This window comes from Cryptomeria japonica, chromosome 1 (assembly GCF_030272615.1).
Source record: "Cryptomeria japonica chromosome 1, Sugi_1.0, whole genome shotgun sequence".
NCBI lineage: Eukaryota > Viridiplantae > Streptophyta > Pinopsida > Cupressales > Cupressaceae > Cryptomeria > Cryptomeria japonica.
Genome location: NC_081405.1, coordinates 690,501,875 through 690,573,963, shown reverse-complemented (window position 1 = coordinate 690,573,963; position 72,089 = coordinate 690,501,875). Strand labels below are relative to the sequence as shown.

Sequence of the window (72,089 nt, the reverse complement as noted above, 5' to 3'; positions counted from 1 at the left end):
TAGATAAATGTCATCCTCTTCAACATTTGCTACACAAAAATATAAAATTCAAATGGGATGATAATTGTCGACAGGCTTTTCAGATACTCAAAGATTATCTTCTGAATCCACCAATCTTGATGCCACCAGTCCCAGCACAACCCCTGTTACTCTACATATTGATGAATACTAAGAGGGGGGGGTGAATTAGTATGCCAAAAACCTTCGCACTTAAACACTTTGCAAGACTAGCAGTAAACTGGTAAAACAATTTAACAGACAAACCAGTTAACAAACATGCAAACCAAATAGCTAATAATGCATTTACCCACAGAAGCACAAACACCATAACACAAGATATTTTGACGTGGAAACCCAAATGGGAAAAACCACGGTGAGATGGAACTCACAAGTCACTATCTGTAGAATAGGAACCAGACCGGTTAAGGTCAGACTGGTTAAGGTCAAACCAGTTAAGGTCTTACAGTGTTCTTTACCAAAACAGATCTTGTTAGGAATCTCAATCTCTGTTAGGAGACAAGTCCTATTAAAGACTACCTTGCTAGAGGATTTTAGATCCACAGATGTGAACCACCTTGTTAGAGGATTTACAAGAGGCTTTTGGGCCTACCCGGTTAAGGGCTACAGACTTGTCAAAGATGTGAGTAATCAACAAGTTATTAATCTAGCTAATAGCACTAACTACTCGGTTAGATCCTTGATAGCTTGTTCTTAATGCACTATTGCATTACTGTCGTCTTCTACACATTCATAATCTCTCCAACTCCTCAACCACCGTAAACCCTAGCCGCAATATCAACTATCGCAACAATAATAACAGCAACAACCTAAAACCCTAGACATGATGTCCTTATAAAGGAAATTGATTTCATGTCGGTCCAATAGGATTACATCACAATTTCCTAGGTTCAATGAACTTGGACATACTAGGTAATATGTCACAAAAAGCATCGCTACAGTATCGGCATCGTCAAACAATCGATGGGTGGTAACTCATCACAAAGTATTACCGGTTCATACAAAATGTCGGTTGCCGGTTTGAAAAAAATGAAGACTAGTAGAAATGTGTTATGCCGCTTTAATCCCTCGTACCGCTTGAGGTCAACATGTCGCTTCAAACCAGGAAACACATTTTGCAAAACATCAATAGCCTAAAGACTATAATACAACATACCGGTTGGAACAAATACCGGTTGTGCTTTAACTCATACATATAAAGAGGATCTCAATGCAAGTGTGTGTCTATCAATGACAATCACAACATAAACATAAAAAATGCCAACAATCTCCCCCTTTGGCATTGATGGCAACACTTAGGAAAATAAAATTTTGACATCTAAGTGTTTTACAACAAAATCATGCCATTAGCAAAATTGCTCCCCCTAAGCATATACACTATCCCTTTGACAATACAATGTATTACAATTTTGCATAAAGAGGATAAACATTGAGATATACAGAGCATATAATCAAATTTTGATTACCAGATACTTCTCCAAATAGAATTATTCTCCCCCTTTGCCAACAATGACAAAGTACAGCTAAACAACCCTATTTTCATTTGATATTAAAAATAATAAAAGTTTAGGACAACAAGGAATGATACTTGTCAAAAATATATTTAAAGTCCTACAAGAATTGTTTCATCGACAGAGATCAGGACTCAAGTAGGGAGGTGGCTACTTCTTGCTCTGTCTGCATCTGGGAGACCTATTCTTCCATGGCATTGATTGTGCTCATCTCCTGTGTAACTGTTAAGGCATCCAGGTTCAGATAGCACTTCTAAAGAATTTGCAATCATGGGAGTAGAACCAGTTGTAGCTCCTACAAATCTCTAGACCGAGTGTTGATCTCTTGCTCCATTTTTGCTGACTGGATGTGAAATCGGTGAATGGTTTACCCATAAGTTATAAAGGAATCATAAGGTGGCTTGAATGTGCTTAAGTAGGACTGCAAGTCCTTTTCAAGTTTTTGCTTCTGAGCAAGCACATCGTCATAGAACAGATGGGGTTGGCAGATTTTGCTGAGTAGCGAATTCCCCTCATCTAGAGCATCCCTTATATCCTTTTGTCCTTTCTTCAGTTCAGTCCGGAGCTCATTCAACTTCTTCACCAGAGCTATATTAAGAGATTTTTGATGCTCCTTCTTGACATTAGCCTCCGCTACCTCTTCAAGGCTCTGCACCTGATCATCTACTACTATGCATAGGAGCTTAAGTCTAGCTGGTGATGAATCGGTGTTTGGAAGATTTGTACCGGGTATCAAACCAGTAAGCGTATCCATAGCTGCTTGGATTACATCCTACTCCTTCCGTCGAATGATTTCAAGGCGCTCTTGAGCTACCTTGATGCTCTGCATTAGCTTCGTTTCACTTGCAAAGTGGAGATCTATAGGACTGGTGAGATCAGCTGGTTTAGCTTGACTCCTGGTTGCCTTCGAAGTCTCCATCTAGGTACTCTTCACCGCTTCTCCTACCTTGTCCTCTTTCGCTTTCTTCTTCTCCGCTTCTCTCCTCTTCTTTGCTTCATTTTCTTCCTCAGCCTTTTTCTTTTCTGCTTCCTTTTTCTTCTCATGTTCCTTATCTTCTTCTTCCTTCTTTTTCCTCTCTGCTTCCTTCTTCTTCTTCTCCTCTTCATCCTTTTTCTTCTTTTCTTCTTCTTCCTTCTTCTTCTTCTCCTCTTCATCTTTCTTCTTTTTCTCCTCTTCATATTTTTTCTTTTTTTCTTCTTCTTCCTTCTTCTTCTTCTCTTCTTCATCTTTCTTCTTTTTCTCCTCTTCATCCTTTTTTCGCTTCTCTTCTTCTTCCTTTTTCCGCTTCTCTTCTTCATCCTTTTTTTGCTTCTTTGCCTCTTCCTTCCCCGCTTCCTGTCTATCCTCGGCTTTCTTCTCCTGTTCAGCCTGATGCTCCTGTCCTATTGCCTCAAATGGTATCTCCTAGGTAACATCCTCAGCATCGACATCAATGGTGTCTATTGGTTCAACAACCAGATTTCCTTCATCATCAAATGCTTCATCCGGTTTGGATATAATTGGTTCTTTCTCAGCTTGTCGGTTGGCTAGACGCGCTTTGTGAGTCTGGACAGTGGTTATCATATACTGATGAGTGTCCTTTTCGACATCATCAACTCTTCCTTCTAACAGCCAGAGTCTTCTTCTTCTAGTGAAGAAGAACCCTTTATTTTGGTCAATAACATCAAATAATTCAGAATTTGACAGGTTGGGAAAGTACTGAGCAAAAACTTTCTCCTTAATTTCCTGTTCCTTTTCTATGGCAATGTGCCATTTATTATCTAATGCATTATATAAAGAATCCAGTGTCTGAGATTTAATCTCTGATGGTGACCAGTCATTTGTACACAAATAAACAATAATCTCTTGTAGTACTTCTTCTTTCTCCTCATCACTAAAATCATCATAATAGTCTACTAAATCATGTAATAATTTTCTCCTAATATTCTTTATTGTTCTTTGACAATGTGTCAAAGGTTTATATGAGGAGATATCAATATTTACCAGTGCAGACACTGTTGGTTCATCCTTTGTCTTCCTCTTTGCTTGATGTGTTTTCTTTGGCTTTTCCTCAGACAAGGTTTCTTCTTAGTCTGGAGAGGTGTTCCTTGTCTTCCTCTTTCTCTGGAACACTTTAGCCAGTGCAACTTCCGGTTTCTTCTTGGCTGGTGACCGCTTGGTCACTTTTGGAGTTCTAGTAGTAACCGGTGCGGATGCTGCATGCACTGCCTTTGCCTTCTTCACTGCCAGTTCCTTTTCTTTCATTGCTGGTGGTTCCTAAACCGGTGCTATCATTTCTAGGTAGGTGTTGGTTCTCTTCACCTTAGGATCAAGCGGTGAGGCAATAAGGGTAGAGGCATACCCTTCCATCATATCATATATCACCTCATAGCCCATTGGCTCCACTTCTTCCTGTCTAGGCTCAACAACCTCTATTATGCATTTATCTACTTGGATGGTGAAGCAGATATCGTTTTAATATTTCTTGACGATGTCACCTGATAGACTCACTCTTTGACTCATCTTCCTTCTGAACTCATCAAAATACGTGTTCAAAATATCAGGGTAACCAGTTCCAAGTGCTTCAATGCTTTCCTTGATTTGCTTGGTTACCAGTTGGTCACCAGACCACTGAACATCTCCTACTCCTAGGAAGTAGCCTTGGAAATAGAAGAACAACCCAACCAGTAGTTGTCCAAACTTAAACCTAAGTGCATTGTCCTGTTTGACCACCTTCAGATTCAATAGAAGCTGTTGCTTCATACCAGTGCACAAATCAAATGATGCATCCTCCTTTATCATCCAATAAGCGGCATTTACCGCTGAAGCAGATACAAAGTTAATCCTGCTGGCTGAGAATGTCTGGTATCCAATCACCATACACGCATACTTCACTAGATTATCCTTGATAGAATTTACTGTCATGCCTCGTGAGTCACTCGTTGAACTGGTGAGCTTGGCCATTTCAATTTTGCTTACCGTTCTTAGGGTTGGCACTTCCCCTGTGTTGTAGAATCCGGTGAGTGCAAGAAGTGCCTGTGGTGTGATGTCATGTGTCCTCTCCAAGTACATCTTATCACCATGGACTCTACTCAGAATGATCCTTATATGATCTTCTGTGAAATCTTCCAGGAAGTAAATAGCATTGTGGATCTTTTTCTTCTCCAAAATATTAAACTCCGGTTTGATCTTCTTATCTTTACCGCAAAATAAACCTAACTGGGTGTGGATAGCTAGAGACCCTAGGTCTTCTATTTTGCAATCTATATAGTTAGAAATTCCCTCTTCTACTATCACACCAGCCGGAACTTGTGATAGGGCATTATACTTGGACTTCTGTTGAATAAAACTTGCAGACTCGACAGATGCACTAGAACTGGTATGTGATGTGGAAGCCATGATAGAAATCTTAAGAACTCGAGAAATACCTTTTGAAATACGTGAAATTAGGGCTTGCCGATTCTTCTTCACTTCACACTCTATTGGTTACTAAATCACCGCTTTGTGTTCTCCACTTTCCCATTTCCAGTTTGAATTTGAATCTCCTTCTCGGTTTCTCAATTTCTCAAAATCTCTGCTCAAATCGCCTTTTCATCACTCTACTCTTTGAAAAACTTTTCTTCACTCGAAAACTGATAGTGAGAAATGATTTGTAAAATGCTTTTAAACATATTCCTCACCTACCATCATTAATGCTCCTTCATTAAGGCGTAAACCCTAATTTGCCCTTTTTACCATTTTCGGTCTTTTGCCAAACGACAGGTAAAACATACCAGTTAAGGTCTTTTACCGGTGTAAACTGGGGGTTCGAAACATTTTGCTGTTTGCTCCCCCTAAGCTTTTCTGAAGCTTAATTTGTCGGTTCCATGATTTCCACACTAGGTGCAGAAACTGATTCCTCTTGTAACACAGTTGGTTTCTTCTTCCAAGTTTTGTTCATATCCATTTGAACGGTGTCAACATCAATGTCTCCTTCCAGAGTAACCGGTATATCATCAAATATGTCCTTTCTTGATCTACAGAATCTGGCAATGTGACCCAGTTTGTTGCAGTGATAGCAGACCAATCCAAGTGCTCTCCAAGGTCCATTGTTCATGTTTCCATTCTTCCTTCTGCATGTTGCAACAGTGTGACCATGACCATGACAAATCATACAATTTTCTCTCCATCTGGTTGCTACTTGATAACTACCGCTTCTTGGCTGATGATTGAAGACATTAAACCAGTTGTGATTCCAATTCACAAAAGGTTCAGGACTAGCTCCTTGAGTCCTCTGAGGATATCTTCCAGTGTTATTCATAATAGACCTGCATTCCGATGCTCTATGCCCATACTTGTTGCATGCATAACAGTTACCATCAAATCTATAGGGTCTAGGCTTATCATTTAGAAAATAAGGAAAATTGTTGTAAGCCTTACTCCTACACACATTTGCAGTATGTCCTTCTTTTAAGATAGTTGAAACAAACAAGTTTAAACTTTTTCTTACCTTTATCCTTTGATGTCGATTGTTTCTTTGATGTTCTAGCATTTGTACCAAAGGTTTCACCTTCCTCATTACCAGAATAACCAAGTCCATTGGTATTCTTGATCGGTTTGGCAGATTCAAGCTTTTTCTCTAGCTTGATAGTACTCTTGTTGAACTTAGCAAGTATTTCCTTTGACTCAGAGAGTTCTTTGGAATAGCAGCATTTGTTTCCAACAGGTTTTCATTCTCAGAGATGGCAGTGTTCAGTTCTCCTTGCATGTCTTCCTTTTCCACCTTGCTTGCATGGAGTTGAGCATTTAGGGCACTCATCTCTTGTTTTAGCTTGGAGATCTCAAGATCTCTTTCTTTCACTAGGTCTTTAGCTTTTCTCTGGTTCTCAAGCTCTTGACACATCTTGATAGTCAGTCCTTCCAACTCCTTTCTCAGGTTGGAGTTTGATTCATTCAACTTATTTACTTCAACAATTAGGGCTTCCATGTCTACTTCATCTGAAGAACTATTTTCAGATGGCTCCATCAACTTTTATGCATGTTCTCTTCGTTTTGCTTGAGATGCCTTGTATTTGACCATAAGATCATCATAGGCTTGCTCAGACTGAGTGAGTTGGTGGGTAAGTTCCCTTAATGTGTATTCCTCCATATCTCTTTCCAAGTGGTTAAACTTATAGAAAAGTTGGCTCTGATACCAATTGATGAATACTAAGAGGGGGGGTGAATAAGTATGCCAAAAACCTTCGCACTTAAACACCTTGCAAGACTAGCAGTAAACCAGTAAAACAGTTTAACAGACAAACCAGTTAACAAACATGCAAATCAAATAGCTAATAATGCATTTACCCACAGAAGCACAAACACCATAATACAAGATATTTTGATGTGGAAACCCAAATGGGAAAAACCATGGTGAGATGGAACTCACAAGTCACTATCTGTAGAATAGGAACTAAGCCGGTTAAGGTCTTACAATATTCTTTACCAGAACAGATCTTGTTAGGAATCTCAATCTCTGTTAGGAGACAAGTCCTATTAAAGACTACCTTGCTAGAGGATTTTAGATCCACAGATGTGAACCACCTTGTTAGAGGATTTACAAGAGGCTTTTGGGCCTACCCGGTTAAGGGCTACAGACTTGTCAAAGATGTGATTAATCAGCAAGTGTTTGATCTAGCTAATAGCACTGATTGCTCGGTTAGATCCTTGATAGCTCGTTCTTAATGCACTATTGCATTACTTCAGTCTTCTACACATTCATAATCTCTCCAACTCCTCAACCACCTTAAACCCTAGCCGCAATATCAACTATCGCAACAACAATAACAACAACCTAAAACCCTAGACATGATGTACTTATAAAGGAAATTGATTTAATGTCGGTCCAATAGGATTACATCACAATTTCCTAGGTTCAATGAACCTGGACATACTAGGTAATACGTCACAAAAAGCATCGCTACAGTATCGGCACCGTCAAACAATCGGTGGGTGGTAACTCATCACAAAGTATTACCGGTTCATACGAAATGTCGGTTGCCAGTTTGACAAAAATGAAGACTGGTAGAAATGTTTTATGGTGCTTTAATCCCTCATACCGCTTGAGGTCAACATGTCGCTTCAGACCGGGAAACACATTCTGCAAAACATCAATAGTCTAAAGACTATAATACAACATACCAGTTGGAACAAATACCGGTTGTGCTTTAACTCATACATATAAAGAGGATCTCAATGCAAGTGTGTGTCCATCAATGACAATCACAACATAAACATCAAAAATGCCAACACATATTAGCTACATCAACAGCACTGGGGGCACTCTTAGCGCAACAAGATGTTGAGAGCAAAGAAAAGGTAGTCTATTACATCAGTCGTACTTTGGTTGGTTATGAGCTAAACTACACACCAATTGAGCATGTGTCTCATTGTGGTTTTTGCTTGGCAGAAATTACGACATTACATGCTAACTCTTAAAACTAAGTTGGTTGCAAGGATTGATCCATTAAAGTACCTTCTCAATAAGGCAACGCTTACTGGTAGACTAGCCAAATGGGTGATGCTCTTGAGTAAATTCGACATTGAATATGTGGACAGAAAAGCAATAAACAGACAAGCTATCATAGATCAGTTAGCAAATGCACCTATGATAGATGATGCTCCTCTAATTTTAAATTTTTGAGATGAATCCATCTTGACAGTATCACACACAAAGCCTTGGCAAATGTACTTTGACGGCTCATACACGCAGCATGGTGTAGGAGTTGGCATCCTCTTTATCACACCTCAAGGGGATTCCATTCTAAAATCATCCCGATTGTCATTTCCTTGCACCAATAACATAGCCAAATACGAGGCATTAACAACTAGACTATGGATTGCAGTTCATTGGAAGATCCAGGAACTTCATGTTTTTGGGGACTCTCAACATGTAATTCGTCAAGCAACCGATGACTACCAAACAAAGGATGAAAAATTAATGCCTTACAAGAAAATGGTAGATGACTTCAAGCAACGTTTCATGAAGTTAACCTTTGAGCAGATACCAAGAGAGCAGAATCAAGTCACAGATGCCATGGCTACTATTGCTTCACTAATCGATCTACCGCAGAATGAAACCCGCTATGAGTTCTTGGTGGATAACCTTTTTGTTCCCTCGTATGATATCACTCCATTTTCACATACCTTCGTAACAATACCCTTCCTCCTGACTTATCCAACAACCAACGTCGCACTTTCATTCACCAATCTTCCCAATATGTCATTTTAGTCGATATCCTATGTCGTCGAGGTCTAGCTGGCACTCTCCTTAGATGTTTAGAAAGGGACAAAGCTCAAATTGTCTTACGTGAAGTTCATGAAGGAATATGTGCTCCACATTCCAATGGTACTACCTTAGCCAAGAAGTTCATCGAGACTGGATATTACTGGCCCAATACGGAAAAAGATTCATATCAGTTTGTCAATAAATATAAGCAATGTCAAATTCATGGAGACCTTATTCATGCACCAGCACAAGAACTTCAACCGATTGCGACTCCTTGGCCCTTTTGTCAGTGGGGACTCGATCTCATAGGCAAGATTCACCCTACTTCCAATGGCCACAAATTCATTATGACTGGCACAGGGTATTTCACAAAATGGATCGAAGTCATGCCTCTTACACAAGTCACTGGAAAACATATTACTACATGTACGATATTCCTCTTTCCATCATCACTAATAACGGACATCCTTTCAAAAACCAAGATGTTCGTGAACTTTGTGATCACTTCCATATTACTCATCGTTTCTCCACTCCATATTACCCCCACGGTAATGGTCAAGCTGAGGCATCTAATAAAACTATTCTTAAAATCCTCAAAAAGACAGTCAATGATGCTGGCTGAAATTGGCATATCCAACTCAATCCTGCACTTTGTGCTTATCGCACAAGTGTTCGCACACCTACAGGAGCCACACCTTATTCACTTATCTATGGCACTTAAGCTATCTTCCCTATTGAGTTCGAGTTACCATTTTTATGAGTCTCGTTACAAAACATTATCAATGATGAAGACTACAGGGTCTCTTGCTTACAAGAACTAGAACTATTGGATGAACGAAGACAAACTGCTTCTAATCATCTCAAGGCTTATCAACAATGAATGAGTTGCAGTTACAATCACAATGTAAATCCTGGCACATTTGAGGTAGGTGACTTAGTTTTCAAAGAAAACCCCAAAAATCAGCAAGACAAAGAGAAGAAGGGCAAGTTTGAGCCAAATTGACTTGGTCCTTACATCATCACAGCAGCCTATGGATCCGGTGCATATCAGCTCTCAACTCCAGAGGGAGAACCTTTGGAGGATCCTATAAACAACATGCACCTTCATAGGTTTTACACATAGCTCTTCAGAAAATCCTAATTCAAAAAAAAAAAATCAAAAAAATCATTAAAAAAAAAAATCATTACTTGGTGAAAACCTGGCCAATAGGTGCCTTGTGACGCAAAAAAAATGGAAAAATCAAAAAAATTAAAGAGAAATAAATTCGTCCAATGGTGAAAATCACTTTGGTGGTGACCTGGGCAAGTACCATGGTGAAAACCAGGTTCCTGGAGTTGTGCGTAGAGACATTGCTCCTCCCTCCTTCAGGATTCAATCTCATCCTTTCACTTTGCACACACTCATAGCCTATCCATCCATAATAACCTTACCCATTCCCATCATGGATTTTTATTGATCTACCCAAGATTGGTTAGCCATTCATAATAATCCTTCCTTTTCACCCTTTCCATTCATAATAAATCATCTCCTATCTATGGCTAAGGAAAATACTACATCTAGTGATGGGTGTGGAACTGAGAGCATCACACGTTCTGAGGAATACAGTTTCTTCCAACCTTCTTCAGTTTGTCCACGCACAATCAACAATAAATCACCACTTGCATCACAAATACACAATAAAGTTTCATCTTCTTTGTAATAAAATATCAGTTTCATGGATTCAGTCAGTTTCAGATGAGACACAAGTAGCAACCATGAGCTTCCACAAATCAATATTTCAATAGACTCAGACAACATTAAGGTTCAGTGCTATCTATTCTTTGTGAATGTAAACATTGTGACCACAATCAAATAGACTTATACAAGTGACAAGAGACACTAAACTTGAGGACTACAGTGGATGTCGGTGTCGAGTCTTGGTTTTATTTTGATTTTATTTTTTGGTGACATGTCTTTTAGCTTTTCCAGGATGTCTCTGACTAAAGATTTTATCTCCAGGATGTCTTTGACTAGAAAGGCAAGGATGGGGCATCGTCGCCTATTTTTTTCTTTGCTATCTATGGATGGTCTCGTAGTAATGTTATGACTTGTTCAAGGATATGAGGACATTGTGAGTCTAGTGTGAACTGGGGTATTCTTTGTTTATGACTATCTGATCTCTATGCAAACAGGTACAATGACTTTTTGGATCAAACATATACCTTGATTGTCATAACCTATTTGCCATAATAAATCTCAATGATGATACTATCTTCCATCCCCCTTTCTTGATTAACTTCCACCGTCCTTCTTGAGTCCATGTAACCCGCTATCATATGACTGAATATAATGACACACCAAAAATATTCACAATTCATGTAGTCTGCACCTGTATTACCATATATTAGTGTTTCATTACATACATATAGCTATCATAATTGCATCACATCCTGGACACAACACCATTAGCACATTACAGATTCTCATCATGTAAATATTTATTTGTATTATCGTATTTATCTGCGTATCATACATTCACATTCACATATGCATAACATATTAAAAACATAAAAGAACAAAAATATTGCATTTCATCGTGTACATATTTGCATCCATATCATAAGCATCATATAAAAACATGCATCACATAGAAGCAACATTGTTGGTATTTTGGTATGGTTTTGTCATTGATGTCAACACCTGCTAAATACACCTACTTTGGAGATCCAGCAACATTCACTAGCAATCAGTAAACTGTTCAACAATCACCGGTATATGGTTAACCGGTAGGATATAATGTACATCGGTACATGCAATGACATGGAAGACACTTGGTAATGTCGAAGACATCATGTGGACACTTTTTCTTGAAGTAATATCATTGGTATATTCTTATTTGCATATTTGTCTTTACCGGCAAATAGGTCTAGGTTATCTAGGGTTACACCGGCAGGTTTATCTTTTCCAGATCAGCATGGCATGCTATGAAGATGATTTATTATTGTTGTAAATGCATTAAGCCGACATGTTCAATCGGTTATTGCATCGAACATTGTATTATTTGTAAAATGTTTTATTGTAATATCTTGTAGAGCCGACCTACTAAAATTGGTCTTAGGGTATGGTATAAATGTAAGATCTTATTTGTAAGATCAAGTGTGGAATGCGAAAAAGAATTATAAGAAGGTATATGCGAGATTAAGCAGAGGTATACATGAAGACATCATTTGAAGGTGAAGCTAGGTTTTTGTAAAAGCATATCAACATTACACTGGTACTGAATCCAGCATATGAAGATGCTATTTTGTGCAGTACATTCTCATTGGATTTAACCATCCAACTGTAGTCAGTGTGACTCCCATTTGTGTTTGAGCAGTGAGCTCTAGGTTGTTGGTCTTTCTGCATGTGCAGACCCCTCTTGTACACTTACTATGTGCAGTCGTATCATCTAATTGTGGGTAAGGTTTTCCACCGTGGTTTTTCCCCTTACAGGGTTTCCACGTACAAATATTTGTGTCATGTGTTGTGGTTGACTTTGCGCTTATGTTTCATGCATTAATTCTTACCGGTACAACATTTCATGTTAACATTGTTTACTGGCACAATTAACTGTCTTACCGGTATTAAGCAATAAGTTGGTTAATAAGATTTTGGTTTGAATTTATTAGACAACTGATTCACCCCCCCCCCCTCTTAGTTGTCCCCGGGACCTACAATTGGTATCAGAGCCTAGTCCTCTTTTTGCAGAAGTTTAACAACTTGAGGAGATCCAATGTCTACTAATTATTTTAGGAAGGATAGTCCTAAACTTGATGGAACCAACTATGGAATATGGAAAATCAGAATGGAGACACATCTGAATTGCATTGGTAAAGACATCTGGGAAGTTACTAAGAATGGTTACACTGTTGCTGTAGCTGGTCAGCCTGCTCGTATTACTCTAGGTAAAGATGAAGAAAATGATTGCAAAGCAAGAGAAGCATTTTTTAGCGCATTATCAGATCAACAAATCATGGGATTATCAGATTGATCTACTGCAAAAGCTATTTGGGATCATTTGGAAACACTAAATGAAGGGGATTCCACAGTCAAAATTGCAAAACTTGAAAGCTTCCGAGTCAGGTATGAACATCTGAAAATGGAAGAAGATGAAAGAATTTCTGCCTTTATGGAAAGAGTAAATGAAATTGTTTTAGGTATCAAATGTTGTGGAGGAACCGTGAGTGAAGATGAGATTGTTTCAAAAATCTTAAGAGGTTTGCCACCAGCATATAAAATGAAGGTTACTGCTATTAATGAGCTGAGAACAATGCCTAATACATCAGTAACTAGGGATACATTGATTGGAAAACTTTCAGCTTTTGAAATAGAGGAATTTGGTCCTGTTACTATAAAAACTGATTTGGCCTTCAAAGCATCAACATCATCTGCTCCATCTTTTGACAAATCAGACTGGAGAGCCTTTTATGCAAGAGAACTTGAAGAAACCAGAAAGGAGAATTTGCAAGAAAAATGCCAAAAGGTCCAATTGGAAGTAAGTTTGAAGGTAAAGCACCCTTTAAATGTTTCAATTGCAATAAGATTGGTCATATGGCTTCAAGATGCCCTGATAGACATGCTAGACTAAGAGAAGAAGCTAGAAGGACATACAAACCTAATCCTGAATATCAGAGATACAGATTTAAGAAAAACAAAGATAAATCCTGTTACATTGCTGATGAAGGTGTGACTGATGATTCTGATGAGGATCCAGCAAACAATGGATGGGTCTTTGTTGCTATAACAGAAGATCAACCGATACCTATTGTTCCACCGGTAGAACAAACCCTAGCAACTAAAGTTGAATCAAAGGATGAATGGATTATTGATTCAGGATGCTCACATCACATGACTGCAGACAAAGGCAAATTCTTGAACTTTCAAGAATACAATGGAGGTTTAGTAAGATTCGGAGATGACAAAGCCTATTCAATCAAAGGTAAGGGTTCAATATCTCTTGATGGAAAACATAACACTGACAATGTTTACTATGTTGAAGGATTAAAACATAATCTTTTAAGTGTTGGTCAATTAGTTGAGAAAGGTTTTCAGTTACAATTTAAAAATGCAAAATGCAAAATCATGAATAAAACTGGTTTGGAAATTGCAACCGGTAATCAGACTAGAGGTAATATCTTTCATTTGAATAACAGTGAAAAAGCATGCTTAATTGCTCATATAGATGAAAGTTGGCTATGGCATAAAAGACTATGTCATGTAAATTTTGATTACATGGTAAAAATCAGTACTTCTAAGGCAATTAGAGATCTACCTAAAATTATGAAACCTCATAATACAATTTGCAAGGAATGTCAATTTGGAAAATAGGTTAGAGCTAGTTTCAAAAGTATTCCAGAAAAATCCAATAATGCTCTTGATTTAATTCACACTGATTTATGTGGTCCGGCTAGAACTAAAAGCTTACAAGGTGATAGATATTTCATGCTAATTATTGATGATTATTCTAGAATGTGTTGGGTTACTTTTCTCAGGGAAAAATCAGAAGCACTTGGGAAGTTCAAACTATTCAAAGCAATGGTTGAAAATGAAACTGGTAAGAAAATTAAATGTTTAAGATCAAATCAAGGAGGAGAATTCACATCTAGAGATTTTAATACATTCTGTGAAGTGAATGGAATCAAAAGACAGTTATCAGCACCTCAGACACCACAACAGAATGGAGTTGTTGAAAGAAAAAATAGAACTATTTTGGATGCAGCAAGAAGTATGTTATCAGAAGCAAATCTACCACATGTGTACTGGAGAGAGGCAATAAGCACTGCTGTCTATACATTCAACAAAGTTCACATCAAAGGTGAAACCGGTAAGACCCCTCATGAACTATGGTTTGGTAATACTCCTACTCTTAAGTATTTCAGAATTTTTTGAAGTAAATGTTATATTAGAAGAGATGAGTATATTGGCAAGTTTGATCCTAGAAGTGATGAAGGAATATTTCTTGGCTATTCATCTAAGAGTAAAGCTTATAGATGTTTTAATAAAAGATTACTGAAAATTGTTGAGAGTACAAATGTAAAGATTGATGAACAATTCAGAGGAACCTCAAGGTATATAGACTCTAAACTGGTAACAGAAATTATGACAAATGAACCAACAGTAAGTCCACCGGTATAGAATAATGACCCAGTTACTCCGGTATCATCAAAGGATACCACAGTAATTGAAGAACAACAACAGACTAAGACACCCCGGTATGTAAGACTGAATCATTCTGAAGATCAGATAATTGGAAGCAAATTTAAAGGAGTCATGACAAGAGGAAGATTGGAAAATGAAGAGGTATGTCTTATTTCTCAAATTGAACCATTATCTATCAATGAGGCATGTGAAGATAAATTTTGGATTAAAGCTATGGAAGAAGAATTAGGACAAATTGAGAAAAATAATACTTGGACATTAGTTCCCTGGCTTGAAAATAAAAATGTAATTGGAACTAAATGGGTATTTAGAAACAAACTCAATGAAGATGGTAAGGTTGTTAGGAATAAAGCAAGACTAGAGTGTAAGGGATATTCTCAGAAAGAAGGAGTTGATTACAATGAAACCTTTGCACCGGTAGCCAGAATTGAAGTAGTTAGATTATTCTTAGCCTTTGCAGCTCACAAGGATTACAAAGTTTATCAAATGGATATTAAATGTGCATTTTTGAATAGAGATCTTGAAGAAGAAGTTTATATTGAACAACCTGATGGATTTTCTTTGAAAGACAACAATGATATGGTTTGCAGATTAAGAAAAGCTCTGTATGGACTAAAACAAGCTCCAAGATCCTGGTATGCAAGATTGGATAAGTATCTCTTAAAAATTGAATTTACTAAAGGAAATGCAGACAACAATTTATATTACAAAGTAACTAATGATGACATTTTGATTATGGAAGTATTTGTTGATGATATAATCTTTGGAGAAGAAGATGGATTATGCAAAGAATTTTCTTTTAAAATGCAGCATGAATTTGAAATGTCTATGATTGGAGAAATAAAATTATTTTTAGGATTACAGATTTTACAGACTGATAAAGGCATATTTTTGAGTCAATCTAAGTACTTGAAAGAACTACTCAAGAAATTTGGCATGGAGAACTCTAAACCGGTAAGCACACCTATGACTACAAATGACAAATTATCTCAAAGGGATGAATCTACACCTGTTAATCCAACTAGATACAAATCTATGATAGGAGGTTTACTGTATTTGACACAAACCAGACCTGATATTATGAATGCAGTATGTATAGTTTCTAGATTTCAGAGTAATCCCAAGGAAAATCATGAATCAGTAGTAAAAAGGATTTTTCGTTACTTACAAGGCACAGCAAATCTTGGATTATGGTATCCTAAAGATGAAAATTTTGATCTATATGCATACATAGATGCAAATTGGGCAGGAGATGTGGATGATAGAAAGAGAACCACTGGAGGAGCATTCTTTCTTGGAAAGAGATTAGTTTCTTGGTTAAGTAAGAAACAGAGTTGTACATCTTTATCAACAGCAGAATCAGAATATGTTGCAGCAGCAACAAATTGTACACAAGTACTTTGGCTTAAGCAAATGTTGAAAGACATAAAGGTAAAATGCAAGGAACCTATTACTATATATTGTGATAACACTGCAGCAATTGATATATCTAAGAATCCAGTATTACATTCTAAAACAAAACATGTTTCTATCAAACTGAATTTTCTAAGGGAAAAAGTTGAAGAAAAGGAAATAAAAGTGGTTTATGTGAATACTAAAGAATAGCTTGCAGATATTTTCACAAAACCTTTGCCTAAGGAAACTTTTGAGTATCTCAGAGATTAGCTCAGAGTCTTACCTCCACCGGTAGAGACTTAGACAGTTGATGATTGTCATCAACCGGCAGAATTAAATGGACAAATCTTTTATTCCAGTATTTGATGAGAAAGCTACTTCTCAGGGGGAGTAGTTGGTATATTGAATTGATTGGCATTTTGTATGAACTTGACCTTTTTGTGACTTTGGCATTTGATGTCAAAGGGGGAGAGATATATGGAAAAACATTGGGGAGAGATATATGGAAAAATGCATTATCTTTTTGAGGAGAGATTGGTATGAGAGATTGATATTGAAAATTGATATTGAAAATAAATCTTTGGGTAAACACATATTACTCCCAGGCGGAGAATTGGTTTTTGTACTTGGCATTTCTATTTTTGGCACTTTGATGGTTTTTCCATCTTGTGTTGCCATCAAAGCCAAAGGGGGAGATTGTTGGTATTTTGGTATGGTTTTGTCATTGATGTCAACACCTACTAAATACACCTACTTTGGAGATCCAGCAACATTCACCGGCAATCAGTAAACTGTTCAACAATCACCGGTATATGGTTAACCGGCAGGATATAATGTACACCAGTACATGCAATGACATGGAAGACACTTGGTAATGTCGAAGACATCATGTGGACACTTTTCCTTGAAGTAATATCATTGGTATATTCTTATTTGCATATTTGCCTTTACCAGCAAATAGGTCCAGGTTATCTAGGGTTACACCGGCAGGTTTATCTTTTCCAGATCAGCATGGCATGCTATGAAGATGATTTATTATTGTTGTAAATGCATTAAGCCGACATGTTCAATCGGTTATTGCATCGGACATTGTATTATTTGTAAAATGTTTTATTGTAATATCTTGTAGAGCCGACCTACTAAAATTGGTCTTAGGGTATGGTATAAATGTAAGATCTTATTTGTAAGATCAAGTGTGGAATACGAAAAATAATTATAAGAAGGTATATGCGAGATTAAGCAGAGGTATACACAAAGACATCATTTGAAGGTGAAGCTAGGTTTTTGTAAAAGCATATCAGCATTACACCGGTACTGAATCCAGCATATGAAGATGCTATTTTGTGCAGTACATTCTCATTGGATTTAACCATCCAACTGTAGTCAGTGTGACTCCCATTTGTGTTTGAGCAATGAGCTCTAGGCTGTTGGCCTTTCTGTATGTGCAGACCCCTCTTGTACAGTTACTATCTGCGGTAGTATCATCTGATTGTGGGTAAGATTTCCCACTGTGGTTTTTCCCCTTACAGGGTTTCCACGTACAAATATTTGTGTCATGTGCTATGGTTGACTTTGTGCTTATGTTTCATGCATTAATTCTTACTGATACAGCATTTCCTATTAACATTGTTTACCGGCACAATTAACTGTCTTACCGGTATTAAGCAATAAGTTGGTTAATAAGATTTTGGTTTGAATTTATCAGACAACTGATTCACCCCCCCCTCTCAGTTGTCTCGGGGACCTACAACACATCCTGGACACAACACCATTAGCACATTACACATTCTCATCATGTAAATATTTATTTGTATTATCGTATTTATCTGCATATCATACATTCACATTCACATATGCATAACATATTAAAAACATAAAAGAACAAAAATATTGCATTTCATAGTGTACATATTTGCATCCATATCATAAGCATCATATAAAAACATGCATCACATAGAAGCAACATCACATAGATACACATGCATATAGTTGTCACACGGATGAATCATCTCATATATATCTCAAAAAAATCATGTGTCATGAATCAATGATGTCAAAATACATATGGCTTCAATCACCCGAAGGTGTCTACATCATCATACAAAAATGGTACAAAAACGGATACATAGGAAGCCCTCTAAAGCTATGATGAACTCCCTCCTTCGGAGCCAACTGGCCTCAGCAAAATCTGAGCCCTCGAAGTCCCTACCCCAGGATCATCTCTCCTACCCCCTCTATCTGGTGGTGGTGGAGGACCCATGACCCCACCGCTAGACGCCTATCTCTTGTCTCTCCCTCTAGTGGTCGTCGTAGTCCGTGACGATCTCCGGAAGCTCCTAGCCCGCTGATCTGGTGGCACCACTCCATAGTACAGGTCTCTCCAGTAGGCTATCTCCTCCCCTGCCCGTAGAACATAGGTGTATGCAACCCTTGTGTCCTCTGTTGGATGCCTCCCTTCCCTCAGTGATGTCTCAGCCTTTATATAGCGCTGAATAGCCTGATCCCTCTCCTGCTCAATGTCCCTCAACTATCTCCTGATTCTAGTTGTATCCCTCTCCAGATCCTATATCTCATATGCCTGTCCCTGACAGATCTCCCTCAAGGATAATAGCTCATCCTCCTCCTCTCTCCCCTCACCCTGTCCCTGTGGCTTCTCTTGTCCCTGTCCCCGTCCCTGTACCTGTCTAGGAGCTTGTACCTATCTGGGAACCTGTGTTGCTGGCACCTGTAATGGCAATCCACCTCTACCCCTCACTACATGATCCTAATGAGCCTATCTCTCCTCTTCGCCCTCTCTCCTCTAAGCCACTCTCCTCTCCACTATCATCTCCATCACCTCCACCGTCTCCATCTATCATTTCCCCTGGATCCGTTAACCGTGGAAACAGATGCTCTGCCCAATATGTAGTATACTCTGCATCCATCCATGTATCCTCCACATCTTCCCATATGTCCCAAGACATGGGAACCATCTCCTGCAGTTGTGTCATAGCCTGGTCATATGACAATAACAAACCCAAATGCGCCTGATTCCTCATTGTCTGTGCATACATCCCTGAACCCCGTGACATCCGTTGTATCCTGCCAAACTACCTGTATAACCTGTCTATCAACTGCCTCTCAATAATATATGGTGTCTGACCAATCAGATACCTGCTCCTGAACACATATGGAATCTCCACTATGTCATCCTCCCACTCCTCACAATCCTGATAAGGCCTCCATACCACACTGTCTATCTCATCGATAACCCGACGCCAATACTCCAATCTCCCAATCTGTGGCTGAGACGTAATCATATCATAAAAATGCACAAAATTGCGCCCATGTCCTCTGCCTCTGAAATGTATTGATCGTGTAACTGGTAGATGCTCATATGCCCATACTTGCAATAATGTCTCTCCACACTCCAATCCTACTGATCCATGATATACAAACTGATGTAGCTCATAATACAAGTGTGCCAGAAGACACGGCCCCCATGCAAACCTAGTGTGCTCAGTCACCAGAGTCTCCAGAGTCCTCCCCCATCCCACTGCCAACCCTCGTGTCACCCTATCTGGACACAGGAACCCACTGATCACTCCTGTCAGCACCACCAGTAGTGCCAATCCTGTCACTGTCATAGTGTCCCACGCCACATGTCCAGCCCTCATCTCTAGTCCTGGATCCTGAAACACTACAGTGCATCCATGTCTCTGTCTCGATCATAAGGAACCAACTCCTCATCAATTGGTATCTGCAGTATCCTGTATGCATCCTCTAAGGTGACTGTCATCTCACTCATCAAAAAATAAAAAGTGCATATCTCTAAGTGCCATCTCTCAGCTAATGCAGTCAACAATCCCATGTTCGCCTGAAACACATACCCATACATAATATATCACAGTCCCATAGCCTCTACTATTGCTCTATCCTTGATTGTCAGCTCTGGTCGTAAACTTTGAATCGAAGGGAATCTCTCTCATGACTCCAGTATAGGTAGGTCCTCTTGCAGTAAAGAAAATCAACTGTGTCAATCCTAGTGGCATTCCCTGGTCATCACAAAGTGCTGCTCTTTTATCCTAGTGGTATTCCCTGTTCATCATAAAGTGTTGCTATTTTATCCTAGTGCTTATATCTATCATATGGCACTCTATCCTAGTAACATTCCCTGTTCATCACAAAGTGTTGGTTTGATATTATCTTGTAGGGCACCTACTTGAGTGTATCCTCTTAAGTAGCTGTAAAGCGGAAAAATTGAACCCTAGTCGTCCTCCTCTCCCCAACTCCAAGGAGATAGAAGGGAGATTCACTAGGGTTGATGGTTTTCACTTAGGAGGGACTTTACATTCAAAAGAGGGGTTGAAACCCACAAGATCCAATCCCACGCAATGCAAGATTGGATTCTATATGAGTTTCAAGGGTTAAGACAGCAAGGCTACCCTCTTTTGTAAAGAATGTAGATAGAATGATTAAGCTAGGAATGCATAGAAAGTGACAAAGATTCGCTTATAAACTGAGATAGGGATATAGGATGAAGCTGCGGACCTGGAATTAGTAGTAAAATGTCGATACGGCGCTGTCCTGCAAATTTGAGCAAAAGTTGACGGGACGATGGCGCCCTGCGTGCACACGGTCCTCCGAAAAATCCGCGAAACGAAGGGGGATCTGTTCGTCTCTGCACAAGGATTCCAAATCTTCAATTTCAGCCGCGTACCTGCAACCTACACATAGAAAAGCGAAGACGATTGGGGGGTTAGGGATTAGGGGTTTGCCTTTAGGTCAAACCCCGGTTTTGGAATTAACCAAGAAATGAGAAATTGCTGTAAATGTAATGTAAAACAAGTACTAATACCTTGTTGTAAGGATGTTTGTATCCTTATGTGCGAAGGTATAGATGTTGTTGTTTGTTGTATGTTGTATGTTGTAGCATGTAATGTGTTGTAAGTGATCTCCTCTTCAATGGTTGAATCCTTGTCTTGAATGCAACACTTAGCCTTGAATGGAGACTTAGAATGATCAATTGCTTGAAGGAATGCTTGAATGCTTGAATGCTTGAGTATAGTTTCCACGCTTTTTCCATCATATCGAATGAAAGAGGAAAATGTAGTTTATATACTTGTCAATTAGGGTTGATAGACTGATTTTCCCGACCTTAGGCCGACCAAGAAAGATAATTTTCCAATTTGCAAACAAAAAAGGCCCGAAGTCCCATAGGAGACCGGGCCCAAAATACGGCCAGGGACCAGGGCGCTGGGCGCCATGGTCCTGGGGGACCAGGGCGCTAGGCACCCTGGTCCTGAAGGACCAGGGCGCTAGGCGCTCTGGTCCCACCTCTCAGGATAGCAGGGTGCAAGGAGGATCAGGCCAGGGTGCTGGAAAATGCAGTTTTTGGTGTCATATTTAGGTTTCGGGGTCTCCATTCAGGTTCAGTGTTGCGTCGCCATCATGAAGACCCAAATGTGGTCAAAATTGCAAGTGTCGCAATTTTAGGATGCTACATTTAGCCCCCACTTTAGCGGGAGTATAAGCGTACACTCATACTTCCGGTAAAGTACAAGGAAACAACATTGAAAAACTTTCACCACGTCAAGGAGGCAAGATACACCAAGCCCCCAGTGGACTAAGGATCTTACGACCTCGATTGACACAGTAAAAGGGAAGATCCCGAGGGAGAACCATGACTGTCAGTAGTAAGGTTCCCTCACTATGAGTCATGCAAGAAAGATATCAAAAATTTTCAAGGCAAAGCTAAATTTGTCAAGAAATTTTCAAGTATCTTGAAAAGATATGAACGGGATGTATGCCCCCCTACGTTAAAGCGATCGCACACGCCTCACCGGGGGTGATTGCTTTAAGGTAGTGATACATATAGGAAATGAGAAAGGAGCACGTTATCACAAGGATTTAGCCCCCAAGTGTGAGATAAGCCCAAGGATAATAGACACAAAACACAAAGCACAAGGTGACTTCCCTTTCCTCGGGGTCAGTATGCTGTATGATAATTCATGTATATCATATGTATGTATGCATAATTGTTCTTCATTCCCCAATCAAGGAAGGTCACCTAGAAGAAGGGAACACATGTGTCTTTTGAGTCAACATGAGAGAGATCGAGAGAGATCTCAATGCTTTGCATCGTCCTCAAGTAGACAACACTAAGGACAACAAATAGAAGAATGAGAATAACACATAGAGGAAGTAACAAAAGAGAGGGGGAGAGAATCTGATATGCTAATGAAACTAGTTTGGCACGTCATCTACCCCCCGATCTTGCTGATCAATGTTTTGGGAAGATAGGGAACACGCTAGAGGAGGAACATCCAACACAGCAGATGGAGCTATCACAAGACCCAAACAAGGGCTATGTTCATATCCCAAGCCACGGTGTTCTTGTCTAGGAGCTAGGATAAGTGCTTTAGAAAATTCATTAGATAAATGGTTATCAATATCAACAAGTTCATATTCACTATCAGAATGAACAAGAGTAACATTTGCATCATGAATAACATTTTCATCTATATCATCATCAAGATTTATAAAAATAGGATCTTTAACTCATACAGGATCAAGACCATCATGCATCTTATGTTTAGGAGATTTCGGCTCAATCGTCGGCTGAGGAGAAAATGGAATAATGCTTGTTGAAGGTGTTTTTGGGGATTGCAAAGTTTGAGAGGCAGCTGCCTGAGCTCTAAGACGACGCTTTCGTCGGCGTTCACGTGCAGAATGATTTCGTCTAGTCTTAGTAGGAAGTGGAGAAGATTGAGGAGGAGGAATGTTCTCATCCTTATCACTTGGGTGTTTAGGTTGTGGTCTCTTAGGCTGAACAATAGGAGAAAAGGAAGGTCTCTTCTCTCCATAAGAAGAAGGAGGAGGAACTGCTCCATATAAAGGAGGAATATTTGGTTTAGGAAGGAGACCAAGTCCATCATGACGAGGAGGTATAGGTCTACTCTTAGGAAGTTTATTAGATATAGGCATAGTCACATCCATAGGGATGGGTTGGGAATCTTCTTGAGGAAAGACATTAGTTTTATCTTTCAAAGGAAGAACTTCCTTCTCAAGAATGATAGGAATGTCAAGTTTGGGTGTTCTAGGTTCACTTAGAGATAGGATCATATCTGTTTTCCACTTTTGATAAGATTTGAAAAGATGATCACTTCGCGGAGGAAGAGATTGGAATTGTTTAGGCCAAAAATAATCAATAGGAACGCTAGAAGTTCTTTCAGCTGGTTTAAAGAGACTATGATTGACAGTAACAACTTCACCATTATGGGGAAATTTCAAACACTTGTGAATAGGAGAAGCAATAGCTTTCATGGAAGATAGCCAAGGATAGCCTAGCTTCACACGAAATTGTTCAGATGATGGAATAATAGCAAAGTCCACATCAAGGGATTTGTTATGGACCTCAATAGGTAATGTAATAGAACCGATTGCAGGAGAAGAAAATGTATCAAATAATTTCACAATCACATCTGTTTTGTCATAGATCACTTGATTCAATTGCAAAGTAAAAAGAAATTCTTCAGAAATGACATTAACCATACAAGAAGGATCAATAAGCACTCCACGGCAAGGTGTGTTCTTGACTTTTGCAACTATATATAAAGGACCATCAGGTGCCCTGATAGTTTCACTAGAATCAAAGGTGATGGAAAGTTCTTTAGGGATTTTCTGCTGCTCCACAAAGTTAATCACATTCGGAGTCATAGACACGAGATCATCAGGTGAGATAGAGGAATCAGTAGTATCAATCGCATTAGACGTATGAGAAGGCAATGGATCAGTAAAAATCTGAAGATTTTGGTTAGGAGGAGCTACAGATGTATTGCCTTTATCATTCACTCCAGAAATAGAGATAGTATTATTATCAATCAAATCTTGAATTTTCCCCTTTAAAGCAAAACATTTTTCAGTATCATGCCCAAGTTGACGATGAAATTGACAAAAAGATTTGTTATCAAAATAGGGTGAATTAATCTTCGCAGGATCTATTTGCCTTATAGGAGGAAGAGTAAGCACATTTTGTTGCAATAACTTATTCATAATACTATGCAATGATTCATTCAAAGGAGTAAACTTTCTTTCTTTCCTGAAAAACTTAGAAATAGGAGACACACCTGATGCTACATTCACATTGTTGTTGATGATGTTTTCATTGAATTTAATGGACTCTCTGTTCGGTTTAAACTTCCCAAATGGTTGTTGACTACTATCACCCTTATCACTCGGAGCCATAGGATGTGATTGTTCCATTTGACTCACAGTCAGTTGATAATTGTGAAGAGTTGCGCACAACTGTTGGAAAGAAGTAAACTCAGAAAACAGGAGTTTGTCTCTAATGTCTTTTTGTAAATTAGAAATAAAGATTCTTTGAATATCATTGTCAGGCACTGGAAAGGAAATTTGAGCATACAAATGCTTATATCTACCAATGAAATCAGTCACTTTTTCTTTAACACCTTGTTTACAATGCATTAAATCAATCAAAGTAACTTTAGGACTTATATTGTTTTGAAATTGTTGAATGAAGGCATTTGCAAGTTGTTCGAAAGAAGTAATAGAATAGGAAGGCCACGAGCAATACCATTGTAGGGCTTTGTCTCTTAATGTTCTAGTAAACAATTTTGCAAGCAACCTTTGGTCATAAGCAAAATCAGTACATATTGTTTGAAAGGTCTTAACATGTGTTAGAGGATCACCCTTACCATTATAAAGCTCCAAATGTGGAATTTCAACATGTTTAGGGGGGATAGCTCGAACAATGTCAAGAGAAAGTGGGCTCGCAACGTCAAATGTGGGCACACTAAACTTAGATTGATTCATAGAGGCAATTTGTTGTTGTAAAGAAGAGACAGTTTGTGCAAGATTATTAATGGTGGCTTCAGTCGAAGAGTTCATATTAGACGTGTTAGATTGTGATGGAGGTGTTATGTTATTGAAAGAAGGTAGAGAGTAAGGTGGTGGGACACTATGATAGTTAGTCATAGGAGATGATTGGACAGGAGGAACACTACAAGGAGAAATGAAATGGTTAAATGAATTGTCCCCTTGCGTCATGTTCATTTGTGGAGATGTAATAGGAACACTTATTGAAGGAATGAATGAAGAAGTCGGATTGAATGAAGGAAGAGGGTTAATTGAAGAAGAGGGATTGCCCCCATGATTGGTGATCATAGGAGGAATGTCTTGTATAGAAGTAGTCATTATGTTTGATGTAAAGGTAGGTATGCTAGCAATAGAAGTCGTCAAAGGAATAGAATGATTGTCTTGAGTAGGAGGTTGTGTATAACCTAAGGTTTCGGCACAACTTTTCATAGGCATCACATTTGAATCCACAATGTGTGCAATACCATGCAAAATATCAATTCCATTCTTATCACTTTGAAGCATACGTTTTAGACCCTCAATTAAAGGAAGAGCTTGACTATCAGGGTATTCTTGAGACATCCACTGTCGAAAATCGTCAAATTGGTTATCCAATTTTGAAAGTTGTTCTACAGAAACCTCATGGAGAGCTTCTTCATCATTAAGAGGATTAGAGGAATTACCCATGTCCTCGTTAAAAAGGCCATTCAAATTAGGTTCCATCTCCTCAGTAATTAAACCTTGGAAGGACTTAATTCTAAGGCTTCGTCTAACGAGAATAGTGTAAGTAGGGCTTATTGTTGTAAAACTCATGCACTAAAGAGAAAGAGAAGATTTTGAATTTTAGAGGTAGCAAATTTCAGTAAAACTAGCCAATCTTCTAGATTTAAGCTGTTAAATACAATCAGGACAATCTCCCGAAATTTCGGAAAAAATGTCCGGGACCGTGGCGCTCGGGGTGCACACGGTCCTTGCAACTTTTTTCAAAATTTGCAGGGATGAGAGTTATGATGATTTTACAGCTAACCTGAAAAAATTGAGTGATTTTACGATCTGTAGACAGGCCAAATTAAAGTTGCAATCTCAAAATTGAACCCTACCAAGATTGTCGAAAAATGCAAAATTTGAATTTTGAAAAAGAGAGGGAAACTGAAATTTTGAATTTTATGATTTTAGAGGGAATACCAAAAGCAATGCAAGTTTTGAAATTTGAAAGTTGACTCAATTTCACGCAAAATTCAATTTTGAAAGCGGAAATCAAAGTTGTTGTAATTAAGCACTTAATTTCAAAAGTCACAAATTGCAAAAATTTGAATAAAGCATTGAAATTTCGAATGAATGATAACACACTTTTCAGATTTAGGACTGTAAGAAACACAATTTTGACACAAATTTCAATTTCAACAATTTTTGAATGATTAGAAGCCTCAATCCAAGCAATCGCTAGACCAACTTTGACTGTAATTTTGAAGGTGTTAAAATTGATAAAATCAGCCAAAATTCTGGATTTTAGCAGAAAAATACAGTAAGATCTAGCTCCCGAAATTTCGGAAAAAATGTCAGGGACGATGGCGCTCGGAGTGCACACGGTCCTCGCAACTTTTTTCCAAATTTTCAGGGATGAAAGATATTGTGATTTTATTGCGGAATCCAAAGTTACAGCTGATTTGGAGATGTTTTGATCAGTGAAATTGTCGGACAAAGGTTGAATCAAGAGGGTTTCAAAAATTAGGGTTTTGACACTTAACCACTTAATTTTCAAAATTAAAGCACAAATATGAATTGATAATTTGTAATAGAAGGGCAGATCTGAAACAAGCATTAACAATTAAACATTTCACAAGTTTAATTACTTAAAAAGAAAATTTAGGGTTTTTATGTAATTAACCTCTAAAATTTTGCAAAAGATCAAACATAGAAATGTAATCAAGGAATCCAATTTGCAGATCTAACTATGAATAATCAGAAAGGATGTTCACGTCGGGTTCACCAAAATGTAAAGCGGAAAAATCGAACCCTAGTCGTCCTCCCCTCCCCAACTCCAAGGAGATAGAAGGGAGATTCACTAGGGTTGATGGTTTTCACTTAGGAGGGACTTTACATTCAAAAGAGGGGTTGAAACCCACAAGATCCAATCCCACGCAATGCAAGATTGGATTCTATATCAGTTTCAAGGGTTAAGACAACAAGGCTACCCTCTTTTGTAAAGAATGTAGATAGAATGATTAAGCTAGGAATGCATAGAAAGTGACAAAGATTCGCTTATAAGCTGAGATAGGGATATAGGATGAAGCTGCGGACCTAGAATTAGCAGTAAAATGTCAATACGGCGCTGTCCTACAAATTTGAGCAAAAGTTGACGAGACGATGGCGCCCGGCGTGCACACGGTCCTCTGAAAAATCCGCGAAACGAAGGGGTATCTGTTCGTCTCTGCACAAGGATTCCAGATCTTCAATTTCAGCCGCGTACCTGCAACCTACACACAGAAAAGCGAAGATGATTGGGGGGTTAGGGATTAGGGGTTTGCCTTTAGGTCAAACCCCGGTTTTGGAATTAACCAAGAAATGAGAAATTGTTGTAAATGTAATGTAAAACAAGTACTAATACCTTGTTGTAAGGATGTTTGTATCCTTATGTGCGAAGGTATAGATGTTGTTGTTTGTTGTATGTTGTATGTTGTAGCATGTAATGTGTTGTAAGTGATCTCCTCTTCAATGGTTGAATCCTTGTCTTGAATGCAACACTTAGTCTTGAATGGAAACTTAGAATGATCAATTGCTTGAAGGAATGCTTGAATGCTTGAATGCTTGAGTATAGTTTCCACGCTTTTTCCATCATATCGAATGAAAGAGGAAAATGTAGTTTATATACTTGTCAATTAGGGTTGATAGACTCATTTTTCCGACCTTAGGCCGACCAGGAAAGATAATTTTCCAATTTGCAAACAAAAAAGGCCCGAAGTCCCATAGGAGACCGGGCCCAAAATAGGGCCAGGGACCAGGGCGCTGGGCGCTCTGGTCCCACCTCTCGGGACAGCAGGTTCAAGGAGGATCAAGCCAGGGTGCTGGAAAATGCAGTTTTTGGTGTCATAATCAGGTTTCGGGGTCTCCATTCAGGTTCAGTGTTGCGTCGCCATCGTGAAGACCCAAATGCGGTCGAAATTGCAAGTGTCATAATTTTAGGATGCTACAATAGCTTATCCAATTGACAACGTATGTTCTATCACAAAATTGTCAATTTCAACCTAATCTAGTTGACAACGTATGTTCTATCACAGAATTGTCAATTTCTTTGGTACTCCTTGTTCATCACAAAGTGCCTTGATCTATCTTATCCTAGGGCCTCTACTTGAGTGTATCCTCTTGAGTAGTTTCCTGATTAGCAACATATGTTCTATCAAATAATTGTCTATCCTAGCCCTATATGTTATCCTAGTCTTCCCTAGAGGACCTGCTTGAGTGTATCCTCTCAACAGCTTATCCAATCGATAGCATATGTTTATCACAGAACTGTCGATTTGACCTTGAAAACACACATGTGCCTATCCTACCCAAACGCGTCTGGGACCAACGCAGACGCGCCTTAGCGTTTTTCTCCCCGCTTGACATTTTTTCTTGACCTACCTAGAGCACATTTATTGCACTACCTAGCATGCATTTATGACAAAAATTAATGCAACAAGGTACAAGGAGGTTTTGTGGTACTTACAGACTCTCCTGCATCTGTTGGCCTCTGATATTGGCAAACACGATCGAATCTGTGCACCAATGCCATCGTTGCTGACTGTTGACTGCTTTGTGCTCTCTCTCCACTCTGATCTCTTATGTGTGTGGATGACAATGAGGATGTTTTCCCTCGTAGTTTATCTTATAGACTACCCTAGCCCTCATTTCCCGAGTCAGTCTTCTTTATCCCGTGACTCTGTCACTCTATCCTATCTTGTCAGTCCTTTCTAGCCTTTCTTTCTTATCGATAGATTGTTTGCAATCTTTTGAGACATTTTCATCCAATCTCCCGAGGGGGCATATCATTCCCATCTTGGGCCAACTTTGTATCAGTTCATCTTATCTTCTTTGAAACAACGCGACAAGCTGCATTGTCTCAAAGAGGGGAAAAATGTAGACACCTAAAATTGTCCTTTCTAATTAATTAAATATTTTATTTATTTAATTACTTTAAGCCTAATTCTTCTATTAATTAAATAAATCTTTGTTTATTTAATTAATTCATGTATCATCTTCTAAGCCTTTTCTCATTTAAATAAATACTTTTATTTATTTAAATTATCCTTTTCCTAAATTAAATAAATACTTTTATTTATTTAATTGATCCCACTTCCGCTATTAGTTAAATAAATCTTTATTTATTTAATTAATTCATTAGTCTTTTCTACCCATGGCACATGTCATTCATCTCTTAATTCCTACACTACCTACTTTCTCATTATTTTCTTATTTCCTCTACCCACCCTCTAATCCTAGCTGACCATCTATCTTTTACACCTCTTAATCTTATCCCTTCATTTCTTATAGTGTCTTCTATATAAGGAGATGCTTCTTTCATTATCAACCCCCCAAAATCTTTCAAGCATTCTAGCATTCGAACTTTCATATGCGATCTAGCTATCAACCACATTTCCATTCTTTGTTGAGCTCTTGTGCACACAAAATCTGAGAGCAAATATATCAAGCAAGATCAATGGAGATCCAAACCCTATTGGACATGTGATGGTATAATCTTTGTGATTTCGTTGATTTGCATTATCTTAGGTAATCTTCATATGTTATGGTGGATCTTTGTTGTTGTTAGGCTAGGGTTTTATGGTTGACTCCATTTTAGTCTTTTAATATTGTTGTTTCCATTTTTACCATAAACACCGAGTTCGGCCCCATAGCCCCCTGGTCCTGGTCTGGTCCAATCTGGGTCTTTGGTTTTGGTCCGGTTTGGCTGTGGTTCGAACAGGATCTGATTTCCACAAGTCGGGTTCGAGCCAGAATTGACCCGAGCAATCGACCCCAAAACAAGTTATTTTTAGCAAAATTTAATATTTTTTTAAAATCCACTAGCTAAAAAATAAAAATTAAACCATAAAAGTGTCTTTTAAAACATAAACTTGGCTCATTTCTCCTCATTTGTGTTTTAAACAAAAGGTTTTTGCTAACAGATTGAAGAAAGGATGAACAAAGTTTGGCTTCCAAAATCAAATAGGAGTTGAAAACTGATTTTTGAATATTCAACAAGTGTTGTAGCATCATTTCCACACATTTCCAAGCTCCCATTGGCAGCAAGAGGTAGGTTTTTGTACATTTTTTCAACTATTTTTGTTCCACAAATTGTCAAACATGAAACATTAATTGTTTTTCATTATTTTATTTTTGTTTTTGTTTTTTATTTTAAATATGTTCATATTATTTCTTGCCATAGGAACTAGAATGACATCTACCCCTTCCTCCATTGGCACAAATGAACAATCAAAACAAAGAAATGGTCCAAATTCTCCCCTATGGAAGTATGTTGACATTATAAGACCGCTTCCAAGAGGTGGGGGATTTTTTTGGAGATGTCAAGGATGTGGTAAAGAACGTGGGTCAGTGCAAGAAGCTGAGTCCACTTTTTGGCCACAAAGTGGAAGTGTTTTCCTTGATTTTCAAGTTTTGTCTCATTTGAGCTTAAATTTTGAAACACTTGAAGATTGAATCTTGGAAAAAGTCGGTAATATAAAAGATATCCCTCTAAGTCTACTTTCCAAATATGTAATTTATTTTAATACCCACATAATAAAAAATAACTTTTTCAATGGATTTCTAAAAACTATGTTTTTAAAATGTTTTGGGAAATGGTTTGTAACACACTGAAGATTGATCAACATATTTTTCTGTATTTTTTTTTTAGATATATTTTTTTAATTAATTTTTTAATGACCGTAATTATCTTTTTAAAAATTTGACATGTCAGCCCACATAATTTGACGTAACTTAACATTTTTTATTTTTTATTTTTTATTTTTTTAAATAGAAAATAATTTTGTGTAGATTGATGACATATAAAAAAAAATTCAAAATTCATTAAAATAAAAAGTTTATTAAATTAACAAAATTAGTTAATATTTCAAGTTTATGGACCCAATTTAGTATAAATTAAATGAAAAATACTTAAAATAATCAATTTTTAAATAAATTTACATATTTAGAATCTAGACAGTATTATCTGAAATGGGTTTTAATTTCATATAAAAATTCTCTAATTAGAGACATGTAAACTATTTCAGAAGTTCATATTTGTGCTTTCGTTCATGGAGATTTAAATTTGCAGGTCCATGTCTCATGTGTGGCCATCCCAGGCCTATCCCGGACCTAATCTCGAGGCAAGTGGTGGGTTGTGGAATCAACTTCCACAGAACGGGCCCCCGTTTTGAAAACAAGGGCCCAACCCGTTATATAAATAACCGACCCTCGTTTTAAAAATAGGAGCCCGTTCCTAAAATTATCGTTACTGTCCAAAAAAAGGACAGATTGCATCAATTTACCAAATTATCATTGGAATTCATACTTACAAATATTTTTTACAACATTTGGCACTACTTTTTTATCTTTTTTACACAAATTTCAGAAGAACTCAGTAAAAAGAAATATTATTTTTTGAAGAGAAATTTGTAAAGATGGGTTCAAAGCAACGTCAAAAGAAACAAAGGAAGACAATGACAGCGGATTAAATTCAAGCACGGAGAGAGAATGAGGCAAAACGTCAAAGAGATCGAAGATCACAACAACGACAATTGAAGAACATTGAAGCATCTAGTTCAGTGCCCGTTGTAGATGAGACCATTGAAAAGATCATGATGGACGCAAGAAATGTAGAACCAAACACGGGTATGACTATTGATGCAAATGTTCATGTGGATGTGAATTCTGATATGTTTTTAAATCCCCAAGACTATGATGCCAATTAAATTGCTCATTTAAATGAAGCTGGATATAAATTTAATACACCAATACGAAAAGAAATAAAAATTGAAAATATTACACCACCCTCTCTGAAAGAAAATGAATGTAATTTGTTTACTGTTGATAGCAATGAGCTAGATAATCTTAATGGGTTAGTTTCTTGGAGACAAATCAGAACACATACAAACAGATTATATAAACAATTTTTCTATAATAAAAAGTTAGGATTTCAATGTCAATTAATGCTACAATTAATAAAAATGTTATGCGTGGTCATTAAAAAAATAGGTATTTATGCAAAACCAAAAAGAAAATATGAATCATATAAGAAAGTTGTATCTATTGTTGCCAGTGTCATCGATTCTATCAAAAAAACAAGTCAATCTAAAGATAAGAATGCGGCACGTAGAGTTATAACAACTGCTATAGTTGACAAAAAAATTGTTAGTAATAGAATTTTAAGTGATATAAGTGGTTATTTAAACTTATATCGTACAACCTTGTCAAGAGCAACCAAAAGAAGAGACACAATTGGTGGAGTTTTAGTGGTAGACTTCAAAGGTCGGACATGAAATTAAATAATGAAACTAAACTATTAATCGCAAAATTTTGGCATGATAACACTAGAGTTTCAGCAAATGCTATAGATGTTTTAAAGTTAAGAGTGGGATCAAAAATTCGTGATCCTCATCGAAAACATCTTCTTGACATGACTCAAACTGGATTCTTTAAAAAAAATTAGTGATGAACCTATGTTAATGAATTTACGAATTAGTCAAAGATCATTTGAAAAATGCAAACCCTGGTATGTTAAAATCAATAAACATCTTATTGTTGTAAAACTCATGTTCAGTTTTGTTACTATTATGATGTTTTTTGTTATATACGTTGCATGTTGCATGGTAATGATCTTGTGCAGGATTGTGGTGTTTATGTTCCACCTGAAACTATAAAAGATTTTATTGCAAGTTTATTTTGTAAACCGCCTAATGAGAAATTATTTCTTTCCACTTTATGCATTTATGGTATTTGCGATTTATGTGGGAACTATTCTTTGATAGGTGAATGTTTGCATGAACATGTTTCATCTGAGTTTGGACAAAAAATGGTTGATGTTTGGAGATTTAAAAATATAGAATACCCTCTAAAGGATGGAAAGATGTGGAAACGTTTAGAATTGATTACAGAACATAATAATGTGAATGCATTTATCAGTGAGTTTAAAAGTCATATTGTTCCAAAATATGTGAAACACTCCCAACATGCCCGATGGCTTGATGGACAATTTCGCCAACATGCCCGATGGCTTGATGGACAGTTTCGCATATGCAAGAACACATTTCCAGTTGGAACAATAGTATCAATTTTGGATTTTGCATAAAATTATACTCTAAAACCACAAGAGGAAACTCAATCACAATACTACAACTCAGTGCAACTTGCCATATTTGTGCACATTATATATAGACATGACCATGACAATACAAAAGATAACAGAAAATTTTTGAGGGAGTATCATTTCTATGTTAGTGATAATCGATTACACTCGTCAAAGTTTGTTCAGCATTGCTTCGAGGTATTTCATGATAATCTTAAGGAAAGAGAAATTGACATGAAACAACATATGATATGGTCAGATAATTGCACTGGACAATTCAAAAATGCAAGAATGTTTTATTGGCTATGCAAAGTTCGCAAGAAAACTCATGTCCAACATTTATGGAGTATTTTTGAAGCGGGACATGGTAAGGGGGAACACGATGGAGCTGGTGCCTATGTAAAAAGAGCTCTTGCTAGAGAACAATTGAAATTCGAGGATGCAATGAAATTCAGAGATGCTCGTGCAGTTGTAGATTGGTGCAATTCAAAGTTGTCAAAAGGATCAACTAAGAACTCTGCAATTTGACGTTTCTTCTGGTTGGTAAAGGACGATAGTATTCATATTCGGCATGATTGCAATACCATCATTGGATCAGCTAAATAGCATTCGTCTAAGAGTTCTAATTCAAACACATGGACTATATTCACAAGAGATCTTGCTTGCTTTTGTCAGTTCTGTGTTTCCGGAGATTGAGAATTTTGTGAGAATAAAGAATGGGTTGAAGAATGGCAACAAAGATCATTGACACCCATAGATGCAAATGATCCGCATGAAAGAACTGATGAAGATATGGATCAGATGTTTGCATCAAATGACTATGATCGCATTTCAGATCTTATAAAACAAGGTAAAGTTGTTTTTGAAATTTGTTTTGATTTATTAAATAGTACATATATGAAATCTTATAGTGTATATTTTTGTTTTTATATCTCATTAAATATTAAAATAAAATTGTTTTGTGCATAGGACATGTCTATGTTGTTGTTGCACTAGAGGACAATGAAGAGGGGACAGAGTATTGGTTGGCTCAATGTATAGAGCCAAAACATAAGCTAACCACTCCTCGAGTAGATGATGATGGTTATGACTATCCAACAGGATATGTGGTTGTTGTTGGCACCTAGCTACACAAATATCTAACAAGAAAGAATGGATTGCCCGCGTTTGAAGATTATGAATTAGAGAAGAAGATTATACATTACTCACATTTCGTAGTGGCAACTAATATAAAATTGGATAGATATCGTGGCAAACCTGCTAATAAACAATTATGGACTCTCTCTAAGGAAGAGCATGAGACAATTATAGATGCTTTGCAAAAGAGAGAGGATGCAGATGGTATAACAGAATGAATATATACAAGTTATAATTTGAACCCTTAATCCACCTCCCTTTTAAAAATCATGATGTATATGTTATATAGCATTTTCAATCATGCATCCTAATTATAAAAACTAATCTAGTAATTTTATTTTAGGTCTACCACAAGTAGAAAGCATCAATGAAAACCAAGTTATTTGTTTCATTTTGAATAATTACAAGTTAAAGTTTTGTACCCTTAAGGCAATTCCCTTTTAAGAGTTGTGATGTATGCTTTGTGTTGTATTTTAAATTGAATGCATCCTCATTATAAAAACTAATCATATGTTTTTTTTTTTCCAAGTCTCTCAAAGTAGACTTGGCCTCAATGACTACTATTGCTTGTGCATACTTTATGTTGTATTTTGAGAGATATAGCCTTATTATTATAATTTAAATAGATTGTTTTTTTATTTTAATTTAGGTCTTCCACATGTACATGGCATCAATGAATACTATTATTTGTGCATTTACAAATATGTTTAAGGTTAAATTTTTTAACTTTAGTTGAGAATAGTAATATTCTTGCACTTGAATGTTGAATTATAATTGTCTATTTTATACGATATTTTTCTTGTGCGGGTCCCTTAGGAGATGAAGTCAAAGATTTTAGATAGGTTTGCTTGATTACACTTTGTGTAATATATAAATGTGAGAGTATTGGTTAAATTTATGAATGAGATAATTATGTTTTAATCAAGTTCTATTCAATATATTATATATTCTATGGGGTAAATTTAATTTCATACATAGCACATTGGTTCTACTTGTTGGACCCCACCATACCACCTACTGTGTTCCTTACACTTTGTTCTTATCATCATTGTTATTGAAATGGTAAAACCTATGTTTTGATACTTTTCTCTTATCATCATTATTACTGTAATGGTAATTATATATTTTGAGTATCTATGATGATTAATACTTTTTAATTTAGTTTAAAATATGTTATAATTATAAGATATGTTTTGATGCTTTGGTCTTATCATCATTGTTAGTTCATGATGTGCACCTTTATTTTATCTAATCACAAGTTATTTAAATAAAATTTTAAGTCCACATAATCCATATAAAATTATTTAAGCACAAGTTCTATAAATAAAATTTCAAGTCCACATAATCCATATAATATCTAATCCATATATATCTGGATGGTAACATGATGAACTCCACATAATATCTAATGTGCATATATATATGTAGTCCAAAAAATATAAATGATCTAATCCTATTATGCAACTATCCATATATATAAAGTATGTGCACGTCCAAGACAATATATACAATGTTAAAAAATAAGTACATGTGTAAACAAATAAAAAAGTACATATCATATAAAATAGTACATGTACATCATATCAGAGCCAAATAAACAGTAAAATCTAAGTGCTATCATCAATAACATCTTGTGGCCTCTTCTCCTCGGGACGTGGACCAGATCGACTCATCTCATGTTGTACAAGGAAAAAATAATATTAAAATACTTGATTAACTATTAAAAGATAATCATTTATTAAATGCAGTTGGAATTCATAAATTAAGTTACAAACTTACCGTATGCGTATGCACATCAACTCTAGTAACTTGTTTTGTATGTACTATATTCTCAGGAGTTGTGCCATCCTATATACAAGATAAGAAACATGATATAACAAACATAAGCAAATACACGTGTTTATTTCTTTATTAAATAGAAATGAACTTTAGAATTTGATTAAATAATCATATAATAAAATATCATACATAAGGTTGCTCATCTCCTCTAGCAGTATCTTGTGCATCTTGACATGTATGTACATTGAAATCAATGCCAAATGTAGTGCTAGCTAAGTCTTGTACAAGGTCAAATTCAAAGTGTCCAATTAAATGTCAAATTAAGAGTCAAAATAAGGTCAAATTAAGTATTACATATTAAGACCTCAAAGGATGTCGATGGACGTTCAAATTGGCTCTGATAAAAATGATGAGGATAACCTATCCTGATAGTAGTGTCCACCAGCAAACATGCATTTAATGAAATCGTATTTATTGAACATATATATGTGCATTAAGTAATTTCAAGTTAAGTTACAATGTTGTAAGAACATATTTAATTTATGAATTATAAGATACATACAATAGATGGTGTCACAATTGTCAAACCCTCTTCTCGATGTGATGTAGAGGGTCCCTCATGACCTGAAGCCTGGAGAAAGAAGCATTAATCTATCAACAAGAAAATTTATATAGTATACAATGATAACATATTAACTTAAAAAACCTAGTAGAATGTCTAAATAGAAAATGATACTATACCCCAAAAGGTCTGCCAAGTTGTATAGGAGTAGATGAAATATTGACTCGAACATTTGGTGTAGTCCTTATCTACATAAACCAAATTTATTTAATGAAGTACTATATTGTATAAAAAAAAAAGATATGCATTTAATTTATATATTGACATGTACATGTATATATCTATAACTGTTCAAGATGATCATCAGAGCAAAGAAAATCCATTTATGATGTCATCATAATATCATATGTTGCATCATACTCAACTGCAATTGAAGTGGATCCTAGATCAGCAGTAGGACCTACACACATCTGATGACAACTCGTACACGTGGCATCAATCGAGGAGCGGATGCCATGTGTGTAGCTTGCTCACTCAAGTTACCTGTGAGGGAAGTCAAAGCATCTAATGTTGAAATGAATGATGTATTATGCACATCTACAGGAATCGATGGAGCAACAAGTGGAACCATGGGTGGATCTGGCAGGGGATTATTAGTGTGTGCCCCTAATCTATGTTGTGGCATTCCACCACCAACACCTTGGAATGACTTAAAATCAAAATAATTTGGTTTTTTGTGCAATACAAACTCACAGTATAATTTCTTCAAAAAATATAAAGGGACCTCATAATTACGATGTGGTGGATAATCAAAAACCATCCACCATCTATCCCAGAAGTGTCTTGCCATTTCTGAATGATCACACCACCTAATTGAAATTCTTTTCTGGGTAGGTTGCATTGGTTCTTTTATTTTTGGGTTAGTAAAATATGGACATAAATGAACTTTAGTTATTCTAAGATCAATGATTTGCCTATAAGTTAATCCATCAGCATAAAAATCACGCAACTCTTGTCGTCGTCTATGAAATTGAACTAATTGAGAATCAACTGATCTAACTGACTCGACAACAGTTTGCATTGATTTTGCAAACTCTAGAAGATGGGGGGGGGTGATTGGCTCATTTTGGATTGAAGTAACATTTTGTTCAATAACTTGTAGGTTTTTGTTAATTCTTTCTCTTAAATGAATTTCATCTAATCTAGGGGGTGGAGGTGGAGGTGGAGGTGGAGGACCTATTATGTCATGACACATGCCATGATATTTCGTTTTGGTTTTGGTTTTGATACATCCATTTAGCTTCGGTTTGGTTTCAATTTGGTTTTGTTTTTTATTTCCATTTAGTTTCGGTTTGATTTCGATTTAGTTTTGGTTTTGATGTTTGTGAGATATCTTGTATCTTGTAAATTTGATATTTTGTTTTGTTAACTATCTAGATTTGGTTTTGATTTGTAAATTTGTTGATTTTGGTTTAGGGTTTAGGGTTAACTGTTTAAGAATATTTCAGATCAAAATTAAGAATTTACAAATGTAAAAACAAATTTACTTATAGGCTACTTTTAAAAAAAACTTAAATAATACTCAAAAAAAAGGAAAAATATACAAGAAAATTAAAAAATGTGAAAATGGATGATTGAATGTGTACATGGGATAGTGGTGGAGGCTTGAAATAGATTCCACTGTACAGGGGCCCCTTTTTTATCTCATTTTCTCAGTACAGTTGCAGATAAAAATGACAAAATGCGCCCGAAAAAAATGGGTAAAATCGGATTTAGAAACGGGGGGCCTGTTTAGTTTCATTTTCAAGCGGGCCCCGTTTGAGAACGAAATGGGGGTCCGTTTAGTTTTGCCTTGGGCCTCCATTACTTTTTGCCTTGGGGGTCCGAAGCAAAAACGGGCCCCTGTTTCTAAAAGCGTGTTTTCCAACGTGCAGACTTCCGCCAATTTGTGACCCATTACCTTGCACTTACCCACCTAATAGTTCATACTATCGAGTGGTAGTCCATTTGCGTGGAATACCAAGAAGAGGCATCAAAAAATGGCCTGAAAAAAATGGTATACTTATACCAGATGAGACAGTGATGAAATATATTAGGGAGCATGAAGCAGCAGAAGAGAGAAAAGCCTACAGATTGAATCAAACTGCACTAAAGTAAACAAAGGGAATGCAAACCCCATCTAATCCCGATGTTGTAGTAGAAAACCACCCCTTCTTTTCCATGACTGAACCTCAAAGTGAAGCACCCTTGATATGCAAAAGAACAAAGGGTTCCTTAGAAATGGCATTTCAAAAAAAGAGTTGATACATTACTGACCAACATGTAGCTAGGTGCATGTATGCAAATTGGTTGGCTTTCAATGTTGTTTGCTCCCCATATTGGAAGCAAATATTGAAAAGTGTTAATGAAGCTCCAAGAGGGTATAAGGGCCCAGGTTATGAGAAGGTACATGGAACCTTATTGGAAAAAGAGGTGAAAGGGGTTGAAGATGCATTGAAACCCATAAGGTATTCATGGGCTGAGACATGTGTATCAATTGTTTTAAATGTGTGGAAAGATTCTAAAAATCATCCCTTGATCACTGTCATAGCGGTGTCCCCTAAAGAGGCAATATTTTCGAAAGTTGTGGATTTTGAGGGCCAAGTAAAAGATGGAAAATTTATTGTAGATATTCTCATCTCTGTCATTAAGTCAATGGGACCCCGCAATGTTGTCCAAGTCATAACGGTCCCCTAAAGGGGCAATATTTTTGAAAGTTGTGGATTGTGAGGGCCAAGTAAAAGATGGCAAATTTATTGTAGATATTCTCATCTCTGTCATTAAGTCAATGGCGCCCCGCAATGTTGTCCAAGTCATAACGGGCAATGCAAAAAATTGTTGAGTTGTCGGTTTGTTGGTTGAGGAATGCTATGATCACATCTTTTGGACACCTAGTGCGGCCCATTCAATCTTATGCTACAAAGGATTGGGAATAAAATAAAATGGATCAGAGATGTATATGCAGAGGTTGAGGACATCTAGATGTTCATCACAAACCACCACATGTATTAAAGGGTTTTTAGATCCTTTTTAAATTTGAAGCTATTGAAGGTAAGTGAAATAGTAATTTAATTTTACATTTTCTGATTTTTTTTTATTTTCAATGTTCATAATATCATTGTGTAAGCTATATTGTGTATTCTTCTTTAAATTTTGGTTTTATTTTTTAATCATTTTGGAATTAATTTGTGTTATAGGTTGCTGAGACCTGTTTTGCATCAAACACAATCGTCTTGAGACAACTTGTGAAAGTTAGAGTGGCATTATGCAATATGGTGATCACCACCAATTGAACTATATGGACGCAGAGTAGCAGTGAGAGGGTAGCAAAAATTAGGGACCGAATATTGGATGAGAAATGGTGGAATCTTGTGACATATCTCTATAGTATCACTGAGCCCATTATGAGCATGATTCGTTATACCGACATGGACTGAATATTGGATGAGAAATGGTGGAATCTTGTGACATATCTCCATAGTATCACTGAGCCCATTATGAGCATGATTTGGTATACCAACATGGATAGGCCTTGTACTGGTGAAATTTATGATAGCATTGACTCAATGCTTGAAAAATTGAAGTGCACTATAAATGCAGTAGAGAAAGGCCCCAATCAAAAATTCTTCAATGAAGTGGAAGCAATTGTTGTAGAAAGGTGGAATAAGATTGCCACTCATTTGCATCTTCTTGCCTATGCTTGACACCAAAGTACTATAGCAATCAATTTATTGATGAACTACGAAGGATTCCACCATGGAGAGATCTAGAAGTATCTGACGGGTACAAGGCAGCATTCCTTAGACTATATCCTAATGATGATTTGCGAGATATTGTTATAGATGAGTTCATATAATTTGCAAATGGGAATGGTCTAAGTGTTGATGCTCTTCGTCATAGATCCAAGAAGGATGTTCATGGTTGATGATACTTCAATGAACACTTGATCACTCGAATAGCGAGCAAACTTATAGTGCAAGTGCAAGTGGCATTGGCTCATCTAATGTCAATGTCAATGATGATGATGATGATGATGAGGAGGAGGAGGAGGATGACGATGAATTAGAAATTTAGAGAATCCATTTGATGATTAAACTTTAAGTTTAAATTGTTGAAAGTTGAAACAATGATATTTGAATATATTGTCATTTTGATATTAAACTTGATGTATATGATGGGTGAACTCACAATAATGGTTCCCACTTTTTTGACACTGAGATGAACATTTTTAAAATATTCTTCAACTTTCAAGAACTATAACTTTTAAACTATTAAAAATTTGAAGATGATGTAAATTAGTGATTTGTAGCATTTTGTCTATAGATTCAATTTATTTTTTTCAAATTTTTTTGAAGTATTTTTTTTTAATTTTTCCATCTCCCTCGAAAATTAGTTTTTTACAACAAACTACATTTTTTAAGAGTGATGTGCCTCCCAAAATGCATAATTTTTTTTCTATAAATGATATTTAAAACACAATTCTTTCGAATTTTGGTTAGTAACATCAATATACAGGGCTTGCAGTTGGTTTGATAGTGATATGTTCACTATTTTTCATTTTATTAAGTTTTAAAGTCCGACTAGTCATAATTCAAACATAGGTTTAAATTTGAACACATAACATGTTCTATATATATCGAAATTCTTTTTTTTTTTTTTTGTTAAAAAGAAGACATAAATACCTGGGGCATAGATATTTTTTTGAATTTTTTTTAATTAGTTTTCTATTTTTTCCGATGTGTTGAACAGAGAAGTTCATGTTCGGTGAAAAATCAATATTCCATAAAATTAAAAAACAAGAACATAATAAATTCACAATGTAATAAAATTATACTCGTGAGAAAGCTTGCTCCAAGTACTACCATTTAATATTTTTGGATTATTGAGATTATTTCATTTGTGCCTTGAACCAGAGGTCCCAAAGCGAAAATTCCTCAGAACTCTAAAATTTTTTGGGAGAGACCTCAAACAAGAGGGTTCGAATGAACAATGGTTCAAGCGAAGGGGGGTTCGCTCGAACCATAAGGGGTTCGAGCGGACCCCCCTTTGCTCGAACCCCCATGCTAAATTATGACACGCACATTTATGTAACGGTCAGGTTCGAACGAACCCAACCTTTTCTAACTATTGACGTTCATTCGAACCTTGGCCGACTCAAATTTTTTTTTTTTTTACATTTAAGTAGTCGTATAAATATACATAATTTTTTTCATTTTTTAACACAAATGATTAAAACAATTCGCATTTTTAGATGAAAGAAGACATTTGAAAATTATTTTGAGGGCAATAATTTGAAGATATTTGAAGTTTTTTTTAAAAGCATGGGGAACAAGAAAAGAAGGCAAAATAAAACTTCAAGGAATTATTCTCCCGAAATGGAACAAAGATATTGAGAACAAAGAAGACAAAGACATCGTGATGCAATTATGTATTTTTATTTTTATTTCTATTTAATTTTATGTATTACGTACCAAAAATTGTGTTTATTTGTTAGTATTAATTAGTTAAATATTTTTTATCTAATATTTAATGAAAATTAATTTAAATAATATTAATTAAATTAATTTAATTTATATAATAATTCTATCTTAATTAATTTTAAATGATGTTATTTTTATTAAATTAATTGGAAATAGTAGGATTAAAAATAATCTCATTTTAATTGGAAAGCATAATTAATTTGAAATAATATGTGTATTTGCAAATTTCAAATTCCATTAACTTGCTTGTTATGTAATTGACTTTTTCTCCTATATAATTAAGTCTGTTTATAATAGATCGTGGTTTTATTTAATTTAGATAGTCCAAAAATATATAATTTAATTTAGATTTTGAAACCATGTGTCTTTATAGTTTAGCAAACACTTCAATTGGTGCTCTAAAATTAACAAACTTGTCTTTTGTGTCTTCAACAATAGGCTCTTTTTGTTTTATCCTTAGAAAGCGGTCTGCCTCCCGAGTAGCCCTTAACGCTTGGTAAGAGAGAATGACCCAAAGTGGTAACAAGCTAAAGTCAAGCTCTTCCAAGCCACTATAAATAAATGTGTTTATGACGAAAGTTGCAAGCAACGGGTGTTACATGCTGCTATAACAGCGTTATGACTCCCTATAGAGCGCAATCTTTATAGGCTGGGAGGCCTTCTATTTAACGAAGCGTAACACGCTGCTGATTATAGCCACCCGAACGGATGCCCTTACTAGACACCTTTTGTGTTAGAAGCCAAAAATCTTCTAGTTGTTGGCGTAGGAGGTCGGACCTCTGAAGCGGCTCACATTCTTACAGTTCTTAGTAGAGATACAAAGTTCGCCACGAGGAGTTTTCGTGGGGACTGGTGCTTGGCTACCCCAGAGAAGTGAGTGTCATGGAGGGGAGCCAGTGGAGTCAAGCACCTAAATATCCGCTCTGAATTGCGTAGCCCGGGGTAACCCCCCAAGTGAGATTCAACAACTACTGTCTCATCCAGCCTTAGGATTTGTGCTTGCGTGATCAAAACAATCAAACACTTTCAAACAAACAAACATTGTGTCTTCTTTGTTTTCAAGTGTATGCAAAAATATTTCACATTATTCTTGAGTCCCCTTAAAAGATATATTATGTGATAGGACCTATTGTGTGATATTAAGACCTATTATCTGCATTAATACCTATCTTAAATATGACATAATAGAACCTATTATGACTTTTTAGGTCTTATTGTGACTTAATAACATGATCATGTATGCAATTTAAACATTTCACATCATATACTTGAGTATGGACCTTAAGAGGTCTATATTTATGATATATTAGGGCCTATTATGTACATGTGATAAATTAATGACCTATTATTGCATAATTTAGGTCCTAATATCACATACATAATAGGTCCTAATATTTGCATAATATCTAGATCTTAAGGGGAGCCAAGTATAATGTGAAATGTTTTTGCATATGTGGTCTTGTATTAAGTCAATAAATTAATGACTTTTTATGTCATAATTTAGATTCTAACTTATATCATATTTAAGACATGTACTTAATTTCATGTGATAGGTCCTTTAATATCACATAATATATTTGTATTAAGGGGAGTCAAGTATATGAATGTGAAAGTTTTTTGCATATGTGGTCATATTAAGTAATAATAAGGCCTATTATGTGATATTAGGACTTATTACATTGATTATAGGTCTTGAATGTGACATAAATTTAGAACCTATTATGTCATAATAGGTTCTATTTATATGACTTGACATATGCAAAAACATTTCACATTATACTCAAGAGTCCCCTAAAGACCTATATTATGCAGATCATATTAGGACAGGTATTACATGTGATATTAGGTGGTCTATTATGCAATAATAGGTCTTAAATACATGACATTATAGTCTACCTATTATGACATAATTTTTAAACGTCTTACTAAATGTCTTGAAAATTTGGTTTCAAATTAAACTTGGAATTTCGTTGCATTAAAAATATTCTCTGTCATTTTAAATTATGTGCAGAACGGGCTCGAGAAGAAGGGAGTTCTGAAGCGGGAGTCGAGGCAAACGAACCTGTTGAAGAACACAATATAGTTGATGAACATAGGGAGAAGCTTGCCCAAGTTGAACCAATGGAAGCTAAAGGAGAGGGGTCAGGCTTCTTACCTCCTACCACTGGTATGGATGAGCATATTGTGGATCTAGATAAACATTTGAAGAGAAATATTTCTTATAAAAATTTAGGTCATTTACTTGAAATGGATGTGGATGAGTTGAAATGTCTCAATGAAGAACCTAGACATACTAAAAAGAAGTCAATGAATAAAAGTGCAAAAGAAATAATGTCTCATTTCTACAATCTTGATGCTACACTAGACAAAGCTCAATTGTTATCAATTGTACTTACTCGTAAAGACTTAATAGATCCACTGAAAATGTTGGGTATAGATACAACAAGTCAAAAAAGGAAAACTTCTCAACTACAAAAATCTATTGTTGATAATGTTAAGAAAGGTTTGGTGAACATTGGTAAAAGATATCGAACAATAGATAAGACCATTTCAAGAAGAGTGATGTTGACATTTTTAGTAAATGAAAGACTGCCTCAAAAAAGACAAATCTCTTCACTGTCATTTGAGTTTGGTTTTAGTAGAAGGACAATATCAAAATATGTTAAAAGGAGAAAGAGTTTGGATAATACTACCTCAAAAGGGAATTGGGCTATTATGTGTAGAGCTCCTCATTCTGATAAAATTGAAAATGTTGTTAGGAACTTTGTGACAATTTTTTGGAATGATAATACTCTTCCTTCATCAAACAGTAGAGATGTTATCAAACAAAGGATTGCTCATAATCGTTATTATCTCCATGTAAAACATTGGATAGACAACTTAGCAAATCACTATTTTGGTGCATGTGTGTTATCGACATGCACAGATGGATTTGGATGGTGTTGATAGTACATTTGAAAATCGTGTCATTAAGAAAAAAATACCACTTTTATATCAGTGATGATAGGAGCATGACACACTTTTTGTACAACATTGCTTTAAGAAATTTTTTAAATATTTGAAAGAGAGAAGCATAACAATAGTTAAACATTTTGTTTGGTCTGATGGATGTGCAACATAATTCAAATCTTCGAGGCCATTTTATGAACCATGTAGATATCATCGAAATGACAAAATACCACATGTTTGGAGTTTTTTTTAGAGTGGTCATGGAAAAGGTGAACATGATGGTGCAGGAGCTTGTATCAAACGTGCTTTAAGAAAACATCAAATAAATTACACAAGAAATCGTATAGACGATGCACATGATGTTGTTGAATGGTGTAAAAAACACTTTGAACAACCTAATTATCCTGGTGAATCATCATCGAGAACATACAGACTCATTCCATATAGAGTGTTTTGAGAGATAACCAGTATGTGTTCTCTTTTAGTGTTTTATTTTAATTTTTTTAATTTTTTTTAAAATGTTCCTAGTTCAAATGTTTCAATTTAACAACTTAATCTACATGTATGTTCGTGTACACATGTAAATTTTGCAGATGTGGATAGAAGATCAATGCATGGATGCAAGAGCGCGGAGAAGACAAGATATTTGCATTGTGTCATGAGTACAAATAATCGCCCATGGACATTATACACTAGGGATTATTCATGTTTAAAATTTATTTAACTTGTTTCAAATTGCAAGAGATATTTTTGCAGTCATAGCAGAAGATGGAAATATAGGTGGTGTTAGTTATTATTTATTGTATTGCACAAAAAAAAGAAAGAAGTTAACAAAATCTGAAATGAAAGATGGAATGTCATTTTCCACAGGTTTGAACTGATTCATATGTACACCAATCACTTACATACAAATTCTTAATTTCTCGTTTCTTATATACATGTACATGCAAGCTCAATTGTAGTGCAAGGAACATATTTCAAACAAGTTAAAATTGTTCTAACATGGGATTCATTTCATTGAATACCAAATTGACAACAAGGTATATCAATATAACCACTTGGTCATCGTTGTTGACCTAATTCTTCAAACAATTCCACGTCGAAGAGCGTTCTGAACCACTTGATGTGGTATGAACTATTTAGTAATCCAAAGTACGTGGTTCAACCCATGAATTGAATTAATACTTGATAAATTAGAATTTAACTTGTTTTCAAACTTGGATAAATATTTGATATATATGGCTTGTGTGGACCATATATTTTTCCATTAAATATGAAATTTTCAATTATATCAAATTAGGATGTATGAAGTTAATTTGTATGTATGTTAAATAATACTTACGTGCACATATGTAAAGTAAATTGGGACATGGATGAGTTGAAAATGTGTTAAGACGGGCGATGTATGCAATTGATTAGGATGTATATAATAGATATCTAATTCTAAATGCATGTACATACATATGTAATTTGTAAGTTGTTAAAATAATTTTAAAACATGTGTAAAATAAATTAAAACATTATCTATTTAATTAAAAATGCATATTTAAATTTGAATGTACGCGTAAATTTGATATTAAATTGGGACTTATGTGTAAAATAATTGAAGAGCGGTCTGAACCACTAAGTGATGTGTTGTGAACTATTTAACTTGTATGTACCTAGAAGTACATGGTGTGAACTATTTAGTACACTTAGAAGTATAGGTCTAGAATTTAAATTATTGAATAAGTTCATTAACTTTAGTTTGTTCATTTGATATGAACAAGTGTGATTTTTATATTGTTCATGTGATATTGTTCATGGCTTGCAGAGTGGAATGGATATATATTGTTCACAAATTCTTTTAAATTAATGCATATCTACTGTATACATGTTACATGTAGTAAAATTTAAAATTTAAATTATAAACCTATCAATCTTTTTTTAATCTATCTACATGTACACGTAAATTCAGTCGCAGATATATATAAATTTGAAAGTTTTAGAGAACATGTGCATTCAACCATATATTTAAAGTGTAAGTCATCTAACATGTGTGCATTCAATCATATATATAATTATACTCTAACCATACATGCACATGATATATATAATCCAGTCCATCAAACACAAACTGTATAAAGTACATATAATCGAACATACATGCGTGAAATATATAATCTGATCAAACACAATCTGTATAAAGTACGATCTAGTCTAAACTTCATACATGCATGAATATATATAATATGAAATCCTAAAATGTAAATGCATATATAAAAACATACATTCATGAAATATATAATCTAATCAAACACAAACTGTATAAAGTATAATCTAGTCTAAACTTCATACATGCATCAATATATAATATGAAAGTCTAAAATGTACATGTATATATAAAGAGATAAACAAATGAGCTATAAAGTCCAGCAAATCAACATGCATCATGTCGGCCACAAACAAAGCGACCATCTAAGGGAGAGTCCTAGTTAGAGTCTGGATGTCCAATAGACCCCTACAAAAGTAGAATTTATTTAAATATTAAATATAGATCTCTAGACACATGTACATCAAATCCGACTAGAGTTAAATTAAAATTAAATTATAAATTGTAACGCACATACATACATGTACATATATACAAAAAACCATAACTAACCTGCCCACTAACAGCGTCAAAAGAATCTCTCCTACGCACACGCTCAGAGCTCAAGCTAGAAGTGACATGAGCTAACTGTTTTACATATACATATTAAAGATTAGTCCAGGATCAATTTAAATGATACAAATTAACTTAGACCTATTATTTATTAAATGATCTACATATAAATTTATCGTACATTACAACATATACATGTCTTGTAAAAATTTAAACGCACATGTATGTACATACATGTGTATCAGGAGTAGGCTGTATAGTTTGATCATGTCCTGTGATCATATCAACCACATCACTCGCGTCTGCATATCTCTCTCTGGCTGTACGTATGACTGTAGAGTGTAAGGAGCTAACTAAATGACTCGACATCGTGAATGAAGTGTCTGACTGTAGTAGCATATCCATATACCCAGTATGGCTCAAACCTCGCAGCTGCTCAAATGAATCCAAGTCCTCATCTGTGATATAGACCTGATCAGCTCGTATCTCCTCCTCTGCAGCAACAAAGTGATCTGTAGGTGGGTCAATGCCCAGAGCATGCGTAGAGCGATGAGAATGTTGTGACTGCCTCGAGGTATGAGTTGATGCAGCAGTAGTCTGCCTGTCTCTGAGAATCTCCTCTCTAACATCAGCCAATGGTATCCAAAGTCCAGATGAAATAAAACAGTAAGAATGTAGCAGGTCCTCGGCTAAATACTGTGACATCTGTACATGTCTACTACCTCTGACTATAGCTGCTACCTCATCTGGGGAGGGGATGCCAACAGCAATATACTAATCATCTGAATCTAAAGCCACCCCGTGACTAGAAGATGCATGATCTGTGGATGATCTCGAACATGGTCGGCTCATCATATATCTGCCCAGCCTGTCAAATGATATGGTGGCTACTGCTGATGCAATCTATCCAATCCCATCTCTGAGAAGCAATCACAACGTGATCCGCTATGGGGGCCAGAGCTGCGACTACTGCAGAAAATCTCTGGCCAACAAGGTCCATGTGTAATCTGCAGAATAATCAGTGACCACATCCTGATCGGACCCCTCTATATCTGTAATCTCGATATCATCTGTCGTAGGTCTCGCTACTGCTCTGGGTTTGGAAAGGACTCGTGAGGGTCGAGTATAGATAGGTACATCGGCTGGAACACACTGCTCTAGCCCAAACTGCCTCCGTACTCTGTCAAAGTAGAATGGGACTATGATATGTGAGTATCGTCCTCTCAATAGGCGGTTCCTCTGTAAGCATGCTAGCTGCCTCTCCATTCCATCCCATCCGTAAATCCGCAGATATGGTCTCCATACTGTCACCTCAGCTGTCAATCTATCAAATGTCACTCTCCAATATAGTAGATCCCTAAATCTCCACAAGTCGGTAAGTGGATAGGCAAACACCCTAGGTCACTCGCTAGCCGCACTCATCGGATAGCCGATAAGGCTGGTGCATGTGAAGTGCTCAAATATCCACACCTGCAGAAGTGTGCATGTCATCAAGCTACAACACTGTCCAAACACATACTCCTCGAGGTCGTGATAGAGATGTGCAAGCATACTCCGACCCCAAGCATATACTCTCCTATGTCTCTCCATAGCCCTGATGCACCATGTGAGACCCCCATGCATGTGCGTACCTTGCCCATTAGGGCAGATAGCTAGTGCAATGATGGCAATCATAAGACATCTCACAAGGGGCACCTCTCCTGTAGGATGTAAGAGCCAACTGATCATGATGCGACCTCTCATCTTTTCGAACCGTTTGTTGTGTAGGAATTGTATTTTTGTTCCCTTACTCCTTGGATGTTCCAAAACGTGCTCTGATGAAGCCTTTTCAGTGAACATCTCTCATCAATAATCTCTCACACAATTTGTCGTAAGTAAACATGCTATCCTGTTTCACCTCCCTAATAAGCAAGCCGAAACAGGGGGGCATATAGCTACTCGCAAATTTCATCACTTTCCTTAGTAAGCATTAAATGATTTTGTGATCTAACGTGTGTTTTGTAGGGTGTGGTTCCTAACTGTGTACTGCAGATATTGCTAGGGGCTTCGTTCGACAGACTTATGGATATATCCTTTTTCAAATAATGTTTACTTTCCTGTACTTTAGCTTGCATATGCACGTAGTACTCATATGACCGCTAAAGTGGGGGCTAAATGTAGCGTCGAAAATTGTACGCACTTGCTAAAGTGGTACAATTTCACACTTGGTTTAGCTCCCGCCTTGGCGCATCTTGCACTTTGCATCGCATTTTCCCTTTAGCACTTAATTAATCAAATTAATTAGGTCTAAGGTCTTATTTCATCATCTTCCACATCATAAAGTTGGGCCCTTTCATTAAAGTGTGCCCCTTTCATTTTATTCCTCCAATACATCATTTAATCAAAAACCCTAATTAGGTCCTATTTTGAACTTGGGGGCTTGATTTTGGGGGTCAAAACATCTCAAAATCACCTGTAACTTTGGGATTCTCTCTAAAATTATCATATCCGACGGCCCTGAAAATTTGGTGAAAAGTTGTCGGGAACATGGCGCCTGGAGTGCACATGGTCCCCGACATTTTTCTCGAAATTTTAGGGGCGCAATCCAATCATAAAATAAAGCTTAACCCCAAAAAATTGGCGGGAGATTCAATCTCTAGGTCGGCCAAAAGTTGAAATTAAGACCTAGGGTTTCATATATAAGAACTCTCTTTCTTCATTTGAAAGGATCCGAATTTTGGTTTCAGGGGCCTTCTATACAGCGAAAGAGCAGATCTTTGAAGACTTCAACAACATTCAACATCCATCCATCAAGCATTCATCAATTTCATTCATCCATTTAGGGCTTTGAAAACATTGAAAAGCAATAGGGGATCACCGACTGAAGATTGGCTTGTACGCCTCCCTTAGGGTTGGGGTTGAAGAGCAATAGGGGATCACCAACTGAAGATTGGCTTGTACCCCTCCCTTGGGGTTGGGTATGATTTCATGTTGTTTTCATGTCTTTGCATAAGCCTCATTATATCATTTGTATTCATGCTTTACATCACTTTGCATCTTGATTTGGAGCATTTACATTATCATTTACAAGCAATTAGGGTTTACTTTCTAGGTTGCTCTAGTTTGCTTACTTGCATTTTAGAATCTTGCACACACAAGGTTTGCACACACACTACTTTTACAATACAACTTGGCTATTCATGGAGGTGGAAATCACCAAAGCGAGGGTTTGACTAAGGCAAAACCCTATATAGCCGCCCACCGTACCTTTTCAGATATAAGTGCAGATTTCGGGATTCGGACGACACCGCAAGTTGCAAATCCGGCAGAAGCAGACAGAAACTAAGCTACACACCAAATTTCAAGGCAAAAGACCAGGACAATGGCGTGGGGTGCCCTGGTCCTGCCAGGACAGGGGCGCTGGGCGCCCTGGTCCCTCTGTCAGACAACAAGTTTCAGCATTTCCGACAGCTTTTCAAGTTGCAAAACAGCAATTTCAGGAGCAGTTTCAAGGGCAGAATCAAGACAGTGGCGCCTGCACCCCCATCCCGAACATTCTCACTCAGATTTTAACTCCGAGTACGCATCTGCATTCTTGTCTTGTCCTTGTATTACACCTTTCCATTGTTTAATCTCAATTCTGCAATCTTGTTATTAGTTCATACTTGCACTTTAGGGTTAGGAATTGAACTTGCATCATTTTATCTTTCAATTACAACAAAGGAATAGAAACCCTAATAGGTAGCCCGTGGCTCTCTCTTCTACAAAAAGAAGTAGCCAATTGTGTGATACCTCTAGGCTCTTTCGTATTCCACAATGTGTGTCAAAAGGTAGGATTAGGGCATGTTAGCCTAGTCTCACTTTTTCCCCTACACAAAGGGGTCACGCCTTAGGACCACATATGACCCCTTAGAACACTATGTGATGGGCTAAGGGGTGTGTCGTTCACACTAGGATTTTATAAGGGGTCATATGCGGTTCTAAGGGGTCACGCATGACCCCTTAGGACACTGTGATACTAAGGGGAATGTCGTATGTACACTAGGATGTTATAAGGGGTCATATGTGGTCCTAAGGGGTCACGCATGTGTTAACGCATGTGTGACCCCTTAGAACCGCATATGACCCCTTATAAAATCCTAGTGTGAACGACACATGCGTGACCCCTTAGGACCACATGACCCCTTAGGACATTGTGTGATGGACTAAGGGGTATGTCATTCACACTAGGATTTTATAAGGGGTCATATATGGTTCTAAGGGGTCACGCATGTGTTAACGCATGCGTGACCCCTTAAGACCACATGACCCCTTAAGACACTGTGTGATGGACTAAGGGGTACGTCATTCACACTAGGATTTTATAAGGGGTCATATATGGTTCTAAGGGGTTCTAAGGGGTCACACATGTGTGACCCCTTAGGACCACATATGACCCCTTAGGACACTGTGATCCTAAGGGGAATGTCATATGTACACTAAGATGTTATAAGGGGTCATATGTGTGGTCCTAAGGGGGTCACGCATGTGTTAACACATGCATGACCCCTTAGGACATGATGTAATGGACTAAGGGGTATGTCGTACACACTAGGCTTTTATAAGGGGTCACATGTGGTCCTAAGGGGTCACATGTGTTAGAACACGTGTGACCCCTTAAGACCATGCGTGACCCCTTAGGGTCCACTATGTGATCCTCTATGGTCTTAAGGGAACGTATAATGTCCTCAGGGGCATATGTGGTCTTAAGGAGTCGTAAGGGGTCATGTTGTGTGTGTAATAAGATGTGAAAAAGGGTCACATTGTAGAGGATTTATTTTATCTAATTGGTTTAAATTTGTTATCTAAGTTTTCTAATGTTTTTTTAAATTAAAATTTATTTTTTCTCACGTTTTAATTTATTATATTTAGATTTGTAACATTTTTCTAATTTTCTTTTTTTGCTAATGTTTTTCTAAGTTCTAATTTACTACCTCAGTTTTCCAAGTTTTTCATAACATTTTTTTAAAAAGTTGAAGAAAAAAAATACATATACAGTTTTTCTAAAATGCTAAAAAACAATAAATATACAATTATTTAATTAAAAAAATAAATTAACAAATTATTTATTAATTTTTGAATAAATTTAATAAAAACAAACATTATTAAACAAAAAAAGGGTTATTTTGTGCACCTCAAAGAATGTAGGTCGAAAGCTGAAATGTGAGACACGCTGGCTGTTGCAGATAGGGCACGATGACGTGGTGCTGACATTGAGTTCACTCTAACCCCCACTGGACAGAAAAATACAAGTTCAAAAAAGACAATTTAACTATCGTTTTCAAATTTTATAGAAATTTGAAAAAAATAATTTTAAATAGGGTTCGAGCGAAGGGGGGGTTATAGATCGAACCCCTTAAAATATTAATTTTTAAGGGGTTCGATCGAACCCCCAAACCCACTCGGGGTTCGATCGAACCCGTGTCCAATGTAGGGTTCGTTCGAACCCGGAGGGGGCCTCGCTCGAACCCCCCAGTTCGTTCGAACCACCCCCAAAATAATTCTCCGCTTTCGCCAATTTCTTTCGTTGGTGAAAGTGGGAACCATTAATGTGGGATAGCCCTGATGCTATTATCAATTATGGTATGGTCATGATGCTATGATTACAAGTTTATGTTTGTTTTGTTGTTTATATCATATATGATGCTATGTGACATGCTAATCTTAATTCATGCTCTTATTTATATATATATATAAACGAACCCAAACCCATTGTCAAAATTTTGCCATAACAGTGTACCGGTTCTTCAAACTCGAACCGGCAACCTAGGTAAATTTTGTCTCTACTGTTTGTCGAGTAGTATGGGTATGTGGAAGAAATCCTTGGAGTTTTCAAACTAGAGAGCCACAATGACAAAGCAAAACAAGAAAGATCAACTTCATGTTGCCAAAATTTGCACAAATGGCGGATCCATCCCACATACTATAAACAATATTTACCAACATTTAATGTACCATTGAATAGCCGGTGAAAAAACACCGAATACGCAATTTAAAATGAAGTGGAAAAAGACCTAGCTCTATTGTAATCAACATTAAACTAAAAAATAAATCAAATTCATTATATTTGAGAAAAAAATATCTGCTTTAATTTTACTAATTCTAAAGCTATAAATAGCACTTGCGATGCTCTTCCACAGACCCTTTTAAACTAAGTATTTTAAATTTGGAAATTTTCACTCTACAACTGAAGATTATAGCATTTCTTCTGTATTTTTCTTACCGATCTTTCCAATTCCGTCCATTCTAGAAACAAAATTCGACTGCAACCTTCCATCGTACTCTATGATACACCATTGCTGCACCTACAAACTCAACCACACCAGTCGGGTAAATGTCAAAAGTGTTCCAAAAGCCAAAAACAATAAATCACATAATGTTGCTTATTCTGTTCACCTGGTAATTTCATTATTTGAAGCTGTGATGAAAAAGATCAGCAAATGTCCACGGCAAAGAAAGGCGGATAATAAAACCCTAATCCTGCGCATATACAAGTCTTTTGTTTAACCTTTTACAAACCATAGGCAAGAGATACAAGTCGTCTATATAAGATTAGAAAATGAGATTTCTAAACATTTTTAAAAGAATTAATATTTTTGCAATATATCAAATTATTATTATATAATATTTTATGAAAAATTTAACTTCATTTTTTAAATTAATCCAAAATGTACACAATTAGGTATAAATAAAACATCATATAATTTCAAAAACAACTTCACAAATTCACATGCCATTGCCATTAAAGCAGCAAAACTAAACAAGGAAAAAGGTAGCTCAAAGTATAAGAAGCACCAGAAGAAAACGGTAATAAGTCTCACCTAAAAATATCCAGAGCAACAAAGATGCAGTACCTTCATAAATTTAGCGTCCCCTAAAAAATTCAATTTGACCTATATTTGCAATTATAAAGTCAAAAGAAAGAAAAACTTTACAATATTTAGGATACAATATATCATTTGTAGAGATCTAATAAATCAAGAGATGTTAAAAATGAGAATATTCAAGAAAAAATTGTGTAAATACCTTGGTTTTTTCAAGTAGAAGAGACTAAAGATTTGAGAAATGCTCTTTCAACTTGATTCTCTTATTCTGCTCAGCTATCATATGTCCAATTGATGAGTTAGTTCTTGATTAATCTGTCTTATCTCTTCTGGATTGCGCACAAAAACCTAAAACATCATTTATGTAAGATATGACCATCAGGGGAAAATTCAATGCTGTCTGTTCAAAAGAATGGGCAGAATTGGCAGAATTTGTAAGAAAAATATACCGAAACCCTTCTAATACAGAAATTTGATTAAAATAAGATGAATCAAAACCAATCTCATTACAACTGTTGCTTCAATCTATTCAACATAAACAAAAAGTAGATCTACAGCTACTGTTTCAATCTATTTAATATAAACAACATGTAGATCTAAAAATATTCAGTATGGAAGGGCTGGACAGATTGAGAATTTACAAGTCATTACAGAGAAAGTGAAGAAAGTAGGCTTCAATCCCTCATCTGAGATCAGCTAATATCATAAATATTTTATCAAAAGGCTAAAAGTTAATCAAATTATAGAGCTCTTATCACTAAGTTGTTGTTTCTGTATCTTAAGTTTTCAACTTTTCTGCCAATTCAATATCAAATTTAAATATTGTCTATTGCCAGTAGTCCTTGTATTTATCTTCTTCTAATAGTTTGTTTTGCACACTTGTTTTCCATGTGTTAAGATATCGAAAACCTTATAATATTACAATGAATAATAGGGATTATAAAATGTTATATTCAATAACGTGTATGGTACACTAAAATCCTTCGAGAGCTGTTGTTCTGTGTGTTTAGTTTGAAATTATTAAAGTGGTTGAAGCCAGAATTAACATGATCCTTTCTACATGGGCATGTTGGACTAAAACCTATTTGTCTCCTATTCCATCCAACTTACAAAATCTACCAAAAGAATTATTTTTACTCTGTTCCTTTATCTATCCATGCCATCTTACTACATTTTAAATTTTTTTTTACAAATATTTTAAACTTCTTGAAAGTAATAAGCACCTCATATTTGTACCAGAAAAAATAAAACGAAACATAGCTAGTTCAATTATCATTAAAAATTTAGGAGGTCAACACATGATTTGTGCCATCAAAAAATGGCTTATTTAGTGAACCCATCAAAATAGCTACGCACCAACTAAAGAGGGTACTTATATCTGCAACAAATAATGGTTATAAACTTCCACGACACATCACAAAAACTTAGCAATCTGCCTCAATGCAAATCATTGACGATGGAAGAGACACCTGAGGTGTACTCCATTTTGCAGCCTTCAAGCCCAGAGAGTGGCTTATATGCTTATTAGAAGCTTGCAGCCATGGCAGATGCAAGGGCAAGGTGAACCTTAAATGTTGAGTGGTAAACCTTTGTTCTAGTGCCATGAAGGAGGATTTAATTCAAATAGAAAAAAAGATGGAACACACAGAAAATGTGCGAGTCCAACTCAGTGACTCGTTACAAGTGTTACTGCACTAATAAAGGGATAGAAACAAAGAAATGAGGATTAAAATCAATAAACTTAACATAATGACTCATAACAAGTAATTATGCAGTAATAAAGGGAGAGAAACAAAGAAATATAGATGAACATAAATAAATTCCAATACAATGCAATAATAAAATGAAGAATGAGAATATATGTCAGATATCTATACAGCGTCCTAATGACAACTTAGAAATGTATACGAATAAAATCCCCTAAAGTCATGAGACAAAGCTGCCAATAAGAAGTCCATATCATGTGTGTGTAGTCTTAGAATAAACTCCCCTAAATTCATGAGACAAAGCTGCCAATCAGAAGTGCATATCATGTGTGCGTAGTTGGTGATATAATACGAATAAACATTTTCCCTAACAGAAGAACCATGAAATGAGGAAATAGAGCTTGATATTCAAATTTTTCCAAGAGATTAAATTTGTTTCGTTATGCCATTCGAGCAGGAAAAAAATCAAGAATTACCTTTGCAACAAGCAATACTACAAAATGATTCTCATTAAGCATTTGAATTCCGAATTAAAATTAACAGAGCAGTCAAATATGCAAGATACCATAGCCTCAGAAATCAATGGTGATGGTCATAATCAGCACATTTACCCTCAGAGTGGTGCATAAAATTAATTTCTCATCATGAGCTCTATTAAGACATTGATGTATCAGACTGTATGCTAATAAGACTGGTGTGACAAGCATAATCATCACATTCCATATTATATAAAGACAATGCAGTCGCAGTCGAAAGATGGTGATAATGTATGAACAATCACGTATATCATATCAGCAAAATACAAATCTTCATCCTCTAACTGCACAAATACATAATATTTGAAATTAAGACAACATTTTAAACAAATTTTAAAAATAAATTAAAAAGAAAAACCTAGAATGAGGGTTTTGAAATGTCGGCAGAAAAAAGGAATAGACAAGAGAGAAGGTTAAGTCATCCGTGTCACAAGAGCTGCTGTGTAAATATTGGCCTTATTTATGAGATGCCTTATCCTTCCATTTTTATTAGCTCCAGGGACCAAATACAAACTTTTGTTCCATAATGAAAAATAAAAAAGCAAAAAAGCTATACCAAAAAGACAAAAATAGCAAACCCTAAAAATTCAAGCTGTAGAATTTCAAACCGGTGAGTGGCGAGGAATGTTTCAGTTGTTCTAGCCATAAACTTGTTACAAAAATGTGACACTCCTGGCTCCAAATGATCCATTGATTGCCCCCTTCACTCTCACAACTAAACATACTTGTTCTTGGATAAACATGATTTGAATTTTAACCACTATGAGTTTACCTTGGACTATAATAAATTGCTACGTAAATGTAAGTTATGTACTTTGTGCTTAGTTACTTTTAAAGATCTGGAGTTCTTTTTACTGTTTACTAATATAACCGGATGCACTTCAGAGCTATATTGACCTAATTGAGAAGAAATTATAATACCAAATTTGGATGGGTTTGGTTCAAATCTTGTGCTATCCCCATTTTTTGAGTTGGCCATATTTGCCCAATACTGGCCAATTCAGCCCAAATATCTAATTCCTATATTAATTTTAGGAATGTATTTAAAATTCTGGTTTTCCAATTCATTTAGGCCTCCCCTATTGATTTTTTAACCTGGTAACTATAGCTAAAATGTGTGTGAACGAACACGAGTCAGAGGCATTTTATGTATTTTGGTTACACAAAGTTCAAACAGGTATTCCTTTATTTTTCAGAACTTGCATTGTTTCCTTAAATACTGTAATGACCCTTACTAATACTGGCCTAAATTTTTCAGTATTGGCTGATAGGCATTACGTCAAACACTTAGCATGCCCCTCAAATAAGCCCAATTTCTGATTACTGTTTTGGATGCAAGAACCTAACTGGTTAATGGTTGGAATTGATATTTTGCAGCAGCTAATTTACTGAATTTGTTTGGATTCTTGTTTGCTAGTTTATGTAATCAAATAAGCATTGGTTTGATGGCTGTTGATTTTCAGATTGCATCCATGAAGTAGAACATACACAATAAGGAAGACTTAATAACATTCCACTTTGATATATATAGCACCACTTATAAATAAATCAATTTTTTATACATTGGCTTCAACAAAGATCTCACATTTCATTTTCCCCACGCCTCGATTAAATATATCGCTTATTTCTTCCTTTATATTACTCCATGTAATTAAAAATATTTCCCTTTAAATAAAATCACTCCATATTAAATAAAGTTCGGGCTTCATGAACTTTTATGATGGCATAAATTAATCATAAAGCCTTCCTTAATAAGCCATTCAAATAAAGTTCCCCCAATCAATATTTTCAGTGAACATGAGGGAAGAGCACCAGTAGTTGAGCACCCTGACTTAGGGCTTCTCAAAATCCTGATTGGTTACTTTTTACAATATTAGCACATTTCCTAACAACCATTGATACATTTCCTAACAAAAATTGATATTTTATGTTTCAAACAATAGGTTTTATTTGTTCAATTTTTGGAACAAAAAGGTATCAACAACCCTCACAACAATTGGTACATGCTCAACTACTCGTGCTCTTCCCCTATAATGTTTCACTCTGGACATGAAAGAAGTCGGGCCCCAATAATTTTTTCGCATGAACATTAGATAATTAAAAATGTCTACCTTATAAGGCCGCCCAAGCCCAATGGACAAATTAATTCTTATTCCCACTTACAAAGTTACTTATAATTAATTAATTAAATTAATCAATTATTAAGTCATCTTAAGATGTTCGATTTTAATTTCAGAGACTTACTAAAAAAATTAATTTAATTAATCTATCATTTAAAAGGGGAGACATTACAAATACTCCATTCTTGTCCATGTGTGCATGGTAAAATAGTACAGGGGCCAAAATAAGATCCTGATCCAAATTAAAATCGTCCTCACCACACTAACAACGCACAAAACTTCAGACAACATGTAGCAAGGATACAATATTAAACAATTATGATGTGCATTTTAAAATTATAAATGAAGAAAAATGATTTCATTATCGTCTGTGAGGCCTACTCCATATGATCACAAAGCCAAAGTTGCAATCTGATGTAAAATATGCCTGGTTATCTCCAGTCAATAGTTCCGAAACGAAAGCCAATTTCGCTGCTTCCATTGCAGTGGATAGAAATGCAATTTTACGAAAGATCTCATCAAATGAAAGTTCAATCTAGCAGCATATACCCTTAAAGATACCAACAAGACTGTAAACATTTAATTCATCTTTCAGACAAACCGTGTTTTGTAACTTGAATGGAGCTCCGTGAATAAAATGCTCCTCTAACTGGGCGTCGCAAAACAGATCTCATCATCAAAATTAAAAAACAAATGCTAAAACAGTTCTCATCATCTAACCCTAATTGAAGCCTAAATTGCATTTCACGACCCTAGACTTAAATTCGGCCCTAACCTTAAATTGCTGGCAGCCATCAGAAACAGAAGAATGTGTCATCTTCATAAAAGAATGCCTCTGATAACCACCGTGAAAACAATATATTTTCATAATAGGCCAGAAAAATCTTAATAAATAAAGATGTAAAGTAAAAGAATGCGTTTCTCTCATGAGAATGCCTCGACTTACATCACAAGAATGGAAATAATCAGACGCGTCGTCAATATCACATCAATAAGAACTGCTAAAAAAAAAAGAGATTCCTTAACAACTTCAAAAACACATTTCCCATAGAAAATCAATATAAACTTTTGTATGCCCAAAAAAAATCTATACAGCAACAGAACAGATAGGGTGGAGGAACCATGACCTGTTTTGCTGAAGCATCTCAAACGCAGAGAAATATTGGATGTAAATTTACATCAATGAATATTTTAGACTTCGCCAGTGGTGTAAGGGAGCCGTGGAGGATGGCGGCGGAGGGAGGCGGTGGTAGACGAAAAGCAGATAAGTCACATCAGATGAAAGGCAGAGCTGAAAACTACCATAAAAAATATTTCATGCCTGAAAATTGCTTGCAGAATTGTTTCACAGCAACTTTGAATAAATCGAAGGGGATGTGTTTTGTCCCAGATGAGGATGCGGCAAAGGTAGAAGCATTTGGTATTATCCTTTCAATTCAATGTTAGAAGAGCCTGCCATCAGAAACAAAGGAAAATGCTTCACAGCTAATGTTAAGGCTTTGTTATAACTGAGGGCGGATAGAAAAACGACAAAGCTGGCTTAACGCAGAAATGATAGAAAGAAACCAAGCTAACGGGACTTGAATTGCATATTAATAAAAAAGAAAGACAGGTGTTACCCATGTGAAAGGCCGTATAAAGGCTTTTAACGCTGAAAGAAGCAACCTCTTATATTTGACCCATTTTGTTCAGTACAGCATCACCTAGGAGAAGCTCACCTACCTACCTACGCCCATGATGGAATTCTACTCCATAGCACCAGTCTTTTCTATTGTAATAAACCACCATTTTTTTTATGACTGTCCTTGTATTATCTTTCCTCCACGTCTGTACGCTTTCATTTAGTGTTTGAATCCTCGTTTTCCCCAATACTTGTAGGGAAAAACTATGCATTAATTAATGGTTTCTTGATCGATGTGACAGGTATTCAGGCGTGAGACAGGTATTCAGACCATCCGTACGATCCCAAGTTCACAAGGGAAGCTAAGATCAAACAAAAAGCATGATTATAAATTTTAATTTCAAATCTCAAGATTCAATGAATTTATTTCTTATTAACTGAATTGTAATGACATTGGGGCAAAACCATTAAGATCAAACAAAAAAACGTTACTATAAATTCTAAACTTCAAATGTCAACATTCAATGAATTTATTTGAATCTTATGGCTCCTTGCAAGATTTAATGATCTAAAGTATAAATAATTTAAGAATGGGAGGTTGTCATTTGAATTAATTATAATAATTCTTAAAGTTTCTTCATGAGAATTTCTCTAGCAAGATTATCCTTAATGACTAGGGGAAAGGATCCAGTAGTTGAGCATGCACCAATTGTTGTGAGGGTTGTTGATACCTTTTGTTCCAAAAATTGAACAAATAAACCCTATTGTTTGAAACAAAAAATATCAATTTTTGTTAGGAAATGTACCAACAGTTGTTAGGAAATGTACCAATAGTTGTTAAGAAATGTACTAATATTGTAAAAAGTAACCAATCAGGTGATGCCATGTCAGCTGCACAACTATTGGGGTCTCTTTTGCATGCCTATTGGTCTCACTTTTTGGGGGGGCTGTTTTGGACACCTTGGCAAAAAGCATGCTGATGTGGCATCATATTTGATGATGTGTGGCCCTGAAACCTTAGTTATAAGCAGGGGACTTGCCAAGTAAGCTGCTGTAAAAAAATCGGAGTGATTTGAAATTTCCAAGTAAGATTTTGAGAAGCGCGAAGTTAGGGTGCACAACTACTGGGTCCTTTCCCCTAGCTCCCTTTTTTATATTGAAGCATATTTTTGTTTCCAAGTCTTGATAACTCCTAGCCATCAACTCCTAAGGAAAATCCCTGGCTATGGACATCTTAAAGTAAATTCTTAATGGACATATGTTCCCAAAAAGAAACAAGACTTGGTAAGAGTCCTAAGTCAAGACAAAAAAGCTTATTCATTACTCTATCAAGTAAAATCTAAGTCAATAATTGACCAAATTTATTCATGTAGTTATGCCCTTCCTCTAAGTAGGAATCTAAATGTTGCCCTTTGAAAAACTAGAATTCAAATTATGTTAAGTTCAAACTATAAAAAGCCTTACATCCATTAGGATCTTAGCAATGAAGAAGTGTTAAATCCAAACCCAAGTTCTTGAGTAAAATCAAATTTATAATACCCGCATCTATAAGAAATTTTAAATATAGTCGCATGTTAAAATTGAAATTGAGCGCTCTAATAAGTTAAAATGTTCAAGGATTCTCGTGTCCATGGTATGTTATTGTTCATAATTTCCTGATATTTTTTAAAAATTAGAGCCTAAGCATGTCAAAAAAATTATAAAGTTCCCACATTTGTGGCAAGTACTAGTGGATTTTCTAACTATTGATGCATCAATTAAATCTATTTCCACTGACATGCTAGAGTGAATCTTCGCATAGATGTGTTCAGGTATACATGAAGATTGAAAGCTACTTTTTAGTAATTTCACACTTGAGTGCATAAATTATTAAAATTTTGTAGGTTTCTTAGGTATGTGAAACTCTAGAGATAAATATTACGTTCCAAAGCCAAGATCCCAAATAAATTATGATTGATATTGTATTTGTAACTAAGATATTGAGAGTCAAGAAACCTAACAAATATTGCATGTCATGTGTTTGCATTAAACTTAACCCAATAAAACATATGTCAAATTAAATTTAAGTAAGTCAAGTTTCCTTGCAATTTCATGAATGTGAGAACATACCATTGGAGTTGACCAAATGTTCCCATACTAATTTTATTCAAATTTGATGGTTCAACCCATATTAAATCTTGTCTTCAGACCCAACCCTTAGATGTCACCCTATGTTAAGATAAAATAAGGACTTTTTTAGACCTAGACATGAATGCCTAGGGTTAATGCTCTTATCAAACCCAAGAAGCCAAGATTGATTAGGGATTGATCATGCAATTACTCTATTGATGCAATTAGTAAGAAGTATAATGTTCAAATGTTAGTCTTTTTAAGTGTACCAATAAGAAATACTTGTTTATCACTATGGCTTCATTGGTTTAACTTTCACCCATGTGGAAGAAGAAAAGAGAATATGGTAGAAGAAGGATGAGAGTGATTGATAGATAAGTTACTAAGCTCTAAGATGGATGAAAACTTAGGGAAAGGGTGTTGGCAGTAGAGAGAACCGAACAAAATGAAAAATGAAGTGCTTAAATTAATTGGAAAATAAATACTCCTTTGAAATGGAATATGAGATTGAATGTTGCTAAGGAAACTAACAAATTTTATAGCTAGAAAGCATTAGAATGAGAATTAAAAAAGGAACCTAAAAGTGGAAAGGGATCTAACAAATTTCATGGAAGAAGCCATCTAAATAAATTGTTAAGAAAAAATTCATTTCTTAAAGTTCATCATTCTAGATCATTTCCAAAAACCTTTTTTTATTGTTGTCATTGAATAGAAACATGTATGTTCAAGATAACATTCCATTTTAAAATCAACTAAACAAAAAATGTTATCCACAACATATAAGTCTTTGGACATGATACAATGAATCCCCCACTATAAATCAAGTACAAAAACTCTAGATTCTTAATATAATTTTGATCAAGGGCTATAAGAAAATAGTAGAATTGGCATATGGAACTTAGTCTTCACTACCATTTTCTAAACATGAAATTAATGCAAAGCCAACCAATTCATATCCTACTCATTTATCCTATAAATAGAGACATATTGTGTAAACAAAGATTAGAACGTTCATTACAATAATCAAATATTATTCTAGATAGATTCATGAATTTAGAGATAATATTTGTTCACTTTATTATAAGTAGAGTTATTAGTTGATTCATAAAATGTAGGAACAAGTGTTACCATTTTTTTTAATTAAAGTGCTAATTACGTTGTTTGGAGGCCAACCCATGGGTCATTCCTACGTTTCCTCGTATCCAACATTACAATGAGGTATTCAACTTCATATTGGTGTTGTTAAGGTGTGTGGCCATTTTCTAAATGTTTTTAACCTATTTTATTGGTATATGGATTCTACCATCTAAGCAATTTTGTAGCTAATTTGAAGAACCAATCCAAACACTTAAATAATCTAGGAAAACTATGGAATCCACCACTTGGCCAATCTAGAACTCAATACCTCTAGATTAACTAACTGACACATGCACAAGCATGCATACATATAGACACACACAAGTTTCTAAACATTTGAGTCACAATTATATTCAACATAGTTTAGGAGACTACAACCATTTCAATGGGCCCTAGCACACGACAACAAGGAAATACATTGTGTACTATAGGGGAAATTAGCATCAGTAATCAGATTTAACGAGTTAACCACCAAAACTCAAATCCAATTAACCTAATTCGTAATAATAATGAAAATATAATTGAGATCAACAAAGCATGAACAATAAATCATTTAAACTCCCTTGTTGATTCAATCATTGGCTTTGATTGCTCTTCTCAATCTCTTGGTTAAATGGCTCTCGGAGTTGCGCTTGAAAACCTGCATTAAGACACAGATTTTGAAGATAGTGGTTGATGAAAATAGGAGATTGATGTTGAATTTATAGAAATTGGAGAGAAATCGATTGATAGGTGGAACTGAAGTGAGCTAAAAAGTTGATTTAAATTTGAATTTCGAAAATATCCAAAATCATGCACATGAATTAGAATTAGAATTTAAGAATTTTGAATTTTGAAGTGAGAGAAAAATTAGATTAAATAAATTTGAGAAATTTATTTAATTTGGAAGACATGGTTAGCTAATTAAATAATTTAGAGAAATTATTTAATTAGGGAAAAAATGGAAATTGAATTTAATTAAATGATAAAGACCACTTAATTAAAGTAAATAAATCATAATTAATTAAGTAATAAAATTATTTAACTAATTTTAGGAGAGAATATTAAATGATTACATGATTGGAATGAAATTAAAGGAAATTGAATAATTAGAAATAATGAAATGTGATGATTAAATTAGTTTAGAAGAACTAAAATTAGATTAATTAAATAATTATTTAATTAATAAAGAGGAATAATTAGCGTGATAGTAAAGAGACGTTTTTAGATGTCTACATTTTGCTCCTCTTTGAGACAATGTTGGAATAGTGTTGTTTCAAAGAAAATGAAAAATTTCCTGCTCCGGCGATATTAGGATATAATTATGCCCCCTCGGTGCAAAACAAATTGTGAATTTGAGACCAATTTAACAATAATGTGCTCATGAGTAATAGTTTCAAATTTTGTGAAGTTTCAAGCTCATTTGACTAGCCTACAAGTGATTTGAAGTTCAAAACAACCGCAATCATTTTGGAGGAAAAACCCTAACTTTGTCTATAAATAGGAATTTTATCGAATTTTGCCCGTTTTCAAAGTTTTTCCAAAAAAATTTGAAATCTCGAAATTTATCCTTTTCGCATTCATACATTGAAATTTTCACATGCGTGTTTTTTGTTATACAATAGACTTTTGTATTTTGCATCTGTTAAGTGTTGCACAATAAGTTTAAGTATTTTGCATTAGATTGAGCAATTTCACATAGGTGTTAATGATTTTGCGTGTGTTTTTAGTATGTCACAAATGAAATAAACATGTTGTATGGGTGTTAACTTTTTTCGCATAAGCAATAAGCATTTTGCATTTATTTAAAATTTTCATTGTTTTGCTCAAAATTGATATCGTACTCTAACATTTGGATTAAAACTCTGATTTTATGTCACTGCATGAATTCTTTGATGTACTTGGTACCCAATATAATAGGCCTAGTGGCCTGTCATTACATGATCAATTGACTATTGAGGATATTGCTTTGTTTCACCATATTGGATTGTATCATGTGCTATATTGTTAGGATTCCCACAGATACTGAGAGGGGGGGGTGAATCAGTATCTAACCGGTTATAAGATTTTCTTAACTTAAAACATGTAGAGCATATTAATACTGTGTACCGGTAAGCAAAAAGTAATGTAATAAACAGAGACAAAAGCAACCACGTGAAAAACACACCATAACACAATATTTTAACGAGGAAACCCGGTGTGGAAAAAACCTCGGTGGGATTTGTGACCCACAATATTCGCTTACTAGCCAATAAGAGAATATTATTGCTACAAGAGGGGCCTGCACATGCAGGAAGGCCAAGTGCCTAGAGCTCACTGCTCAAATACAAAATAGGAAGTCTCACTGACTTATAAAATGGATTATATAAATCCAGTGTCTTGTACTGCTTCAAAATAGCATCTATAATGCCAAATCCAGTACTGGTTTCTGCTCTGCTTCTTACATAAACCCTTAACCTATAATTCGAATAATAGGTCTGCCTTATTTCACCTAATTACATTCCTCTATCTCATTACAAAATGTTCTACAATGATCTCTCTTATATAAGAGTCATTTTACAACTTGCCAAGTCGGCTTACAATGATTTTACAATAATAAACAAAATATATTAACAACAAAATTCTTGTCGGCTTTTGTGCCAGTATGCTTCCTTTCACTACCGGTGCCGGTGGTCTAAGTGTCGGTGTAGAGTCTGATCTTGCTAGTGCCAGTGGAATGCCTTGTCGATGTCATAGGATTGTAAGGTTGCCATCAATGACAAAACCTTCAATCACCTACAATGTCTCATTGGAGTGTGCATATGCCAACAATCTCCCCCTTTGGCATTGATGGCAACACTCATGAGAAAATTCCAAAACTTGTAATCCAAAAATTGTGTACCAAAAATATGTGAGCTCCCCCTGAGCAGATAAGTCTTTTGCTGATTATTTTCTCATACTACTACTCCCCCTTTGGCATCAATGACAAAGGTTGTCAAAGTGTCAATAGAGTTGTAGTTTTCTGTCTCAACCTTGTAACTGGGTGGTTACAATTTGAAAAAGATCCGCCAAAACCAAATTTATGCTTTCCAAAAACTTCTTACTGTCTTTTATTGCTGCCTCTGTTCTTTGAACTGTACCAGTGAGGTGCTGCATATGCTCTGCCGGTGTTTTTTGTCCTTGTACTAGTGCTTCAGATATTTCCTTCCTCAGGGATGCTAGATAGTCCAATCTGGGACTTAGTCTTGATCTCAGATTCTTAGCCTTGTTTATTATTCTCTCCTTTTCTCTCTCTAGCTTTAGTAACTCTTCCTCAAAACCTGTTATCTTTTGCTCTAAAACTGATATTGTATCATGTGAATTAACAAAATTGTCAGCAAGTTTATTAATTTCCTCCTGTATCTTGCTCATTTTCTTGTCTATGTCAACTGTTAAAAAGTTTGTCTTACAAGTGTCTTTGTACAAAGTTTTGAACTCCTTGAGTGTGTTGCACAGTTCCGGTAGAAGTGTGTCAAACTACCTTGAACACTTCTTTATTACTTCCTCAAAGAATTTATGTTTTTCCTTTTCTAACCTCTCTTTGAATGCTTCCTCCTTTATTTGTTCAACCGTCATTGTGTTGTCAGTAATATACTTAGACAAAGTGTCAAGTTGACTCAAAGAATCCTTATTATCTATGTTGCATTTTGGAGCTATCATCTTCAAAATTGGAATTGTGTCATCTATAGCTTTATATGCCTGTGAACTGCAATCTGTAATTTTCTTTATAGAATCTAAAAGAACTTCAGTTACATTTGTTGATTTAAATCCTTCAGTTGAAGAGCTAGCATTCTAAATTCCGCCGATGGGAGCAATATCCTTGCTTGCAGTGACCTCTGGTAGGTCAGTCTGTGTTTCCATTTCCTTAAGCAAGGGTTTTTGTTGTTCTCCTGTTGCTGGTGGCACTGTTTCCACATGAACCTGTTGTTGTTCTGGAGCCTGTTGCTCTGCTTGTCTCTCTGTTTGTTGATCTGTTGGAGTCTCTGTTTTCCCATCTACCAGTTTACCTTCAGTGTTATCAATGTTGTCAGCTACCGGTGGCTCACTAGCCATATCTGTGTTACTGGTTGTGTCCTTGTCTATCATAATGTTGACCTTTTGAGTATCAACATCAACTGTGTATAAGACCTCGGGATTAGGATTTGTATCCTCTATATCCATACTCTCATCTGTCGGTTGATCTTTAGTTGTTGTTACCGGTGGAGTAACTAGAGGTGGTGGGGATAAATTATCTTTTATTTTGACGCCCGGAGGACCACCAACCTTTCCTTTACCTTTGTACTTGTCTTTCTGATATACTTTTATTGGTTTAGGGTTTATATATTCTTCCTGTTTTTCCTTCTCAACAAGGAATATATCCCATGCATTTTCAGTTTCTTCTGCAACCTCATTTACTCTTCCAACCATTAGTGCAATATGTCGGTGTGTAGTAGAAAATACTGACCAGTTAGCCTCTGCAATTAGATCATCTATTTCTTTCGGAGAGTTAACTAGGTAGACAACAAGTAATTTTTCAATTTTCATTTTCTTGTCAAGCTCTATAACAGATTGTCTTCTTGCTTCCGGTCTCTTGAATAGTTCATCTGGTACTTCATCTACAATTTGCATCAAAAACTTCTTGTAGCTATCCAAGTGTAAAATAACACTGTTTTCAACCTTTTCTTTATCATCAACTGATAGTGAGTCATATAGTTTGTTGATGTTTTTCAACTGTCCTTCTTCTGTGATTTCATCCAATAGTTTGTTAATCGAAGAAATATTTTGTTGAGTTCTTTTCTTTGGTGTCAACTTTTTCTTCTTGACCGAGGGCCTCACTGCCTGTTGTTTTTGCCTGGTTCTTCTAGGTGAAGGTGTGGATACCGGTGAAGGTTGTCTTTTCCTGACAACTCTTTTGAATTTAGTTGGCATGTCACTTTCTAAAGAAGTTGCTACCAGTGAAAGGTGAGTTTTTGGTTGTTGAGCCTGTAACTCATCTTCAGTGATACCGGTTTGTTTCAGTACATCTTATTTGATAGCCTTAGCCTACCTTGAACCTCTCCTCACTCTTGCTTCAACCTTTTTTACTCTCTTCTTAGATTGAATTTGGCTTTCAATGGTCTCAGCACTACCAAATACCTCTTCCTTAGGTTCATTTGGTGCTTCCAGAAGGGCTTTAGCATATGTTTCAATGATGTGATCATATGTCTCATAACCCATCTTAGTAACCCAAATTGTTCTTGGGATAACTGCTTCCATCCAGATCTCATCCTTTTTAATCACAAAACATATATCATCTTTGTATTTGTTTACAATTTTCTGTGACAGTCTGACTCTTTTGTTCATTCTGGCCTTTAGTGCTTGAAAATACTCATCAATATTCTTTTGTTTTCTTTCACCCATGTTGTTGAACAAGTCTGATAATTGTTTTCCTACTGGTATGTCAAATCCAAGGTTCTTGATACCTATATCGGGCACCTGTTTGGTTATGTGTAGCATTAAGCATACAAGTAAGTTGCCAAATCTAAATGTTCCTTTCTTATCCTTCTTGATCTTCCCTGAATTGTCAATCAATTCATCCTTTAACCATTCACATACATCAATTTTCACATTCTCATTTACCATATCATGTGCACTTTTTATGCATAAATTGGAGACTGAGTTAAGTCTGTTTGCATGTGTTACTTTGTAACCTAGAATCATGTTAATGAATCTTACATTTATGTCGGTTACATCATTAACCCTTAAGGACCTTTTGTCGGATGTTGCACCTATTAGGCTCATTACCAAGTCATTTGAGACCTTGTTTGTTTTGTCTAGTCTGTTACCGGTGGAAGGTAACCCTGTTACAGCTTTCACAACTTCCTTGGTAATTTTATGAATTGAATCTAGCCAAAATAAATCTCCATGTACCCTGCTCAATACTATCCTTATCACTTCCTTGGGTAATTCCGGAATGCAGACGATCTCAGTGAATCCTAGGGTTTCAACAATTTTGTGTTCAGGTTTTACATTTCCGAAGTCATCACATATGACAGTTTTGTACATGTTCTTGACTTCTTCATCTCCTAATTCTTCTATATGGCAATGGATATACATTCTAGGGTCTTCTGCAAAAACAACTCCTTTGGGAATTTGGGAAAAAGCACCAATATTATCATCCTTTTTAGCTATCTCGAGAACTAGCTGAAATACTGGCCTAGGGCGTTTGATTACCTCGACTACAATAGGGTTTGCTATGAATTCAGGTACAGAAGAGGATGCCATGATTATAAATACCTTTTTCTGCCTTTGGAAAAATTGATTGTTGAAATGCTTTGCCTCTTTGCTCGAAATGCCTTAGCTCTGGAAATTTCACGCTCTTTGAATGTTTGAATGCTCGGTGAAGTGAAATGGAGCCAAAAACACTAATTTATAATGTCAATCTACCAACTACCACATTTAATGCTTGTCGGTTAAGTAATCACTTAACATAACTACCGGTATAGAAGTAATTTCAACTTCTTACCATCAACCGAGGGAATAATAGCATATGTCTCATTGATTGCCAAACCATCAAAGAAATTTCTTCAATTTGATGAAGAGACTTCTGTTGGTGGAGTGTTGCTTGGTTCTACCGGTGGAGGAGTATTCCCAACACCATTCAGTTCTGATTTCCTGATCCATTATTTTGAGAATTCCTGCTTAACTTCTTCAACTTTTTCTTTTCCTTTCAAACTAGGACCTTTGTTGTCTACCGGTGAGGACTTGCTTCTACAAAATTTAGCAATATGCCCAATTTTGTTACATGCATAACAAGTCACATTATTTCTCTGAATAGCCTTTCCATAACCTATGCCGATTTGTGTTTTGCATTGATTAGATAAGTGTCCAAATCTTCCATAGACATAACATCTCACATTCATTCTGCAATTCTCAGAATTATGACCAACTTTGTTGCATTTTGAACATTGACCGATGGGTGCATTGGTATTTTGATAATTTCTAGATCTACATTCATTTGCTCTATGACCATACTTGTTACAGTTAAAGCATTTGCCATTGAATTTATAAGCAGTAGGTTGTCTTACCAGTTTGCTATGATCATCTGTGTTTGCAGTACCGAAGCTTTCACCAACTTCAAAGCCAATTCCACAAGTGTCACCTTTAGGTTTTTGATTCTTCGGCAAGTTACCAAGTTCTTCTAAGCTTTTCTTGAATTTCTCTTTATGTTGATTTGCAATATCTAGTTCTCTTTCTAAGACTTATTTCTTCCTCATCAGTTCATTTGAGTCATTTTGTGTGTGCATCAGATATGTTTTCAACAAATCATTTTCATAGCTAAGTCTTGTGTTCTCATTTGCAACATCACTTAGTCCTCTAGTCAAATCTTCTTCATTCTTCTTTCTATCTTCAATTTCTTTACAAAATCTCATAGTCATATCTTGCATCTCATTCTTTGTTGTCATGTTCTCTTGCTTCAGCTTGTTTATCATATCATTAAGAGTTTCTTTTTCATCATTCTCATTTTGCATATTTTCACAAAGTTCTCTTCTCTTGTTTCTTGAAATAGTAAGATTTTCTTGAAGTGCTTGAATGATATCCTGAGCAGCCTTTAGATCATCTTCAAGTTTGATATTTTTCAATTTTTCTGCATCATAGTCTGAGAGAGCTCCTTCAAGTTGCTTCATCAAGTTTTCCATCTCTACCGATGTCATGATCTTCCTCAAGCTATTAGGCTTCTGAAAATAGAGGACCAAGCTCTGATACCAATTGTTAGGATTCCCACAGATATTGAAGGGGGGGGGGTGAATCGATATCTAACCGGTTATAAGATTTTCTTAACTTAAAACATGTAGAGCATATTAATACTGTGTACCGGTAAGCAAAAAGTAATGCAATAAATAGAGACAAAAGCAACCACATGAAAAACACACCATAACACAATATTTTAACAAGGAAACCCGAT

General features: G+C 35.9%; 1 protein-coding gene across 9 annotated transcripts; it reads right to left on the bottom strand.

Moving 5' to 3' along the window:
• Positions 1–36,177: 36,177 nt before the first annotated feature.
• LOC131063797 (uncharacterized) lies at positions 36,178–61,239 on the bottom strand. 9 transcript variants are annotated; one of them, XR_009111140.2, is made up of 9 exons: positions 60,429–61,239; positions 55,142–55,287; positions 54,937–55,008; positions 54,512–54,595; positions 54,339–54,420; positions 53,250–53,349; positions 37,165–37,233; positions 36,613–37,054; positions 36,178–36,492 (listed from the first exon to the last, which is right to left on the bottom strand). XR_009111140.2 is itself a non-coding variant. In XM_059221490.1 (3 exons), exons 1-3 carry the CDS (start codon positions 48,800–48,802, stop codon positions 47,924–47,926), a joined length of 576 nt encoding a protein of 191 aa, XP_059077473.1. In that variant the 5' UTR covers positions 48,803–52,142; the 3' UTR covers positions 47,774–47,923. The 9 variants fall into 9 exon arrangements, 1 of the variants encoding a protein (XP_059077473.1); XR_009111137.2 differs by lacking the exon at positions 53,250–53,349 and having other exon boundaries at positions 36,613–36,848; positions 36,986–37,054; positions 60,429–61,235; XR_009111142.2 differs by lacking the exon at positions 53,250–53,349 and having other exon boundaries at positions 36,613–36,843; positions 36,986–37,054; positions 60,429–61,235.
• Between the last annotated feature and the right edge of the window lie 10,850 nt (positions 61,240–72,089).

What these genes read in the sequence shown, in the direction of transcription:
- LOC131063797 (XM_059221490.1), bottom strand. Translation starts at nt 48,802, where the DNA reads ATGTCACAGTATTTAGCCGAGGACCTGCTACATTCTTACTGTTTTATT. An exon ending in AGCCTACTCCTGATACACAT is followed by an intron (nt 48,173 to 48,331) that starts GTATGTACATAC and finishes TATGTAAAACAG; the next exon opens with TTAGCTCATGTCACTTCTAG. An exon ending in TTGACGCTGTTAGTGGGCAG is followed by an intron (nt 47,954 to 48,097) that starts GTTAGTTATGGT and finishes CTACTTTTGTAG; the next exon opens with GGGTCTATTGGACATCCAGA.